Raw genomic sequence first — 72089 nt, forward strand, 5'->3', positions numbered from 1 at the left:
TACTAAAATCCCTGTCACTTGATACATCCTCCATAAAGTGGTTCCAGTCTTACCTTGACAAAAGACAACAGGCTGTACTATGGCACAAGTCTCTCTCTACTCACTTGTCAGTCAACCTTGGTGTCCCCCAAGGATCCATCCTTGGACCTCTACTTTTTTCCATTTTCATCAATGACCTTCACCTTGCCATCCCCCACGCCACATGCATACAATATGCAGATGACTCTACACTGATATGCTCAGCCCCCTCCTCTTCTGAACTTCTCTACCTTACCCAACAAGTCTTTAACACGGTTGAGCAATGGTTCACATATAGATGCCTTCTCTTAAACCCCAAAAAGACTAAACTCCTCCTTTTCTCTCCTAATAAAAAATCCCCCCATTGGATTTCTCAGTTAACTCTACCAATAAAACTATTATACCCCTGAACCTACCACAAAACTATTAGGAGTCACCATTGACAATAATCTAAACTTTGATATCCATATAAACAATACTATAAAAACTGTCAACAAAAAGCTAGGCTCTCTATATAGGATAAAATAATTTCTCCTACCTTCAGCTCGAACCACAATAGCACACACTCATCTAATCTCTCCTCTTCTATATGCCTCACCTATTTTTACTAAGCTATCTAAAAATAATCTCAGCAAACTGGAAATGTCCTACAATAACATCGCCAGATTTGCAACAGGTAACCCATTTAGAACCCATCACTGCCTTAATTTGAAACAGCTAGGATGGCTTGAACTACAAAATCTAATTAAATACCATCAAGTAACTATAGCTCACAAAACCCTTTACACACCTTCCAAAACATCTATTCTTTCCACACTAATCACTCCCTATAAAAAACCTAGATTCCTTAAGGTCTTCTCAGAAACTTCTAGCACATACTATTAAAACAAACAACAAGGCTGGTGACTCACTTTTTTCTAATATAGTTGGAAAAGCCTGGAATCTCCTACCAAACGAACTCTCCACACTTCCCTCACTTTCCTGTTTCAAAAACAATCTGAAAGTGCATCTCAAAACTCACTGGTTATACCCATGCTCTAAACCTGATTAGCTCAAGAGTCACGAAATACTCTGATCTTCCCATCCCATCTACTTATCTAAAGAAACTTCTTCCTTATAAAACTAGTTCTACTAACTATCTCTAGAACACCTAATCTATATTACTTTAATTTGCTATGACTGTATTCTACACTGTAAATTTTGGGATTTAACTGCATCCTTTGTTATGCCTGTATTCTACACTGTTAATTTTTTACTATGATAACCTGTAATTGGCACTGTAAATAGAATGTATTTGTCTTCTATATCCGTAGATAGAATTGTGTTAAATTCATTGTCTTACCTAGGAGCTTATCTCCCTGGGCCTCTACTGAAAATGGACATGTATCCAGTCAGACTAGCCCGGTAAACAAATGTAAAATAATAAATAAATAAATTAATTAATTAATTAATAAATAAATGCTCTTTCAGTTTTACCGATATAGAAAAAGGTGCATTTTCTACATTAAACCAATATATATTACCATCCTGATGTCACAATTGAACCTCACCAGACTTGTGATTTTTACTAAACTCTTGAACCATAATGGAATCACCCTCCAAATCTAAGGGACACCGGGGACACCTACCACATTTTGACATTGTCTTCTGCCTCATGGTACTGTTTAAGGGTTTTTTTCACTGTTTTTATGTAATTCGTAATGTTATGATCCCTCCTATAATTAACTATTGCTTAAAATAAAAGTTAATTTAAAGTATGGAACACTGGCACCTACTGTTTTAAATGTAGATTGTAACTGGAAGCTGTTGTTATAATTGAAGGGGTTATTGGATTGGATGATGTTTAATTGTATTATTAAATGTTTTAATTGATGTGTGTATTTAAGAATGTGTTTTAGAGTTGTTTGATGACTCTTTAAAGACCAGTGGGCCAAGGCGCTAGAGAGATTTTATTGCTTTAATAAAAGTTTGGATTACTGGCTTTGTGGTTGCTATCTACTCCTGTTTCCTGCAGTTACAATTAAAAAGTTATTAAGTTATCCTGAAGACAAAACACGCCAAGAAAAAACTCAAACTTAACTTATGAAAGTATAGCTGCAACAGACAGTTCGGACAGTACCCTCGCTCCAACCAGTTCCGTTTCCACTTCAGTTAAAAATAACGGTTCACCAAATTATAGAATATTAGTAACGATTTAATAACAGTTGTTTTAACAAGTCCAGCTCAATAAAAACAAGCAAGTAAAATTAAGTGTTTTTTGTCTTCTGAATGTAAAAACTTCTTCAGATAAACTAAATTCTCCTACTGCTCCTTTATAAATAACTTCCTACTAAGTCACATGATACATTTAATTCAATTAGTACACTGTTTGAAATTCATTAAAAGTTATAAACTACTAACCAATTATTTATATGGCGTTTGCTGGTGTATTGAAATATTGTACTTGCATACCCAAGAAAAGGTGTATGTATACACATGAATGCGAAACATTTTTAGTCACTTACACTTCACTTAGTACATATAACACGATCTATACACTGTTTGTAATCCATTCAAAAATATAGACTAATAGACAAATGTTATATAGCATTGTACTGATTGGCTTGCACAAATAATGTAACAGTTCCTGTGCCATAGATCATCAAGAAGATGCCTACACTTTTCTCCCATCCTCAGGCATCAGTTTTCTTGAAGGCACCATCACAGGTCTCAGTAGATGCTCTCTGTAATTGATGTGAAAGAGATAAAGCATAATTTTGCTCTCCATCAACACCATGCAGGTGCTGTCTGGTGAACACTAGCAGAAGCTGCCATTGTCTGAATCCTCTCCTCTCCTTTTGGCCCAGGTGCTCATGCTAACTTAGATGTGCTTCTTATTATCTGTTCACAGAGCTTATTATTGTTACAGCAATACCTGAATAAACTTAGGCACAACAACACCCTTGCATGCATGCAGATGATGATTATGACATAGATACCTAAGTCACAGTCTGATGACACAGTAGTGCTATGTCTTTCCGGGGAGCATCTGCCCACAATACAGGTGTGTCCTATCCACAGATGAACCCTGGGCTCATTATCCATTGGGGGCTACCTGTGAGTTTGGCCATCAGTGATGCTCCCTTTCACCTGTATCAGCATATGAATACATTACAAGTAAGGTGGACCTTCCCATCATAAGGTAGGGGAATATTCAACATCATCCAATGTCACAGTTGACCCCTGACATGTAGGTGGCACACAAGATCAATCAATAGATGTGCTGTAGTACTATCAATGTGCAACCTACTGCAACCCAGTGTACAGCTGATCTGCTTGATGTGTAGCATTTATGATGACATGGAGATGAGAGACATATGAGGTCTGTGATGTCTCACATCACTTCTATCTCCTTTTCCTTGTTGAGAACTGCCACTTCCACCATCAGCAGCCACACAGACAGTTTTATTTGAAGTCAGGGTAGGGTTTATACTGGGTGTGCTCATGTAAAGGGTGATCATGAGGTACTCAGTTTTCACCTGAATCTGTACTTCTACAACATTTTGCCAATAATCATCAAAGATAACCACAAAACTTGGCTTCCAGTGGCAGGACATCTCGTGAGCAGACCCCATTCGGGTCACAGTCCTGCAGTCAATCAACATCTCTTTTGTTGGAATCCCAAGTCCTAATGCAACAAACAAACAAACACAGTGGCCTCAGGTTGTGGTCATGTAGTGCTGTCCCCATTGTACAATAAAATTGTCTATGACACTGAATAGCCATCATGTTGAGACACCTTTCCCTGCCTCCTATGATGTATTCCCAACCAGTGTGCAGAGAATATGCCATTGTTTCCCTACCCATCAGTGCACATAATGATGATTGTGATCCACAACTCAATTCCTGAGTGACTGAGGAAACTTGAATGAAACAACTTTCACTGATGGTGGAGTTCTGTTTATACTCCACTGCTGTTCTCTGCAATAATCTCACCTCTAAAGTTTACTGACAGTTGTTTTGGACATTTTTGATAGATTGACACTCAATGATAGAGTTATTGAATGATCAAAATGAACCTATGCAGGCACATTGCTGATGTCACACACTAGCTGGTGGCCCATGGAATGGCAGTCTTTTTGTTTATAAACTTTAGTGCCTGTGGGCCAAGGGGGGCCTTTATTTCTACACGTGTAGTCTCACTCCTGCTTCAGAGTTTTGAGGGTTCCAATTGGCAGTACAGTACTGACATTTTTTTTTAATTTCTATACAGGTATTTTGAATGCTGGTAAAACTAGAAGAGCTTTTTTTGCTGATCGACTTAGACTTTGAGGGGGGGGGGCAGATTGGGGAAGAATGCACCTGGCATTTTGTGCGTTTAAGTGAGGAGCAGTGGCAGCTTGTGATATCGGACTGCAGGACTGCAGCCCCCCCAGCGGTGTACCACAATGGTACAATCCAATAACTTCACATAGAAAGTGAATCCGGACTGCTGCCTTACCAGTCCAGATTCAGGAAGAAGGCAGCAGACTGCTGATGCCTCAGAAGTCTATGCAGTGCTAACCACATAGACTGGAAGGGGATCGGACTGCAATGTCAGCAGTCTTGGAATGGAACATTCGCAAATAGGAAACTGGAAGTGTGCATTCCGCTGTGCATGAATGCAGACAAAGCTGTTTGGATTTTGCAGAGCCAGGTTTGGAATTTATTTTGCAGAGCCTCACAGCAGCTTTGAATTTTATTTTGCAGAGCCAGCAGCTCAAGCAGATGAAGCATTGCAGGTAGTGTGTGTGTGTGTGTGTGTGTGTGTGTGTGTGTGTGTGTGTGTGTGTGTGTGTGTGTGCGCATGTGTGTGTATATGTATAATGCCCCAGTTGATTTATACTGGTGGCTATAGAGAGAGAACTCAGGATACCTGCTGGTGGTGGTTGGAGAATACCTCAAGCTTGCACCCTGTACCTTGTAACACCACCATCTGTGAAACTTTTGCAGATTTTTACCTCATATTTTGTTCTGTTCTATTCATCATAAAATCTGTGGTTTCTGAACTTGTAATGCCTTAGACAGTTGATGGTACAGTGATAGCATTGTTGCCTCATAGCTAGAGGTTCTCTGGTTTGATTCTTGGCTGGGGGGCATTCTGTGTGGAGTCTGCATGTTCTCCCTGTGTTTATGTGTGGGTTTGCTCTGGTGTCCTCCCATGTTACAAAGACATGTGTCTGCAGTATTTCTCCCTGGGCCTCTGCTGAAAATTGGCTTTTGTTCCAAGTCAGACTTTCCTGGTTAACACATGTTAAATAAAATTAACAGGCATTTGAATTTCAGACTTCATATTCTTCAGAAAGTACATAGTAACAGAAAACCTTTTATTCTAGCAATTTTCTAAGTTTATAAGATAAATATTTGAAATTTGTCCCTATTTTTGGGTCTGTATTCCCCAATTATTGGCTTCATCCAGGTATTTGTGCTAAGGTTGAGAGATATGGTGAGAACTGAATTCACTGAATATGTTTGAGGGCTGTATTCTCCCATTACTGGCTTTGCCCAGGTGTTTTGTGCTAAGAGGTTGACAGCTATGATGAGAACTGAATTCACTAAATGGCAGCCATTTAAGTTTCAGTCTTCCTGTCTTTCATAAAACAGCTGATTTGGCATAGTGGCATGTTGCTCTGACCGTTTTGCACAGGGTCCTGGATTCAAGACTTGGCAGTGAAATATATGGTGATAACACAGCATTTTATATTAGCAACTTTCCAAGATTATACAAGGAATGTTTAAAATGTGTACCTGGTTTTTGGGCTTTTGTCCTCCCACCAATAAATTTTGGCTTTTTCCAGATTTCTTGTGCTGCGAAGTTGAGAGATACAGTTGAGTGTCAAGTAGATTTTACAAGGAGCTGAGAGCTGCAGAGGAAGAGAAGTTTAGTGCTGCTTATGCTACATCTGCTTGCACTGTTAATAGCACAACAGGTAGTGTACTTGCTTTTGATGCAGAAGGCTGTGGGTTCTACTCCCACAGGGGGTAGATACTGCCATACTGAGAATGTCATCTTTGGCAAAGATACATGCACTTTATTTGTAGATGAAACAATGAAATATAAAGTTGCTTGCTAGCAGCAACCTCTTCATTAGTTACAGATCTCTTTAATGTGGAATTGTATACATGACTTTTACTTCTGCAGAGATTGTGCATATTTACTGATACTGGTGGATTGTAGAAGTTTGAGTAGACTTTTATGTTGGAAAGGTTCTCAATTGGGCAGTTTTGTCATTATTGGTGCATTGCATACATTTTGTTTCATTGTTTACTGGAAAAATGTTCAAAACAATATATTTAAAACACCCTCTAACAACTGTACTGTACTATATAAGGAATATAATTTAATACAATCAAGAAGGTTTATCACACAACGCAACGTTTTGTGTGCAAGGGGCCTATCATTTGAAAACAGACCAAAGTTAATCTTTATACTAGCCAAATGTATTTTCTTTGAATGTGGATTTCAATGCTGTTTCAATGAATGTGAGTTTCAAGGGTAGAGAAGATTTAATCCTAAGTCTATTTTCATTGTGAGACTGCATTGCATTGTTTACAGCATGTCTTAGTCTTTGTGCTGTAAAATGCAAAATAAAACTTTCAAATGAAATCCAAATCATCGTAGAAGTAAAGCAGTATGCACATTACAGTGTTTATGGTAAATGGGGTGAAATAGCCAAGTAATGGGACATTGGAATAGCTGCAGGGGGGAGGCTCCATTCAACCATGATTTTGTGAGGGGGAAGGGCGGCAAACTCAACTATACCTCTCAACTGTCCATATTTTCACAGAATTAATAGATTTTTGCTTCTTATTTTTGGTTTGTTCCTCATAAATTTTGTGTTTTTCTTGCAAATCATTTAGGAATTAAGTCGCTAAATAATGACAGACATTGAGTTTCAGATTTCATAACCTTCAGAAAAATGCATGCTAAAGCAAGACCTGTTATTCTATCTACTAAGTTTATACAAGAGTAATATTTAGTACTGTTTGTATGTTCCCCCAATATATTTGGCCTTGTCCAGATTTCCTGCATTAACAGGTTGAGAGGTATGTGCAAATAAATTGCTTTATAGAATTAGGCATATCCAAACCTCTCAACTGTCCCCGATTTTGGCTCAAAATGTTGCTTTCCCTCAAATAATCCCTCCAACAAAATGGCAATTTTGGAAGAAAACATGGAGGGTTTACAATTAATAAATAACTGTAATAATCAGAGTTATAGATTACTTTTATTTCAGAAATGCATGTAGATTTGTTTATTTGATCAAGTTAACAGTACTAATATTTAAAAACTGTCCTTTCTTTGACAGCTTCCCAGCTGTATTGTGTAGCTACTTTATATTTTTGCATCACATTTTTGGTCCATTTTTCATAAAATTGTGGTTTTCTGGCAAATTAGAGGCAAATCATTAAAGACTGAAGTTAGAAAATAATGACAGAAATTTGAGTTTCAGATTTCATACCCTTCAGAAAATTCATACTAATGCAAGACCAACTATTCTATTAGAAAATTTATAAGAAAAATATTTAAAAATTGTCCTTATTTTTGGGCCTTTGTCCCACATCTGTGTATGGCTTTGTCCAGATTTCTTGCTCTGAGGTTGAGAGGTATGACAAATGTGTCAGGGCCATCACAGTCAGCCAGAGACATTTCAAATTGTGACATACTTGTTGCACCCCACTCCCCCACGTAGTGACTCTGGATGTGTCCAAGCAAGGCAAGGAGCAGTTATGCAGTGTAAATGTGCAGAGTATCCCCCATCCAAGGTAGACACAAGTACTACAGTGGCTTTTCATCTGTCCTTGATTTTGCAGAATGGTCTGGTTTCTGTCATATTTTTGTACTGTTGATTTATGCTTATTATTCAGAACGTGCCTGTTGCTCTGTGTTTAAGTAGCAATGCTTTAATGACCATCAGGTAAGCTTGTCTGAGATTGTAAGATGCAAGTAAGCTTTAATAAGCATACTGTTAAAGAATTGCCAACATTGAAAGCCTTTCTGTTGTTGCCATGCAGAGAATACTTACATAACTAGATAATGTATAAGCCTTGGGTATTGAAATGCATATGGCAGTATTTGTAATAAAGGACAGGATTACATTATTTTAAGAAGCTCATTACACTTGTTGAAGACTTCCAGTCATCTCTGCAGGCTTTACCCGTAAACTAAACAGAATGCCAATCTATCATGTGTGGTCCATAACCTGTACAGTAATCCTTTAAGCAAAATATCTTGAGCTTGTTTCTTGTTTGCTGTTCATTTTTTACTTTGATCATGTTTTCCCCATGAAACAATTAGATAGTTGTTGTCAGGCAGCAGGTCTTTTTTGGATAAAAAACATTTTTACAAGTGGGGGTATCACAGAGATTGCTACTTTCAGCATGTTACTTGGTACTTTAATAAAGTCGAATATAAATTATAATTAGAACTGCAGAGCAAGGAGAAGTGGTTTGAGTTGAGTGCTGCTTGTTTTTCTTATACTTGATTTTGATTGGCATTCCAGTAATGTATTTAAAAAGTAATTTATTTTTTTATGCCTTGCAACCTTTTTGTTTCCATCTAGATATTAAGTAAGCTGTCACACTGTCTACACTTCATTTTGGACTCTCATAATGACGGTTTGGCACCCAGGGCAGGGTATTTCATTAAAGTTACAGTTTTTGTGGTTTTCAGCATAGCTCCTCCCCTTTCTAGTTGTCTGGACCCCTTCCCATTGGCTCCACCCATTCAGCTGTCTCCTGCAGCCCCCCACCTTTGATTTGAAGTCACCAGCCGCCACTGGTGAGAAGTGAAAAAATTCGGAAATGGACCTTTTCTCTTTTCTTTTTTCTGCTCCTTAATGTATAGTTGAGATGTATCAGATTTGGGAGTGACAAACGGTGTTAGGTCAGCTAGCTACAGATCTGGGCAATGCCATAGAAGGCATGACTTTTGCTCACTCCTGAGATGTGCTAGAAAACCATAACTGCTTCTTCACATCTAGAAGCATTATGACCAGGAACTTGCTGAATACTCATAGAGGCAGAGGCTTATGAAATATCCAATGTATCCCAACTGGTCTCTGAAAACTCCCAATAGCGAAAATACAAAGAGCTATACATACCTTGGTCTCCACTGTTATGAGAAGGCTACACATTCCAATTTGTTTTTCTCTAATGTCTATTTTTTGGAAGAATTCTTATTGTGAGATAAGATAAGAGAAGGAACTTCCAAAGATAGAAAGGGATTAACAACCAGAAAAGAAGTAACAATTAACAACTAACAACTATTTACTGCAGTATATGGAACTGTGTATACTGTATACAATAAATGCTTGACTTTAGTTTATGAATAATGAAATAAGAAGACAAGGGGAGATGATAGAAAAAATATGTATGAAAGTACTGAGGTATACCAGTGGTATGAAATAAAGACAGATATAGAGTGCAAAAGCTGACATTAAACAGAGTATGAAGTACTAGTTAATAAAGATGAAATTATTTAGTTTAAAATTTGCAAGAGTAATTTCATGATTCTAGTATGATTGGTCTGATTATATTGTTTTGAAAATTTAGCTAAAAAGGTAAAAGCTTTAAGATGCTTACATGACGTATTATTAAATGTTCCCAATTTAAGTGTAGAAAAATTAAGCAGTGTTGTCTAATGCATAACTTCAAAAAAAGAAAAACAAGTTACTAAGATAAATAGATATTTTTATATGTTTCATTGGAAAATATATAAAGTAAGACTAGCTTCCAAGAAACATTGCCTATTTCAGGAATTATGCTCTTGATTTATTTTGTGTGTGGATGATGCAAGTCAACCAAGGCCTGTATAATGTCCTAACTTTTCCATTCATGGCAGATTCCACATCACAAATAATGATAGAAATTATCTGCTGCTTGATGGCATTTTTTGCTGTCTGAAGTTTTGAAACATTTGGAGTGCTTTGCTTTTTTACAATCAGGAACCCACTAGTGCTCTCTTTCCTTCACATATGACTGTGAATAATGTTTGACTAGTAGACATCTGCAAATCATAAGGACCTCATTTCCCTACTTCATTTAATTTTTAAGTCATTATGCAGTCATTTACATATATCTAGTGTTGTGCATTTAGATTCCCTGCACAGTACAGCAATATGTGACTATGAATTTTTATTAGTCTTGTGTGTGGACAATTCCAGCACAAACTCATGTGTACTACCCAAATGGCTTATGAACCACAGCCCAAGTGTTATAACTAAATAGCATAACGATTAAAGCACTAACACAGAAGTGAAGATAGCTATGCAGACAGAAGCCTTTAAAGTGCTCTGCTGGAAGCCTGTAAGTACAGTGGGTAAAGGCAACACCTTCATGACCTCTATTTATAGTGTGTGAGACGAGCAAGGTTAACCATTTTATGGGAAGCCTGTTATCCTTTAGGACTGGATGAAGACCAGTGTATATTACTAACCAGGTCCTTTAATGCTGAGGACCCTCAAGGCAGGCAGCTTTTCTAGCCTGAAGAGACAGATCAGAGAAAAAGGGCGGAGGTGTTGCAATATTATTCCAAAATCATCTTGCCTTAGAACAACTAGATTATAATACCCATGAATTCAGAGATGTAGAACTAATCCTTGCCAAATTAAAAATAAGTTCCAACAAACATATAATTATTGCAGGTGGCTATATACTACCAGGCAATAACATCGCTGTAATGGAAAGCCTACTTAATTGGACCTCCAACTCCCTTCCACATGAAACCATACTATTAGGAGACTTCAGTATTGACTGGCTTCACTGCTCCAGCCATAACCCCTCTGCCTTCATAAACCTCCACAGGTTTACCCAAACTATAACCACCCCCACTCGAATTGACAAAACTTCCAAACGCCAGTCTATCTTAGAATGGATCCTGGTATCTGAACCCGCTCTTGCACAGCAATCTGGTTGTCTTCCAGATACCCTAAGTGACCATCATCCAACCTACCTAATTAGGAACAAAAAGGCCTGGAATAGCTGCAGAAAAACAGACCAAGTATACAAAATGTACCTGACAAAATTTCCTTCCTTTGCACTTGTATCCAAGTGATGTAAACCTTATATCCAAACACCAGCGACTCTGTATTGCTTTGAAGTAAAAAATATTTATTAAGCGATACCAACTTCAATATTTTTGGTTAATTAAAACAGCACAAATAAAACGCTTTTCATTTCCAAAGGTTTGAAAACTTTTTCAAATGGTTTGTACTCCGCCCCTTTCCTTCTATTTATAGTGATCATGACATCACTTCTCCTTAAAGGTATAAGACACCTTAAATACCATGTACTTCTACAATGTCAAAATTATTCTTTGTTGTGCAGCATGGTCAAGTAAAAGTAAATATAATAAAACTTTTTCTATCCATCTTTAAATTGTCGTTCATAAAACACTTTTTAAACAGATAGAAACTTTGCTTTACAATCTCAAAGCTTAATACAGTGTATGTGTTCTATAATATTAGTGTGCTCTACGCTAGTTGTATTTATACCAGCACATGCCTATTAGAACACTAATATAAAGCAATCCAAGTAAATTTACATTTCTTATTTAAGAATCTTTGCATATTCCTGTCCTGTTATGTTCAGGGCATTGCAACATACATAATCTTTCTATTAGAATTATTTTATATATTTTTACCACCCTGATTAGTTACTAAAACAGCTATGTGTAGACTTCATTTTAATGTTATAAATGCTACAACCATGCAATAACAGAAGTGTGCAAGTCTATGTTTTTGTTGTTCTTCGTATCAACTTCATTATAAATTGGTTAAATACATCTCATCTACGGATGTCAAAGTTATGGAAGTCAGAAACTATTTAAGACAATGTCTATAAGAAAACTCTTGTAATGTAAATAAGTACAATAAATATTGTCTATGTTATATATGATCTAAGATAGTCTCATAAGCAACTATACACACATAAATACACCTATTTGTTGATAGAAGACTTTATACATCAATTGGAAGCACATGACTGCCCAACAAAAAGTATAGTCGCTTTCTGACTTCATCGTACAAATAACATTATAACATCATTCAATAATGGGTATACCTATATGATACCCTCAAATCTCAAGGTTATGTACTAAAAATAATACTACGCTAGACTCGAGCTATTAACAAATGTAAAGTCTGCATAAATAATGAAATTAGTGACTTCAATCTAAGTTCTTTAGTCTAAGAATACAGAGTATCAAGGACATTTCATTGATACCTGGATAGATACATGCATGAGTGGAAAGTTGCCACATTAGTTCCAACCTTTCTAACAAGAGGCTAGCAGGTCCACCTCTTTCATCCATTTTTATTTGGTCAATGACCCGAAACTTAAAGTGGTGTCCTACATACTCCGTAGTATGTCGCGCCAAAGCATTGTCAAGTTTACCATTTTTTATACTATATAGGTGTTCGTACATTCTTTCTCTGAGTGTACGTATAGTTTTTCCTATATGGAAAGCTTGACACTGTTGGCATGTAGCAAGGTAAACTATCAATTTAGATTGGCAATTGTACTTACTTCTAGTATTGTATTTTCTATCACGAATAGTGAATGTATTTCCCGTGTCTATGTGTCTGCAAAAGTTACACATTAAACACTTTGACATACCTGGATTTTTTGCTACTATTTTAACTTGGTGTTTCAGGATTGCTTTCATATTCCTACCTTTTTTAAAAATCAATTTAGGAAGTTCTAAAAGTCTTTTCCTCACATTTGGATCACTTTCCAGTATTTCCCAGTTCTTGTATATGACTTGCCTAAGATCTTCTGCATTTATACTATATCGGATAATAAAGTTGTAACTAATATAAGCTGGTCCTTTTTGTATATTGCTATCTGTCAAGGCTTCGAGATTTCTCTCAACTTCCCTATTACTATAATCCAGGATTGGTTTATATGTTCCTCTCCTTCTCTTAATGGTTATTTCGTTGGTCAGGTCATGGACCAACTCCAGTGGGTATCCCTTGTTCTGGAACATCCTCCCTAAATTCTGACATTCTGTTATAAATTCTTCATCAAAGGTTGTCATTCTTGCCACTCTTACCAGCTGTCCTTTTACAACAGATCTTTTTTGGTAAAATGGGTGACAGCTGGTAAAGTGTAACAGACTGTTGGAAAAAGTCTCCGTTTTAAAAATAGTACTTACATATCTGTTATGTTTTTTATCTTTCCTTAGTTCTATATCTAGGAAAGAAATTCTATCTTCACTATAATTTGAAGTAAAGTTTAAAAAAATGTGTAGTATTGTTAAAGTACTGGATAAGGTCTCTAGATGTACTTTCATCACCTTTTATTATAACAAAAATGTCATCTACAAATCTTGTATAGTAGTACAACAAGTTTTTAATATGGGCTTGGCTCATGATGTATGTGTCTTCCCATTGAGCCATAACTAGGTTCGCAAAGCTTGCCCCAAGGGGGACCCCATTGCGACTCCTACTTTTTGCAAGTAAAAATTATTGTCGAATGTGATGAAATTGTTGGACAACACTATGTCCATTAGCTCCTCCACTAGAGTCAATTCGACGCATGTCATACCTAGATTAGTTAGTTTTCTAGAAAACCATTCTATCCCTTCTTGTTGTGGGATACATGTATGCAAGTCCTTGACATCAGTTGTCATAAAGTTATATTTTTCTACATATGTAAGTTGATTAATATCTTTCAAAAAGGACCAAGAGTGTTTGCAAATTTGACTTTCATACTTTATGTATTTTTTTAATATTGAGTTCACTACTTTAGCACAACTGTAGGTAATACTGTTGCGTGTATCTACTAGTGGTCTCATCGGTGGATTTTCTATGTTTTTATGTACTTTACACATATTTTATCAAATAAGTCCACACTATTCTGTAATGGAGGGTTGTAAGTGCTAGTAACATAAAATTCAGTGTCTTTGCATGTGTCTGTACCTAGGAGAACAGCTAAATTGACCTAACGTACAGGGTGGTAAAAATATATAAAATAATTCTAATTGAAAGATTATGTATGTTGCAATGCCCTGAACATAACAGGACAGGAATATGCAAAGATTCTTAAATAAGAAATGTAAATTTACTTGGATTGCTTTATATTAGTGTTCTAATAGGCATGTGCTGTTATAAATACAACTAGCGCAGAGCACACTAATATTATAGAACACATACACTGTATTAAGCTTTGAGATTGTAAAGCAAAGTTTTTATCTGTTTAAAAAGTGTTTTATGAATGACGATTTAAAGATGGATAGAAAAAGTTTTATTTTATATACTTTTACTTGACCATGCTGCACAACAAAGAATAATTTTGACATTGTAGAAGTACATGGTATTTAAGGTGTCTTATACCTTTAAGGAGAAGTGATGTCATGATCACTATAAATAGAAGGAAAGGGGCGGAGTACAAACCATTTGAAAAAGTTTTCAAACCTCTGGAAACAAAAAGCGTTTTATTTGTGTTGTTTAATTAACCAAAAATATTGAAGTTGGTATCACTTAATAAATATTTTTTACTTCAAAGCAATACAGAGTCGCTGGTGTTTGGATATAAGGTTTACATCACTTGGATACAAGCGCAAATAAAGGAAATTTTGTCAGGTACATTTGCTATACTTGGTCTGTTTTTCTGCAGCTATTCCAGGCCTTTTGGTTTCTACAGTTATTGAGTTTGTCAGTAATTAGGAACAAATCCCAAACCATCAACCAACCTATCCTCAGAGTAGTTAGAAACAAAAAAACCTTTATAGCTACTGATCTCATCAATACTTTAAAAAGCTATAACTGGACCCCCCCCCCCTAAAACAACTACCTCTAGATGATGCTGTCAAGTACTTTAACACAACCTTCATAAAAATCTTAAACCATCATGCACCCCCTAGAACCATTAGAATAAAAACTAACTACGCCCCATGGCTAAGAAAAGATACTAAAACTATAATGAAAGAAAGGGACAAGGCCTGGATTCAATATCCTAAAATGTATGTCTCTTTATTAACATATCAGATAATACTGGAAAATGGACCTGTGTCCAGTCAGACTTTCCTGGTAAACAAATGTAAAATAAAATAAATAAAAATAAAATAACAATACATTTTTTGGAAACTGCTCTATCTCAGAGAAGTTTTTTCTGAAATGTAAAGAACCAAGCAAAGTAACCACATCAGAAAATGTATGTCTCTCTATTAACATACCAGATAATACTATCCTGCATTCTGATTTGTAGAATGGTGAGACTTAGATAAATCATAAGCAAAAATCTTTCAGGTTTACTAAACCTTTGTAAGCAAATTGCATTCCCTTTTTTCAAACTATTGCATAATTCTAAAATAAATGTTTAATCATGCAACTTTGCAGTGAAGAGATAATGCCTTTAATAGCTAAGATGGAAAGAAGTTCTAGAATTCTTTCTGTGTTGGTCTTAGGGTCTATAAAATGTGGTTTAAATGCCACTTTCTCTCCAGCTAAATTGCATATTAACATGGCTCTGTTTTCCAAAATGTTAGCACTGTGAAAACACAATGATACTGATTGGTCCCACCTAGACCAGTAGCATGGTAAGACATAATAATAATAAAAAAATATTTAGCCAGGTGCACAGGAAAAAATATACCTCCTGATTGTAAATTGTTTCTGTTTTAGGTACCTAACTCTCATAGCAAGTTATTTTTGGATGAAGAGAAAAGACATATGATTGTTAACTGTGTTTCTCCATTGTTGAAATCAATATTTCAGAACTAGAAATGTTCAAATGTTAATACTTTGCAAATGGTTTAAATGAATTTCGTTGCCTTGTTCATAGTTCACTGAGATGTTCTCATTACAATAATTATGTAAGATTAAAGATGATACTATTTGTTATGCTGAATTTATTGATTTAATGCACAGTTCATCAGTTAATGCTAAAACTAAACTTTTTTTAGTTGTATAATAGTTTCTACTCTTCCCAATATGTAGCATTTTACAGCCTTTGGTATGTATATTCAGAATTTTACTTCTGAGTTAATCTATGTACTTTAAGGCACATGGTTTCTTTTTATGTTATCTGGGATACTGAATGGTTTTATTTATTTATTTTATTTATTTATTACATTTGCTGACCGGGTATGCCTGACTGGGCCAGAGGCCCATTTTCAGTGGAGACCCGTGGAGAAAAAAACACCTCAGTAATACAAACAACAAACAAAACAACAGTAACAGCAAACATTAGTACAATAGAATTATTACAACATCAAGAGACAGTACAATGCAAGGTCCTGTTAAATACTGAAGACCTAGGGAGAAAACTCCACAGTATTACAACAGTTTTTGGCACAGATTACATTATTATAGTTTCTCTGTACTGAAAATAGTCTTGATTTTGACATTATACATTAAACTCTTGGTCAGTGACTGTCTTGCTTTATAACATTTGGTTCATTAATAGTCAGATCTTCATACTGGTATTGATGTGACATTAGTAACATTAGGACTAAAATTTTATTAATATGTATTATACAATGACTGGCCATTAATATTCCAAAATGAGCATGCTGATTGGTCAGCCCAATCAGCGTGCCCATTGTAAATCTGAGCATATACCAACAGAAAAAGGTCCGGTGGCCTGGACTTTTTTCCCATTGGTATACACTGTAACGTTTAACTTTTTTTTACAAAACTAAATTAAAAAAAATCTGAAATGCGGACTCCGGACATAGCAGAGAGACAGGACGGAGAAAATACTAGGAAAATCAGGTATGTTATTCAAAACAAAAGACACATACCTGATTTTCCTTGTATTTCCTCCATTCTGTCTCCCTCCTACCCCTAAACTGTCTGAAACATTTTTTTTATTTAAAAAAAAAAAAAGAAAAATAGAGGAACATAGACCTTCTTTTCTCCGTTGCTACCTTTCCAAAGCACTGATGTACTGGGTATGCATGGGAACGCAAGTCCCATACGCATGCGCAGTACATCAAAAAAAGCAACAGGATATGAACCAGCCCACAGAAGGACAGCATGGCACCGTTATACAAAGACATTATTTAAGAAAAGTAAGTATTTTTTTCTTAAATAATGTTATTGTATAATAGCAATAACTGACTCTGTGGTGTGGTATATTAAGTTTTAACCACGGTTGGCTTTATTTAATCACTCAGGCTTCTCCCTCGTGATTAAACTACAGCAACCATGGGTAAATCTTAATATACCGCACTGAGTTCATTGGTTATTGCTTAAATAATTACCAGTTGTACATATGATCAGAACATATGTCATGTCATCCAATTAAAATTGATGCTAGTTTGATGGTATTACAAACAAATAGTGCTGTAGGAGATTGTAATAACTGTTGTGTTGCTATCAGAGATAGGTCTGCTCTTACCCTGAAAATAAGTGTTGACCAATTAAGAAATAACACTGAGAAGACAAATGCTGTGCTTGTTGGGTCTGAGGTAGAAACCTAACAGTAGGTGATAGACTCAATCCCCATAAATGAGGGGATGTGGGTAAGGGTTTGTGTGTGTGTGTATGTGTGTGTATGTGTGTGTGTGTGTGTGTGTGTGTGTGTGTGTGTGTGTGTGTGTGTGTGTGTGTGTGTGTGTGTGTGTATGTGGTGGTGTATAATTTTTCATTGTTTACCATCTACAGCTAGCTCTTGATGTATCACTTACTTTGTAAGCTCATGTGGATGGCAGAGAAAATATGCTGAAAGTTTTACTTGAGGCTCCATGAAATATTATGGCTGACAAGACTAGGGAAGCATATTTTCTTAGTTACCCACAGGCCATGTTGCCCATGTGGTTAAACTGGAACTGACAACATGCACTAAGCAAGGCTGTATACATAGCTATCTTTCAGGAGTAAGAAAGGCTCAGTCAAATTATATGAGGCTAAAACTAATGGACGGGGCATTGTTACTTTTGTACCTAATATATTGTATCTGACCTTCAGCATCTTGTGTTCTAGTCATTTATACGAGCAGAGAAGTTCTCATCGTTATAGAGGGGCATATTCTAGAAAGTTAATTGTAGAACTGATTTGGGAAGGAACAGCTGTAAACATGATATTCTTTTAAGGCCATGGAGAGAGGCTACTACATCTCAGACTTAAAATGAGGTGGTATTTTGCCGCAAGTGTCCATGTAAGACTAGATGAATATCATTTAATTTAATTGAAAAATCAATCAGAAATGAGGGTACTGGACTTCAGAATGACTGAGAATTGTAAAAAAGAAGAGTGCCTCAAAAACTGTAGCAAATAAGAATGAAAGTGGTATGAAAGATCACAAAAAAGTCACAGAAAGAACAAATCTTCATATGAAACAAGTATGAACATAAACAAAAAAAAAGGAAAAACATCATAGTTTTCAAAAGACATCATGGAAAATAACATGGAAAGCTATAGCATTCAAAGAGTCATATGAAAACACATTAAGAACAGGACAAAAAGCAACCAAAAGTTCAAGCATAATAGATAAAGTAGGGTAGTCAGAATGACAAAGATGAATGACCTCACATCTTCCACTTCCAAACCTTTTTTTAATTAAAAATCAGTAAGTCCTTGTTCATAATTGAACTTCATCAGAATAATAAACTTCACATGGAAGATAATACCTTTTCATATTAGAAAAAAAGTCACATGATAACATGAACTGATAATAAAAAATAGAAGTCCAACACAATTAAATTTTAAAGGGCTTTGATTTTAAAACTTTTTTGATGTTTAAAATGTCATACAAATTGGCCACTGTATGCATAGCCATTGTTTCCAGTCCCATAAATGGGAGTTATGCAGTGTGTCTTGTGCAATCTGAAATGTAACACAAACCATAAAGGAAATTCACAGAACCGAACAGGCATGCATAGGCCGCTCATAATGTCTATGAATTGTGGCATGCTACTGTGGTTATGAGTGGTATGCCACATATACCTTAGCTTGCACACTGCCTCAGGAACACCAGTGGCTCTATATTTGTGATGACCCCTCTTAATCCCTCCCTCATCACTTACAATCCACAGTGACCACAGCCTTTTGATAAAGGCCTAAATGTGACCTTCATTCCCTTTTATATCCCAGATTTTTAAAACAGATCTCAATACCCAAGTCACAGAATGCTGTCTAGTCAAAGCCAGCATCTAAAGTGTTGCGTTTGGTTGAGCTGGCTGGCAGGGACTACATCCTGATGACTGCCACCTCAGTATCCTGTCCACAGAGTATTAGAGCTTTCTTTCATTTTGTGATCTTTTGTAGAAGACATGCACACATGCAGACTTGAAAAACAAAGGGTAAAAAAGTGAAGTAAGCCACACCACAGCCGGAGATAATCCAAATAAGAACCAATACAATACAGATTTATTTAATTGCCATACTCAGACACATACGCACATGCACACACACACACACACACACACACACACACACACACACACACACACACACACACACACACACACACACACACACATGCTCACACTCATGCAAACATGCCTATACTGGAATACAGCCACTTGTCCATTAAGCACAGGTGTATACATAGGCTGTGTTGCCTGCCTATGGCCTGCCAATGTGTGTGAATGTTGCAGTGTGGTTCTTGAGTCACATAAGATGCATTTATCCCAGGACAGCTGACAGATTTACTCCTTATCTGGGTACAGTTTGTCTACTATAAAGCAGAGGAATTTGTGACAAAACGTGGCAACACCCTTCTCTGCAGTTATGTCAGGGTGTGACTCAAGAAGGACTAGGCCATATCTGGTATGACTAAGGGCAGGGGAGATTTGATTGTTGTGGTAATCAGAAAATCTAGAGCCCGAGGAATGTGCATTGATAGGAGCTCTGTTATGTCACTTGGATACATTCCCACAGATTGTGGTTGTCTCTCTGTATTGCTCTGCTTGGTATGCATTTTGATGACAGCTCTGAGGCAGTGCAATTAATATACTGACTTATATACAGTTTCTTGAGGAGATATGCTGATGCTTTTGCACAGCTCTGAGCTGCTGATTGGATTGCTAAGTTTCTCTGGCAGTCAGGTTTATGGTTCCTATTTTTGCTGTGCTTTCTCCAGTTCTGTTCCTATACCTCTTTGCATTACTGGCACACAGTACACTATTGTTCACATGTTTGTGAATCATGGAGGTTGCAAAGGGTTTGTCTTTCCTTACCAACCCTTACCTGGACTCTGCCAGGTACACAGTTATGCACGCACTAAGATTAATGTGTAATCAGAATTTCATGAGTTGTGTATGACATTGGTATGCATTTTCTTTCAGTTCTGTGCAATTGTGAATAACAGTGATAGATCCAGGAATCTGCACAAGGGGAGCACAGTCTGGTCAGTTGGGGATCAGCGGGAAAGTATGACATTGGATCTGGGAATGTGGAAAGGTCACCATATGTTCTGACATCACATGTGAAATGACAGCAGTATACATTCAGTTACACTTTATTTTGCTGTGGATGTGGTAGTAATTCCTGTGCAGCACACAGCAATACCATGTTTTTTTCAGCATATGCCTGAAAGAGATGCTTGGATGCCCATGCCAAGTCAGTCCAAATCCATGGCATAGCTGCCATGCGCATTCTTGTAACCTAGGAAACAATGCTACTAAAGGTGATATTAGCCACAAGTACTATAGTAAATTTAAATAATTTTTTGATAAATAAATAATAATGAATGTAGAAACAGAGAAATTCAGTTAAGTAAAAGTAACAAAGCAATTAACTTGATGTTATGAAAAAAATCTCAAAAAACAAATATTCAGTTTAGTAATTTTATTAATCTTATGTTTCTAAAATGGATATTTTCATATAAATATCTTCTTACTACATACTTCTTGAGCTTTTCTGAACAATGCTGTTTTAGTTTCATCTTGAATCTGTCTCTGTGTTAAACCTAAAAACCTTTAGTGCATTCCTTTTCATCTTTTCTGGGTATTCAAGGTTGCAAGTCAAATAATCAATAATCTAGCCCCTGCATGAATAGCATGTTTTATTTTAATTATGATTTCACAAATAAAATTGTTTAGCAATGTATGCTTTAAATACATAAGATGCTTTGTTAAAGTATTTCACAGATACTATTGGCAATATAGAAATCCCAAATGTAATAATCCACTTAAATCTGGGTTAGTCAGAGACTTGGCTGCCTGTATTGACAACAGGCTTTACTGACCCCCTTGACTCTGTGGTGGTTAGAAAATCCTTTAATCATATCCTTTGGATTATCCCACCATGTAGTCTAATGATGTTGTAGTACCACTTTATTCCTTCCTTATTAGGGTCATCTTTGAATATAATGCCTGATTCAGCATGTACTTCACTAAACAATTAAACATTCTTAAAACGAAACCAAATTTCCTCACCAGACAGACTAAAAGCTAAGTCCACATATATGGCTTCACAGACTCCTTAGGGTGATCCTCGCTTATGAACAACCCAGTATTCCAGGAACTTATTCACCCTAAATAGAAACATTTTAAAATAAACGCCTGTTCTGGAGACTTAAACCTATACTAGAATATCAAACACACATGACTGATACATATACCTCTACACCTCCATTTCCAGAATAGGCCACCTTTATATATGAAGCAGATAAATTTCATAGCAATCTTTAAAAGCAATCTGAACTACTGAATGGAAGACCACAAACTTTCACCCATGCCATAAGAGGGGGCGGTTTACTTAATGGAGACATTGTTAATCTCCCACCAGTATTGGGTGATGGGGCTGAGATTCTTGATGGCCCCTTAGCATTAAGGCTAACAACCTATGCACTTATAATTAGGAGAGTCAAATGTACCAAATCTTCACATTTGCTACGAAGCTTTGCAAATGTAGTTTTATATTTTCTGAAAATGCTATCATGTTGCAACATGAGAACTGCTGTCATCACTGGCATGTGATATTCAAAGGGAATTTTTATGCCTGGCTGTTTGAAGTACTTTTAAAAAATGGCAGAACATCTGTTGGTTGATGCAGATACTGAAAGAGGCATTCAGCGTGCTTGATATGCAAAGTTGATTGAAGATGTTACTACCCACCTGAAAACAGTAAGACAGTGGTGCAGGGAAGTATGTACGGAAGACATAGAAAGAGAAGGTAATAAAGTTAACTTCTTGTGAGCAGCTGTGACACAAGATGGGAGAGGCTTAGTATTAAGTTGTTAAACAGTTCCCATTGGGAAATACATTGAAAGTGAGGCATGACAAATAGTTAAGACTGAGATATCTGGAGTTGACCATTATGCTGTTTGGCTACACTATAGAAAGACACTTTCTTTACAACCAGCTGATATCAATAACCATTAAGGTGTCTGCAAAATATTCCAATTAACATCCAAAACAAAAGTAGAAAAGTCACACTGGCAAATTAATAAAAACTACAAGAAAAACTTAGCAAAGGTAGATGTATTCTCTATACGATACCTTAAACCTCCTGTAATAAACTAAAAGGGTTCCTAAAATGTAGTCAAACAGTCCACGTATGATGAGGTGATAAGAAGGCCAAAACATGCATGTCTACAGCTTGTGGGGGTTGACATTCAGAAGCCATATAGCTGAAACAATTTATGTCCTTAAGGGGTCATTTGCATATATCACCATAGGCGTCTTACAATAGGTTTAAGGTAAGACAGTGAAAAACTCTAACTTTGCCATTTTTCTTGTAATTTTTTACAAATTCATTCCATACCATGGAATACCATATAAACACCTTCTGGTACAAGTCATTTGTATATTGATTAACAAATGGCATATGTTCATAATATTTTTGGAAAATAACCCACCTTTTTTGTGGTATCCAGAGCTGGATCATGGTAAAATGGGGCCCTAAGCAGGGTAATGGATTGGGCTCCCCCAAGAGCACCCCTTCAAAGCTATTCCATTACCCCATTCCTTGGCTTTTTCTCCCCAGTTGCCATACACTCAGTATGTTTACTATTTTCTTTACATCTACAATGATTACAGATATTTGGGTTTAATTTAAAACTTGTATTTCAAATTTTATTGCACAACATTGATAGCCATTTGCTAAACAATATAATAAGTTTCACAATAAAAATAGACAGCATAAACAGTAAACTTCTCTGGTCTTGAAACTCGCATTCTTTGAAACATTCATTGAAAATGCATCTAGCCAGTGTCGGATAACTTTACCTTTGGGTTGTTTTCAAGCCATTGGCACCTGCACACATTTTTAGGACCACGCATACATGCATGTGATCTTTGATTCACCCTTCTGATTGCATTAAATTATATTCCTTGCATAATACAGCACCACTTTTAATGTGTTTTAAAGGTGTAGTTTTGAACATTTTTCCAGCAAGCATTGAACCAAAACATATTAACCCAATAATGACAAAACTGTCCAATTCAGAACATTTCAAACATAAAAGAACACTAAAACTTCTGTTATTATAATCTACCAATATCAGTTCATGTGCACAATATTTGCAGATGTAAAAGTCATTTGAATAATTGCACATTAAATAGATCTGTAACTAATGAAGAGGTTCTTGCCGGCAAACAGCTTTGTATTTCATCTTCAAATACAGTGCTTGGCATTGATGAATAAATTGCCTATGTTACAAAAAATTGGTAAGCTGATAATGTTACAAAAGGGAACTGATGACGAACCAACATAGTTACTAGGCATCTCATCCTATAGAGGACACACTTAGGACTGCAGCACCCTCACCCCCTTAAAGTAAACACAGCATCAAAAATCCATCTGTATGCTCTCACATTGTCTTGCATTCTCACTCTCTCACATTCTCTAACTCTCTTGTTTATGTAAGACAGTAACTCCCATGCAAGACATAGAAGTACACTAGAGAGAGAAGCCATAAAAACTCACAAATGAAGCAGAACTTATCAAAATAGTCAGAAATGTTCAAAAATAATATATTCCACGCAGAAATTAAAAAAGTAGCCGCCAAACTGTTCACTCACATAAGAAATATAGACTATGCATTCTATAAATGCCAATACTGATAAGAAATGCTCTCAAATAGCCTAGTACAAACCTATGAAGGAACTAAAAAAAAATGTCAAGTTCCTAAATGAACCTATACTTTCAATCACTGTGTGCTGTGTTAAAGACTCATCTTTCAGTTTAGGTCTCTCAAATCTCATAAGCTTAGTTTTTAATGTATTTATCAACATTTGCATCTGATTAGAGAGGGATCCGTACCTCTAAACTGTCCACAAATTTTATCAGACTGTTCAGATTTTTGCATCATATTTTTCATCAGTTCCTCATAAATTTCATGGTTTTCTGGCAAACAACTTCTTAAGGGTTGAAGTCACTAAATAATGACATATATTCAAGTATTAAACTTTGTATCCTTTAGAAAATACTAAACACAGATCCTGTTATTCTAGCAACCTTCTAAGTTTACAAGGGCAACATTTAAAAATCTTTCCCTATTTTTTGGCTTTTGTCCCTCATTATGTTTGGTTTGAACAAAATGATTTCTTGCACTAACAAAGAATGGGGATCCCTGATAACACACACACCTTCTGTTAACTTTTACGTGCAGCGATGAAAATACTGGCTTAATGTTTCTTCTGAATTTGGAATTGAGCAGCAGGCTTAAAATGTAGCTTGCCCTAGACATTGAACCATTCAGTCACTAACTCTCGAATCTCTCCATCTTTAGTTCTGGGTCCTGCAGACCCCCTCCCCCCAAAACAAAACTTAATTTCCGATCTGTTGGAGTTCAGTAATCTGGGTACCAATACAATGCACAGGAACACTTCAAGCAGGGATAAGTGATCCAGGCTGGTGTGTGTCTACTGCATGTCATACAACAACAGAAAAGGTTAAAACAGACTGGTCTGACCCCACTGCAGAAGAAAGTTCCTTGAATTAAAAAGGCAGCAGAAGACGAAAAGCAAAACAGTTGCTCAGCAGCTCCACTGAGAAAAATAAAAATAAAAGGGACATGACTGCAGCTGTATTTAATGGGAATTAAGCAGCCCACCACATACACCTTTAACTAATAATAATTAGACTGGATCGATCATCACCCCTCCCTACAAGTGCAGAAATGAGTAGGACCATGACATAACCATAAACACCAGAAGCTCATTAGCAAGTGAGCCAACAAGGGAGGACTTTTTTTTTTTGCTACTCCATGGATGGCCATAGTGTATGCTATAATCTACTTAGCATACACCTGTTGACCTCCTTGCCACCAATGTACATCAGCTTTAAAAAGGGGGTGGTGCACGCCCCTACGCTCAGTCCTAAATCCACCACTGGATAATGTTTATGAATACTGCTGCATATTTTTACTAGCATTCAACAATGCCATTATTATGGATAGTAGTCTATCCATTACCATGAATTGAAGACATCTTTGTAGTCTTAGCAGTGAGGTAGTAATTTACAATGACTTACTTAATACAGACATACATGAATATAGAAGTGGAAAACACATTCATTTAGATTTTATTTTTATTATTAACAGGCAAAAAGGCTTGTTTCACTATAGTACAGCATTGCCTATGAAGTGATCTCTCTGCCTTTCCTGTAGAAGAGGGAAGGTACAGTTGTGTAAATTGAACTCACCATAATAATAGATGTTTGAATAATCACTTCTGCAGTAGCCTTATCTATATGGGTTATATCCTGCTAAGGATATAATGGCTGGTCAGCTTCCAAAGCTTCAGGGCACCTTCCATGCATCCAAACTGTCAAGCAGCTCGAGGTGAGCTGACTAAAAGACAAGGCTTTCAGAGCTTTACTGCCAGCAGAGAAAAGAGGCTGTGTCCTAAAAGGACTATGCTAGGAACAACAAAGCGTGAATGTCCTCACCCTGACATAAGAAACACACCAAAAACAAGGGGAATGGAGGGAGTGTCTACTGCAGCAGAGATCATTCGAACAGTTACTGTTATGGTAAATGTAACTTTTTGCAGCTGTACTACGTTCATCACATTGATCACTGGTGCAGTAGCTTTAGCTGTATGGGTAGAGTACCATAGCTAATTACATTTAGGGGTGGAAGGAGAGGAGTTCAGATGAATGGTCGTAGTAAATCATGATCTGGACCTAGAGAAGGAATCAAGTTTGTAATGTCTTAAACATATGTACAGAGGACCAAGTTGCTGATTCTAGAATACTTCTAGAATCCAACCCTTTCCAAAAAGCTATAGATGAAGCCAAGGCCCTGATAGAGAGGACCTTGACCCTGCTCAGAATAGATTTGTTATGGTAAGTATAACAAAAAGTAATAGTCTTGGAACACCATTTGGAAATAGTCTCTTTTGACACAGGCTGTCCCTTTTTTAACCTTCACAGGGAATACACAATTGAGCCAAAGATCTGATAGATATAGTTCTATCACTACAATACCTGAGTTATCTGTGGACAGCCAAGGTATGGAATATCCTTTCTCCCTCATTTTTAGATTCAGTAAAGAAAACAGGGAGATGGATAGTTTGATTTAAAGTAAATGTGGATACCACTTTAAGAATAAAAGAAGGATTAGTTCTCAAACAAACCCTACCCCTATGGAAAATGAGGTAGGGTTGACTCACCATAAGACCTTCCAACTCAGATACCCTTCTTGCAGAGGTCATAGCAATCAGTAACATTGTTTTCCATGTTAAGAACCTCAAGTCAGTCAGATTAGCTGGCTCAAATGGAGTAAGTGTGTTAGCTTCTCTAACACAAAATTAAGATCCTAAGGAGGAGCCATTGGTTTACTTGGTGGCTTCTTATGCAAAACCCCTTTCAAGAACATTTTGACATGAGACTGCCTTAAAACAGGAGGATCTATGGGCAGACATGCTGAAATGGCTGATAAATGAACCTTGATAGAGGAATAAGAAAGGCCGAATAATAACTCACACAAATATTGCAAAACCAGAGAAGAAGTAGGCCTGAATGGTGGTGATTATGTTGTTGGCAGCAATTAGAAAACCTTTTCTATTTGCTAATATATGATTTTCTAGTAGCAGGCTTTCTTGTCTCTATTAGTACCTGCTACACATCCTTAGTAAACAGATGCCTGGAAGGAATTAAGACCTTATCATTCAGGCAGTCAACTGAAAATTATTGATGTTGGAGAGTATCTAACACCTCTGTTCTTGTGTGAGTAGATCCAGTCTGTCAGACAGCTTGTGGTAAGTGCCCCTGGCCATTCCTGAAAGAAGGGATAACCACAGCTTCCTAGACCAGAAGGGAGTCACTACAATGATCTTAGGGGATTCCTTCTGACTCTTCAGAAGTACCTTGGATATTAGTGGAAACAGTGGAAAAGCATACAGGAACATTCCTTACTCAAGAATATAAAAAGAATCTGTCTTCCAGACCTTCTTAAGAGTCCTAGAACAAAATCTTGTTAGTTGATTGTTGAAAGAGAAGGCTAAAAGGTCTGCTTGAGGAATTCTCCACAGATGGATTAAATCTTGGAAGACCTCTGATCTAGTTTCCATTTGTAGGGTCCACCCTGTTATTGCTCAGCATGTCTGCCACACAATTTTGCTCTGACGGAATGTAGGACACTTAAAGAGTAAGATTGTGCTGAGAAGACATATCCAAGCTAACATGGCTAGTCTGCAAAAGGGTTATGACCTAGTTCCACCTTGCTTGTTAATGTACCATAAGTCTGTGGTATTGTCTGAAACCACTTTGAAAAGATCACAGAGGCCAAAGATGGTTCAGAGAGTTGAGTGCCTTGATCGGGGCAAGCATCTCCTAGGTATTCACGTGTTTACATCTGTTCTTGGTGTCCACCAGCCATACAGTTTTATGCTTCCTGAAACTGCTCCCCAAGCAAAGTCCAAAGTCCAAAGTATCTGTGGTGACTGACTGCTTTGGAACAAGGAGGGAGAAGGGGAGACCTATATTTAAGGATATCTGTTGTCTACACCAAACAATTTCTCTTCTGACAAACCCCAGTACTAGTATTTGAAAAGATAAAGGGTGTTGATGCTGGGACCAAAGGTATTTCAGATCCCATTGTATCTTTCTCATGTGGATCTTGCCAGGTGTAGCATGAGAACCATAGATGTCATGAGACCCAAAATCCTGAGGTATTCCCTCACAGTGACTAAAGTCCTGTTGCAAAACCTTAGAAGCAGATCTAAATAAGGACCTATTTTTTTCCTGTGGATGAAAAGTTCTTTGAACTGAGGTGTCTGGGTGACATCCTGTGAATACAATCCTGTGTGAGGGAGTCAAGAAAGATTTTTGATTTTTTTTTTGGAATCATAGCTTGTGCAAGAGATCTGTTACCCAAGAGAGACAGAGATTCCTGACACTTTTAAAAAGACTCTGCGAATATAAACAAGTCATCTAAATATTTAAAGAAGTGGATACCCTGCAACCTGCACTGAAGTATGACTGGAGCTAGACACTTTGCGAACACTCTTGGTGTGGTGGATAGTCCAAAGGTTAAGACAGAAAACTAATAATGTGATCTAGACATACAAAACTTGAAGAAAAGTCTGAAGTCTGGATGAATAGGAATGTGATGATAAGCATCTTATAAGTCTAGTGTTACCAAGAAACTGGAGAGAGAAAGAAGAGGTAACAGGTTATAAAGTGACATAATTTTTGAAGTAGTTATCACAAACATATTTAGAAAAGAAAGATACAGAACTGGTCTCCAATCATTTCTTTCTTTGACACTAGGAGCATCCTTGAATAAAAAAAATCCCCACTTGGGAAGGAGGGGCTGGTCCTATCAGTTCTTGGGATAGCATGTGATGAAGAATAGGTGGAAACAAAATAGTCTGGTCTGGAGGATGAGGAATGACCCCTGGAAAGGAAGAATTTCCTCCCATCACCATTAGCAATCTTGATCAATTATATGCAGAACCCACTTGTCTGAAGCAATCTGTTGTCAAAGTGAAAAAACAGGAAATTAAGACTTTCTGGAAGAAAAAGGGTACCAGAGTGGGAGGGGGTCACAAGATCTTTTGAAGAGTCAGTCAGACATATTGGACTGTCCTTGGTTTGAGGACGTTAGAGGCTTCTTTTTGGAACTCCCTTACCATTCCATCTTAAATGTCTGTTTACTTGAATTCTGTTGAGACTGTTTATTCCATTTTCTGCTAAAAAATGGAACAGGAGAAAGAAAATCCCTCAGGGTTCAGTCCTGGGACCTCTCTTGTTTGGCATCTACTTCTCTGAAGTACAGGCCAACACTAAGGGACTCTGGCTAACAAAGTTCAAAGATGACTGCAAACTGGGAGCCATTATTGAATCCCCAAATGATGAGGATATTCTATAAAAGGGCCTTACAGAAACAGATGCTTGGTGCCAGAGCCATGGGTTCAAGCTCAATGCCAAGAAATGTATAGTTATCCCCTTTGGGAAAAAACATGTACCCATGAATTACCACATAGGTGGCAGCACACTAAACACTGAAAGTGTGATAAGAGACTTAGGGACACAGGTGGAAAGTGGTCTCACATTTGATAACCACATCGCCACAACAGTCAGGAAATCCTTCTATGTGGCACACCTCATCACTAAGGGCTTTTCATCCAGAAAAAAGGATGTCATTGTCCCACTGTACTCATCCCTCATTAAACCCATTACAGAATGCAATGCCCCATTTGGTATGTACCTCTCAAGACATCTGCAACAACTGGAAAAGCCACAGAAATACCTCACTAAAAGAATCACAAGCCTAAAGCAGATGCCCTATGCTGACCATCTAAAAAAAACACCACCTATACTCTGTCGCATATTGTTTGCTCAGAGGTGATCTCTGCTTAACATACAAGGCTATGTCAAACCCCAGAGCTGCTGGACATGCTACACTTAAAGAAATCCCAATCCCTCAGAGACACATGTTCCAGGGATCTAAACCGTGTCATCACAATGAACAAAACATGCTAGAGGGATAGGTTCCTGACCCAGAGACTCCCCAGACTCTGGAATAGACTGCCCATACATGTCAAGCAGAGCGCCTCTTTGGCCCTCTTCAAAATCTTGATAATTGGATGGGAGATAGGAAATTCACTCCGGGGATCATGTCAGTCACCCTGCTAGACAGGGGTCCAGGGAAGTAAATACTGTGGGAAGAAATAGCCAGGGAATTGTTATGGCTAGGCTTGTATAGGCCCTAGGGCCGATAGCCTAGTACCAACCTATGAACCTATGAACAATTCGGAAAAAGGAGAGCTGAAAAATCTTACAGTTTCCATGGATTAGCTTGCCCTTTCATCTCACTTTTTGATCACCTCTGTAACAGAGAGACAAAACACCACATCTCTATTCAAGGGAGAATTTAACACTTCATTTTTAACATCATCTGGAAGGTTCTGAGAATGTGGCCATGCAAATCTCGTTAAAACAGTACCAGTGATCATAGGCCTGGAAGAAGTATCAACACGGTCATGCAATACACTGCAAACAATGAGTAGTGATCTCTGCAAAATAAGAAACTAGGTTATTTAAAGGAGATTTTTACTCAAAAAAAGAAGCTGCAGATATCACATTCCTTATATTTTCACAATTTTTTCAGAGCAAGCTTCAACATATGAACCTGAAAATTCAAAATTCTGAAAACCAAATTTTAGAAGTATACACTCCCCCCCCCCCCCCCCATACCTATCAATAATTTTCCCATCCTTTTCAAAAAAGTAGGACTGGAATTAACTAAATACTTAGCAGCAGTGGGATCAACTAAAGCTGTAGCTACTGGGTCAGGTTTGGGAATAGTGTATAAAATGTAAAGACAGAGGAACTGTATACATCTTATCTGCCTTTTTAGGAGTAGCTGTCTAACAAGAACATGAAGACAGTAACACACACATCATCTAAAGCTGACAGAACATGAAGAATGGTTGTAGGTTCTGGAAAATCCTTCTACAAAACTCATAGTATTTTTGAGGGACTGAAAAACCTCAGCGTTCTCCCACTGAAAACACTGGCACATTCCAGCAATAGCCTCAGAGAAAAAGAAAGCCCCACAGGGAGAATAAGAATCTGTGCTCTCCTCTGAGTCTAAATTAGAAATCTGAGGAAAGTCCATACCTGCATTTTCCTGCTCAGATTCAGAATCTTGAATCTCTTCAGGAAAATTGGAATATCTCTATCTTTTACCAATATTACTATACAAGAAGGATCAATAGCCTGAATTAAACCATGAGACAGACCCAATAAGCTACTCCAGTCTAAAAAAATTGAGGATGATTAGATACATGCTTGGATTTCTATTTCTTTTTGACAGGAAAAATGGGGTGAACTGTGTAACTTACGGCAGCAGCTGCTTCCCCATGGATGGGCACAGCATTCTGGCACAACAGGGAAACCTTCCTTGTTCCCTCTCCCAGGACCGACAAGACTGGGCCTCCCTTACCCACTGAGGTGACTCCAACAGCTGCAGAGAATGAGGCTAACCTGCAGTCCATAGTGGCTGTAGGTGCTACATGGAGGGATCCGGGTCAAAGATGAGTGCTCTGAGGTACAACAAATGGCCACAGCAGAGTCACCCACCTGTGGCTGAGACAAATTGCTAACCTGCTGTAGCTGTAAAGGCTGCTGCTTAATTTTTTTTCTTGTTGTGGCTGGAAGAATGACTGTCCTTGGGACCAGTAGACTACTGCATGGTCAAGCCCAAAATGGTGCCTGTTTCCCAGGTAAGACAAGCAGCAAATTTCAGTAAAACTAACAGTTCACAGAAGTTATTTATTTTATTTTATTTATGATAGAAAAAAAACACAGTAAAAAAACATTTTCAAACATTATGTCAGCCCCACCAAGGAAAAATCAATACAGTTTCTTCACAGAAAACATGTTTTCAGTTAGTTAATGCTACTTTTAAACTGATAAAAAAAAGTGTTCCATTTAAACAACATTACTGTCTTGAGACAGTCCATTAAACACAACACTCTTAACTTTAAAATTACTTTCCTGAAGAGGAAATAATAAAACATCAATACATTTAGGAAAGTTTTTTTTTTTCCGCAAGGCAACTTATCTGCCTAGCAAAAGAAAGCACAAGCCGGTTGTCGATCCTCAAAAGCCTCAGTGTAACATACTCTTTAGCAGAAGAAAAGGTCTGAAGGGCTTCATGCCCAGAGTTGTCCTTTAGTCAGCTTAGCTTGAACTGCTTGACAGTTTGGGTGTGTGGAAGGTACCATGAAACTTTGGAAGGTATCCGTCCATTATATTCTTGGCAGGATATAACTAATAATGCTATGGCTACTGCAGCAGTGATCAATATGATAAGCATTGAATAAAGTTCTATATCGAATCCTATGTTTGAAATGTTTACTTGATGATATCCACAGGAAGAAATGCTGAGGATTACTAAAAAAATTGTATACTCTTGCACAAGCTAAAGAATCAGGTTTCTCTACAAAGACAAGCAAGATTTTTTTTAAGGAAATTACTTATTGAGGTGAGAAGACATTTACTGTAAGATGAAAGCTGAATGCAGTTAAGCTCAGACTGATACAAGAGTCTTTAATGTCGCCTGAGGAGTCAAGAAATGTAATTAATTCTTTTGGGGCAGGACTTTTACATTAATAACTAAATGCCATCCACACATGTCAATCTTTAACCAAAATAACACAGTGCCCATAATGGCAGTAGTAGAGTTTCAGCCCAATTCAAAGCCTTAAGGGCATTACAGTGGTGGCTGCAGTATTTTGGTGGTGGCAGATTTTGCAACCTTATTATAGCATGCCTCCAGCTTATTTTTAACTGGCTTGCAGTTTTCTGTAGTGCTCTGGAAATGAAAATACAGGAACTAGCAAAATAGTTATATTAGCAAATAGTTTGCAATGCACCATCAAGAGCAACTTGCTCCCCTGGGAATGTCAAACACCTTGGTAGTATATCCATAATGACTTTTCAGGCAATTTATTGAATCTGTTTTCTCAGTTCCTGTGGATGTCCACTCTAAATAGAATGTACATTAAAAAAATCCTGCATTGCTACCAACATAGTTTACAAGGAAGGCCCCACTCCACAGAATAGATTGTCAGTTACCAGTGATAAAGCTGAATGTCCTAAAAACATTTCACATCTGTCCCCTTTCAGTTAGTTACAACTTGGTTAGAAGAATGAGTTAGTGAAATGTTTTAAGAATGCAATCAAAGATTACAGTGCTTTTCAACCCCATTTACACTGAATGTGCACATCTTCCTCTCCTGTGTCTGTGTTCTTGCTTCAGGCTGTCTTCCTTCTCTGGTCTTGGACAGGCCCTTACCCAATTGTCAGGATCCCACTTGTTTTGTTCCTATGAACCAAGTCAGTAGCTTCTGTCCCTCTGTAATCCCTTTACAGTGAGAGGCAAATGTCTCTCTTGCTTTCCTGCTAACATTATCTTTTTATAGGAAAAGTATTACTTCTGCTCTACCTAAGGGCCATCTCATTACATGACAGAGTGTCCAACTCTCTCTGGCTCTACCTATGGAACGTTTTATTGCGTAACAGTTCTTGTAACTTCATTGTATTACGCATGCTGAAAATATGCTGACCACCCATGTCCTTGTGCTTTTGGGTGAACATCTGATCAATATTTGGAGTTTTATTCACAGTATAATATTCCTTATATGGTTATACCTTAATAAAGTTTCACATAAGAAAACTCCAGTGAGTTGTGTAGCAACACTGATTCATCTAATGAACATCTGGTAAATATATCACAGGTCAGTTTGTTTTGGTTTCACAAGAAACTTAACTGAGAAAAATTAAGTGCTTTAGCTTTAATTTCAAGATGGATGCTTTTAAATACTGTTTTATCTGACATCTGTTCCACTGAATGCTTGCACTTTCTTTAACAACAGTAAACCTCCTCAATATATAGTCTAATTAGACACATAAGGAATTACTCATTTCAAACGTGTTCATATCATTAGCTCAGATGAAGTATTTTTACCTTTTTTAATTGTGATTATATGTATTCTGTAATGTATGATGACCACAGTCCTGTATGTTTGTAATGAGTAATAGTGCAGCCACTGGACAGTGCATTTATACCAGCTATTGTGATGAAAGAGTACACAGGTTTCCATTTACGTTTGTCCTAAAGCTGGTTGTATCAACAGAAGATATTTTGTCATAAAGTTGGCTGTATAAGAAGAATATAATGAAATGAACCTGGATTAAAAGGATATTGAGTCACCCTATTTTGGAACTGAAAATATGCATATAAAAACACAAATGTCCTAAAACCAAATCATCAAATTAAAAAAGAGAGACAGAGTTCTTAAATAATATAATTTTCAGGGAACCAATGCTCCCTGTGTCCCACATCATAGCGACAGTGTCCCAGGCAGCCAGTGTCTAAATATACTAACTCTGAGGTTGCACAGACTTGGCGTAAATGGAAAAATTTTCATACAAACAGGTTCACTTTTTTCTATTACTCTGAGTAATATGGCCTCGGAGACACCATCCAATTGAAGCATCAATATTTACTCAGCTGGAATAATGTATTATCAACATTTCAAATCAGCTGCTTAAAAATGTATGGTACTTTAAGTGTCAAAAAATGGGATATGATAAACTGTGACACACCCACAAAAAATAGCTAGCAGGTACGACTGGTGCAAGGCAACCGTACATATTCAAAAGTAAAACTAAAAATACAGCCAGCACCTGAGGACTCCATACTGAAAAAAAAATTATTTATTTCATCTTCCAATTCCACATGCACAGACCGGTTTCGGCAAAAAGCCTGCTTCAGTGGAAGGCTTTTTGCTGAAACCGGTCTGTGCATGTGGAATTGGAAGATGAAATAAATATATATATATATTTTCAGTATGGAGTCCTCAGGTGCTGGCTGTATTTTTTGCTTTACTTTTGAATATGATAAACTGTACCATAACCAGGTTCAGACTGTAGTTTAATTTGGTTATTCCTCATTTCAGTCTGTATGTATTCCAAAATATATGCACACCATACCCTTATGCATGTGTAATTACACTGCAGGTACTGTGTTATACATTCAAGAAGTTTAAAGTGTTAACTGTTTGTATTGATATTCAATAGGACAGGTTGCAGCACAAACTGAATAGAACTGCATTGGCCTCTCTTCAAATCCCACTTAAAGCTCTTAATTATTTTTTCAGTTTTATTTGAATGTGCTTTATAGTTGTATATGCCACACTTACATTAATTGTTATTGAATAATAACTTTTATAGACACTGGACTGTGTACTGAGAATGATTACTCTAATACAAATAATCAATTGTCTTTACTGTCACAACTGGAATGTAAAGGGAGCAATATTATAAATATTTGGTTGAGCCTTCTTCCTTACAATATTATAAATATTTGGTTGAGCCTTCTTCCTTACAATATTATAAATATTTGGTTGAGCCTTCTTCCTTACAATATTATAAATATTTGGATGAGCTTTCTTCCTTATTCATAATCCTTGTGTGCAGTCCTGCTCAGGGAATGTGTGAGATGGAACTGTTGGTTCACAGTCATGACAGCACTGTATTTGATGGAAATGCACTGTGGTATTGTCAAGAAAGTGGGCCAGAAACATCATATGCAGTCTCTTAACGGTACTGCACATTACAAGTAGGTTATTCATTTAACATGCAGAAGCATCACCTGCATTCCAGCTTATACCAATGCAGCCTCTTTTCAGTTAGCTTTAACATGCTGTTTTGAGTAACTGGATAACACAATACCCACATTAAATGATCTGCAAGTATGCATATTCCTTAGAAACTACTGCATGCATTAAGTATTGTGACAGCTTTATATACAATGATTTGACATTTCAGTTTATACTGTCACCTTTTGGAAGGTGATTTTTTTAGTATTATGTATGGAAAAACTGTTTTCAGAAAAAGGTAATAACTGCATTTTATCTGCTAATTAAAGAAATGAGAAGATTAGAAGATGAGTCATCCTCTCTGCATCCAAAATCTGTTTCTTAACATCTCCCATAATACAGTTTATGAAGCCTGCTTCACAGTACGAACACCCCAAGTCAACTAAAAGAGTAATGACAAGTCAGATTCATTATGAACCCAGTTGGCATAGTAGCTGGAGGTGCTGCAATGGGATCTGCTACAGACTGTGTCATGTAACACATTGCATTGTCTGAATAATAACATCTTGGCGCTAGAACAAAGCTCTTTGCCGAATCAAACAATGATAAGGGGGAGGGTAGGCCATGTTTCTGTGTAAATGTCTGTAGTAGGCAATCAGCTGCCTTTACTACATAGAAGAATCGTGTCTTACATACCATTTAAAACATCTTCTCACACCCATAGTGTTCTTAATTTTTCTCAGTACAGGTCTACATGATAGTGTATACTGTCTATGTACAGTGCTTTGAATAATGTACAGAATGCATAGAATGTATAAATAAATTCATACCATCTAACCCACATCTAGTTTCTTGAATCCAGGGCCGGCCTTAGCTGAAATGGCACCCTAGGCGAAGTAGTGTTCTGGCACCCCTTACGCCACACCCACACCACACTCATGAAACACCCCTATTTGAGCCACACCCACAGAGTCATTCCCCAAGAAAGCCACCCCAGTCATTTCCTTAAATTATTTAAATGCATAGGGAAAAAAAGATACCTTGTAATGTAGTTAAACTGCAACTACCTTTGCATACATATTTTCTACTTTAAATACCAGAGCCAGATCATTGTCAAATAGGGCCCTAGCAGGGTAACAGACTACCCCCCCAGAGCAGCCACTTCAGCAGCAACCCCCTCCCCCCAGAAGCAGCCCCCTCCTCAGCCACTCCAATGTTCCATTATTTGGTTATTTCTCACCAGTTACCATGCATACTGTTCTCTTATTCGCTTCTACAGTGATTACAGATATTGAAATAAAATAGCACAAAACACAGACAGCCATTTGCTAAATAAACAATACAGTCTCACAATGAAGAGAGACTTAGCATGAGCAGTAATCTTCTCTGCCCTTGAAACTCGCATTCATTGAAATGGCATTAAAATCCACATTCATAGAAATGCATCTGGCTAGTTGAGAACTGAGTTTACCTTTGGGCTGTTTTCAAAACAGACTCCTTGCACACATTTTTAGGGCCATGCATACACATACTTATTCTTGGATTCACTTTCCTGATTGTACTGAATTATATTCCTTGTATAATACAGTACCACTTGTTAGAGTATGTTTTAAATTTGTAGTTTTAAACATTCGTTTAATAAGCAATGAAACAAAATGTATGAACCAATAACTACCCATTTCAAAAAATGTCAAAAATAAAAGGCCACTCAAGACTTCTGTCATTACAGTCCAGTAATATTACTGCCCACATACACACACACACACACACACACACACACACACACACACACACACACACACACACACACACACACACACACACACACAACCCTCCCTTAGATAAAGCTGACAACAGTCCAAAATTCTTCTCTATCTACATGGAAATCTGCACAGAGAAGGGAATAGAGATCAGAAACTAACCACAGACCTTGGAGATGTGTAGCAGAAACCTTAACAACCATGCCATGATGTTATGTTACTACAGTGAGAACCAAAGTCTAATCTACACACACGCACGTATGATGACCTTAACCCCTCTCTTCACTGACGCATGAGCATGATGGGCGGCAGAATATATATATATATATATATATATATATATATATATATATATATATATATATATATATTTTTTTTTAACTTATAGGTTCATAGGTAGGTACTAGGCTATTGGCCCTAGGGCCTATGTAAGCCTAGCCAAATGGTACCCTGGCTTTTGCCACCCAAGAAAATTATAGGTTCATAGGTAGGTACTAAGCTATTGGCCCTAGGGCCTATTAAAAGGACTGCAGCATCCACTTTACAACACAGTACAGTATCAGCAATGCATTTATCTACTGTGGGAGTAGAACCCACAACCTTCTGCATCAAAAGCAAGTACACTACCTGTTGTGCTATTAACAATGCAATATTTATTTGCCCACAGTAGCACATCTGAGGTGTATTAAAATGAAGTGGCTGTAAATGCTGGACACGGGTGTGTCTGTGCTTCTGAATGTGTTTAAGTCATGTGTGTGTGTTAACCATTAAATATTTATACAACTTATGCTGGATGTAAAATACTTCCTCTGCCAACAATTATGTGCAGCAAGTATGACAAATGAAGATGGGGAAACTGTCTCAACACCTTGGGGCATGTGTTAGTTCCCCAATTACACATACCTTGTCAGGTATTATTGCTTACATAATACATGCTCCTGTGTTGCATACATTTTTGAGAATGATCATACACACACACACACACACACACACACATATATATATATATATATATATATATATATATATATATATATATATAAATGTTGTAGAAGTCATCAGTACACAACAGGCACGGAATTTTGTAAATATATGTCATATGTGAAGAGTCTGCCATCCCTTTTAACCCACAATACCAAAAAAAAAACTAATGTTATCATTTTACTAAAAACAGATGGTAGCGGTTGGTGGGGGGCGGTGGCAACTCCCTCTACATACAACACCAGTGTAAGCAGTTGTATTTTTCTGCAAATGTAATTAGAGTTATGTTGAAAAAGAAAGTTAGACTGCAGCACAGGTTACTAATATACAAGTCTGCAGCACATAGCAAAACTGGAAAGCTGCTAAGACGTCTTGCATGTAAGGAGGTACCCCCAACCTTGTTTTCTAGTTCAAAAAGTAAAGTCATTTTTTAGTTAAAAATCCAGGGATGGGAACTTACATATCAAATTTCAGCAACATTCCTAAATGAAAAAATACATCATGAATTATACTGCAAGCATAACAGGTAAATAATAACCCCATAAGGATACACTACATTGCTAGATGGATGTGAGGGATACACGGTAGGCAGCACTTCCAGAGCGCATCAGTGAGTAGTAAACTCTACAACTACTGAAGCAAAACACTAACATACGCCATGGGACTGGCAGTGGCTAGGATGCTACTGTAACTACCACTTTTGTGATTCCCAAAATGAGATAATACAGCACTGTGCACTACAACAGTCTGCAACTTTTACACACCAAAATCCATTCAAGAGACAGCAGGATGTTTCCTCACCTGCATCGCATCACAGAAGCCTGTTGCATAGTAAGAAAAGATTTCTGAAAACTAAAATAACTGACGTACCTCTTTAACTGGGCGCAAGCAAATGCAAAAATCACATCTTATGTACGCTGTTGCGTTTTGCTTTAATATTTCACCTATGCGCAACTTTAGTACACAAGCATACCTTTACATATGAACTCGGGAACAGGCGGAAAAACAGTTCTCTGTGAGGTCTGAACGTGGAAGCAGCGAGAACACCACGTGGAATTTTTCACTTGTTTTGCAACTTACAGTAACTCGAACATCATCAAATTCCACCCGACCTTCTTTGAAGCCAACCTGATGCTATAAAAGTGGGAGGGCACTTCCCCCTTTCCCCTTCCCTTCGCCTATGGTTTTGTTATTTTGCAATCTTCTTGGTGCCCCATCTCTGAGTGAAGGGCGCCAAGAAGATCGCAAAATACCAAAAGTGCATTTGTTAAAATAAATAAATAAATTCATAAAATTCCGCCCTTTACAAGGCCGGTTGTAATGCACCCTAGGCGGTCGCCTAGTTCGCCTATGCCTAAGGCCGGCCGTGCTTGAATCACATTGTCAAAATACTTGATTCTACAATGCACAACCATGAGCAATTAAAAAATAATAAAAACTAGATGCTTCTGGGATTTGGTGTCAGCAGGAAGTAAAACTCATATTAATACATAACTCAAACAGTAATCTTTGCTGGGATAATTGACCTGATAGTGATGCATGACAGTTGTCAGAGCACAATCTTAGCAGGATGACTATGCCTGTCATCACTGCATCTTGTTTTTTCTAGGCACTTTGCAAACCCCTTGATACCATTTCCAATATGTTTAACTGTAGCAAATGCCAGACATCTGTATTGTACTGCATGTTTATAAAAAGTTGAGATGGCTCTTTGGTTCTTTTCCTCCATGCTTTTGCATCATGGACCCCTCTATTATCTTAGTAGAGGGGTATTTCCATTCCACCTTTGTTAAAGGAGCTTCCTCAGTGTTGCAATTGGTATGAAGCACAACACACTCTAGAGATACTAGTCTCTGGATCACAAACTACTAACTTTCTCTTGTTCAATGCAAAAACCCTACTGTAACTTGCACAAGAGCGTCATAAATCTCACCTTGTATTCCCATTTTGCATAATCTGAACTTGTCTTGACAACAATTACAAATCCATCTGCTTCTGCATAGCAAACTCTACAAGTCTTAGTCCAAAAGTGACATCTTGGTGAGGAGCACAGTTTACTTTTTTGATTAAAGCTCTACCTAAAAGAATAGGGCAAAAGCCTTTTGCATTTAAGTTAATATTTTCAGTAGCATTTTAACAGATGTTATCATCTGTACAATCCATTCATTGTCAAAGCTTCCAAAACAGAATTTAAATCAGGTACATCTAAAAAGCAGATTCACTTTCCATATTTCTGACATACGTGTAGCTGTTCTTGACATATATGTATGACCCCTCCACACTGGTTCATGATGGAGGACTGTAACTGAATGTAATGACAGGAATACATGAACACATCAAGGTCCAATGTTGTAATACTTGCAGCTCCTCAGAGAATTCACACTGCTCTATGTAACTTATACTGGCATTTGTGCACAGGTGAGCAAAGCCTTTCCCTAAAAACGCTTTAATGGCTTTGCAGTAATTTCAAAATTTGTTTTATTTCTTTTGCAATTGTCTTTTATTTTTTCAAAGTAGCAAGACTCACAGTTAGGGGTCTTATACTTTTGGTAGGGAGGCTGCACAAGTGTTCACACACACACACACACACACACACACACACACACACACACACACACACACACACACACACACACACACACACACACACACACAGTAATGTGACATATTGCAAGCATATGAGGGGAAACTATGGAATCAACTGTTTGATGGTTTAGATAGCGGTTTAGCTGCTTAAACAATCTACTGAAAAATATTCATATAACTTTATGATCTCAGACTTGTTTTTTTCCCTGTTTGTATCACAAAAAGTAGGGCATAATTGGAAGAAGCTTTACCAGTCATTAATAGTGACCACTGTAACCCCTCTTGTCCAGCAAGCACAAACTGCTGTTTTTTTATGGATAAACAAATTATGTCTGCTTTGTGTTTGTTAAGATGCAGATGAGACTACAATGTACCAATTATCCCTCATTGTGTTGTGACACTTCCAAGTATAAATGCATATCCTGCTCTGCCATTTATTTAGCAAAATAAAAGTATGCTGTAGCCGGCTTCTTTCCTTTCTACTTCACTGTTTTATATCATGATAATCATGATGTATTTCTGTAGGAGTACAGGGTATGAGAACCATGGTGTAAATGAACTGGTTAGTACTACTGACTCACAACTAACAGACACCATTCCTCAGCTGGGTAACAATTTCCCATAGTCTGATGCCAGTGTTGTAGCAGGTTGAAGATAGCATACTAATTTAAAATAACCAGGCACAAACACCAGTAAAAAAATACTGGTCCACTGTTGACTTGCACGTGCTTGACCAGTTGATGGAACAAATGTGTGGTGTCTCCAAAATACTGGATTAGTGATTTATTTATTCAAGACTAGGTGACAGAATGTTGCCTACCAAAAATGTGGTGATGAACAGGTCCTTGTAGTCTATTTAAAGTAATTCAGCAATTTCTAACAACCTATATTTTGACATTCATTCATCCATACATCACAGCATGTTCATCATTTAAGAGGATTTTTGAAAAATATAATTTTCTTCAATCATTATCTACACAGAGTCTAAACATAGTGAACTCATCAGCAGACTCTACAGCTAAAACAGGAATTACACTTTCAGAAAAGAGCATTATTTTTGACATTCTGTATGGGTGAAATAAAGGGCAGAACTGGCTGACTGCACTGCTAATATTCTATTTTATGAAAATACCATTATGGGAGAATGAAGCATTACTGAACACTAAGCAACTTTCTGAACTTATTGGATATCGTAACGAGAATTCTGAAGCTTAGTACAGGTGGGACCATGCAAGGCTTTTATTTTTTTAGTCCATGCATATGTGCACATACTAGACAAACAAGGCCTGTATCTACTGAGTCTACCTTACTATTACACTAGCCACTGTGCAGTTTCCTTCCATAACTGTATACTGAGCCTTGCCATGCTTTGTTACAAGTTGCTCTAAATCTTTCTAATGACTTGCCTGAAGTGCTGCATTGTCTCAATATGTTTAGCACACTCTTTGTGAAGTTTCTTTTTTAAGTCTGCATTGTACTACTCACTTCCACTGCCACCCATTTCTCCTCACCATCCTTCTTGTTGAAATCCAACCCTACTTACCACAAACAGCGTTGCATGTTAAAATCATCTACCTCTTGTTTCTGATGTATGCATGCCATTTTCTTATTGCTGACTCCCTCCATTCCAAGCTGTCCTCTCTGTGGCCAATAGTGCTTGTACAATTCCTCCAGAACTGGTCTTCCCAGTGCCCATACAATGGAAGGATGAAGCCCTATCTCTGGGTTTCACTCCCTGCACCATGGACTCCATTAAACAACATGGTGCATTCTTGGATTAATTACTAGGCCCACATCTTTCCTCGTTTGTTTTGTTTGTCACCTTGACACTGCATGCTGCCCATTTATTCTCCTTCTAAAGTGCATAAGCTTGCATTCTAGCTGCCATCTGTTTGCAGACAATGTATGTAAAAGTAAGAGGAGGTCGAGGGTGCAGAGTCCATATCCATAATGCTCATTTTCATTGATGGCATGAATCCATGGCTATGGTACAAAACTTCACATCATCAACTTACAAGATTATCTAGTGCTGCAAGCTCACTGTAATATCTGGTACAAATATGTAAATAAGACTGCTTTTAGCATTGAACCCTCTTCTGCTCTGCTGCTTAATGAAACTTCTCTTATTAGATCATAGTGTAGCAACTGCCCTTTGCTTCCAATCAGACAGCAAGTTTCCGATCTACCCTCAAATGGGCAAATGGCAGAAGTCGACTATACACCTGTTTTACTGACAGGGACAGTTGTTATCTTGTCATATATAATACCATGTCAAAACTATTTTGTCCGACCTTTTCTTGGGTCTGCTGTATGCAAAATGGTCAGAATAGCAGCAGTCCTTTATAAAGAAAATCCTCTTCTTACAGGAACTGATATTTCACTGCATTCCCAGAACCATAATCAGTTTTTATCCATGGTAGGAATACTGTACTACAGAATGTAACAGGTGATTCAAGAATGGCATTTATGTTTAATAGTTTGTTTTTTAATGGGGTAAATTGACTGGTAAACCCTTTTCAAACATGACCTGGGCCTGAGCCCATATACTGTTTATCAGCACATGAAATGTAATCCACTAAAGTGTGCACTTGGGATTAAAGGTACAGTATAGCTGCAAAACATACATGTGCATGAAACATAACACTGGGCAAAATACAAATCTACAGTAATACGTACAAAAATATAAAGTAGGTAGACAGTTGCCCTAAGAAACACAAATTAAACCTTTGAGTAAAGTTTGCAAAGAAGATGCTTCAAGCTTGTGTTTTATGACATCAAGAGTTTAACACAATGTGTCTAAAACAGCTACATAGTCTGATATCCTGCAGGTATTAAAGTATGCTTTATTTAAGAAAGCATAGAAAGGAGCATCCCTTATTTCATTTGGGAGTAAATTTCTAATTGTGCACATGTGTGTCTACATATATGTATGTTTATATATATATATATATATATATATATATAGGATCATAGGAAGTTACTAGGCTATTAGCCCTGAGGCCCTTATAAGCCTAGCCAAGAGTTTAGCCCATGTTTAGACAAGTCAGCACCCAATGACCCTAGCCAGCAGGGACATGGGTGGAATCCCAGGGATGTATTTTCTGTTTCCCATCCAGTTATCCAGCTTGCGCTTAAAAAGTGGTAAAGAGGTACTCTGCTTGATGTGCAGAGGGTGTCTATTCCACAGATGGGGGAGTCTGTAGGACACAAATATGTCCCACCAACAAGTCCTATTGATGTCATAGACCAGGTTGAGGCCACGCACGTGGGTTGCTCGATTGGAGCTTGACTTGCGGATATGCAGCAGTCCCATCAATGCGGGGTCCGAGATCTCCATGTATGTCAGACAGAAGTCACTTCTGAGGAGTCTTTATGAAACTGAGCTGAGGGATAGGGCTTTTAGTCTATCTTTGTATGGTAGATTTTTGAGATATTGGATTCTCCTGGTGAGGAACCTCTGTGGTCTCTACAGCTGCTGCATGTGCTTTGTGAGGTACATGCTGAATGGGGCACTACACTCAATAATGGGCATTATAAGGGAAGAATACAGGGATGTTATGACCTCCTTGTCCCTGGATGAGATACCCGTACTTATGAGGTGGGCCATGTAGAAAGCTTTCCATACAATGGAAGCAACATGGTGGAAAAAAGTTACGTTGCTATCAACCTAGGTGCCCACATCCATCACAACTGATTGCGTGCTTAGGACATTGTTATTAATGTGATAATTTGTGGGAACATCACTCTCCCCAAAGGGGATGATGATGCATTTTTTGATGTTCAGTTTGAGGCCATGTTTCTGGCACCAGTCATTTGTTTGGGTGAGACCCTCTTAGAGGATAGGGAATTGATGGCAGTGCCCAGCTTGCATTCATCTGCAAACTTGGTCAGCCATAGCCCACTGATTCTGTCCTGCACCTCAGAAACATATATCTCAAATAACAGAGGCCCCAAGACCATACCCTGGGGTATGCCATTCATTATGGGTCTACTGCTTTAGGTGTCTTCCCCTATTTTGACTAGGTGGGTTCTATTAGTGAATCAGTTAGCTACCCATCTGGTAACATATGGATTGATGCCTAGTTGAGAGAGTTTATCTATTATGCCCGAGTGAGGAATAGTGTCAAAGGCTTTGGCCGGGTCAAGGTAGGTGGTGTGCACTGTCTTCCCCTTGTCTATGGCTTTGGTAACTGCTTCAAAGAAGTTGACCAAATTTAACAGACATGACCTCCCCTTGATGAAGCCAAACTGTGTGGGATCAAGTGTTTGGTTAATGAGGTCCATGATAATCCGTTCTATGACCTTGCAGATCAGGCTAGTTAAGCTGATGGGTCTATAATTTCCTGGATCGATGGACGCTCCACCTTTGTGCAAAGGGATGACAGTGTCTGTCTTCCACTCAGCTGGGACAAAGCCAGTACTCAGGCTTTGGTTCAGACAAAGTATATGGTTTACTATCACAAGGATGAAACTCACAGTCCTGAAATGCATAATCCCAATACCATAATATAGAAGACAAAAATGCCAAAGACCGCAATGTCAAAGTTCTGAACTTGAACACTCCACTCCCCCATCCCCAGGTTTCGACAGGTAGGGATATTTAGTACTCAAAATTTGTAGACATTTATACTCTGTTGCTTTCTTTTATTCTTTGCAGAAGAAACTGCAGTGGCAATCTGATACTGACTTATAATGCATTGCAGTAGTTTTTATTGTGTTTTATCACGGGTTCTCATTCAAACATTATAGGGACGCACTACATAAGAAAAATCATTCCTTTATTCAGTGTACTGCTAAGTAAAAAATAGCAATCTGCTGTTGCAGGAGACTTATTATGAAAAGGACTTAAACAGAAATAAATATGACACAAGGCAACACTAACATTGTTAGGAGTTCATTAGGTCTGTTTTGATTCTGTCCAGCACTGTTTTGATAGCTTAATGGGCTACAATACAAATAAGGTTCCCAGAAGAACTTCTGTTATATTTCAGCCACACTCACTAATTGTATCTTGCTGTAAGGTGATAAATAGTGCACTGGCAGCACAAGACAGTGCAAATTCATTGAACTTCCATTTTGGCTTTTCACTCTGCCACTACTTAACCCGTTTTCATTATTCTGTTCCATGATATATTAACTTCATATATGCTTACATTTTTCAGAATCTTTTCCTCACCCATCCTACCACTAAGTCTGGCAAACTATTATTCCTTTCATCCACTTCTTTTTCAAAGTCACATTTCACATATATTTCCTAATTGCATCTCATTTAATTTAATGGCATTGCTCCATCTAAAACTTTCTGTTTACTATTGCAAATCATTCCTTTTTGCTTAGTATTTGGGAAGGGGGCATACAGTATTCTCACAAATTTTTATTCAGTGCTGCCCATGCCTGAATGTTTTTGTATGATACATTACTTCACTATGCAACACTTTCTTGCTTTTTAATATTTTATTGCCCTCCTCTGCATTCAAAGTCATTTGGACACACTGATCCTATGATGCCTTCCTTGCTGAGACCACGCATCAGAATGCAGTTTTGAGAATGATTAGATCCAGCAGCCACAACCGCGTAGTTTTTTATTATGAAATTAAAGCATATTGAGACTTACCTAAACATTTCTATGAACATTCTCAAGTATAATTTCACTTTTATCATTGGTTTTGCCAGTTATGTTAAAATTGTTTTAAGTCATCAAGAGCCCCCCCCCCCTCCACACACTTAAAAAGCTAAAAAAGAACCTAATTGGAGCTGTTTTCAATGATGAAGTATATAGCCCTCAGATAATGACAAACCTCATCAGCCTCTGTTAAATGTCATACATGCCCTGGAGCATGCTGCAGCCTATCTATTTAGGTATGCTGCATTGAGGCATGCAGATCAGTTCCATAAAAGCAGGCACTGACTTTGTTAAGGGAACAGTTTCAGTGTCCTACCTCATTTAAGCTAAGATTAGCAATATGACTAAGGCTATAAAACTGTATCCAGGTTTCTTATAATTATTTTGACCTTGCAGTTACGCATGTTAGAGTCGATAGCACTGGACACTTATCATTTGTTGTGCCCTTAGCAAGGATGGCAAATCATATGCAGTTAGTGTGATACTTGCCTCATAAAGGATGGCGACTAAGTATGCAGCAAAGGTTACTCTGTTAAACAACGGCTTAAATAATGCTGTCAATCCAGGGTGCTTCAATGCTTCTCCACTTGGAAGGGAATGTGTGGGGCTAAGATCTACTTTGAAAGGGATGGGCTACACCTCTTATAAAATGGGTTAAAAATGTATACGCATTTTCCTCCCTGGTCAAGTTAAAGGAAATTGAAAGATACAATCTATCAATGACAATAGGGTGAAGGTGGGACTTATTTATGCTCTAGACATATAACTATGTCAAGAATCTAAATGGCAATGCTCAGATCTGCTCTGAGCTAAAATAGAATGGCATTAAATATACTGATCCCAAGGATATTACCAATATCCTGGCAGATCGATTCAGTGCCAACTTCACCCCCCTCTTACCCCCTAAATGGCCCATCTCAATACCGGAAGATTGCCAAATTCCGGTAATAACGGCCACACAGGTAAAAAATGCACTCTTCAAAGCTAAGAATACAGCATCCATGGGACCAGATAACATCCCGGGCTGTGTACTACATGAACTACAATATGAACTGGCACCTCACCTAAGTGTCATGTTTAATCATAGCCTCACCTCAGGTTTCGTGCCTACTGAGTGGTGCAGAGCTACAGTTATCCCACTCCACAAGGGGGGTTCCCCCTTGGATCCCGGAAACTACCGTCCCATCAGTCTGACGAGTCTTATCTGCAAGGCCATGGAGTGTATTATCATGGAACTTATAAACAAAGACATTGGCAACCTTCAAACACTGGACCCCACCCAGTTTGTCTCCTGAACCTGATTGACTTCTTTGAATCAGTCTCCAGAGCCATGGACAAGGATAAGGTGGTCCACACAGCCTATCTAGACCTTGCCAAGACCTTTGACACCATCCCCCACTCTGGAATCATAGATAAACTTACTAAGCTGGGCATTAATCCCTACATCACCCAATGGGTTGCTAACTGGCTTACTGATAGAACCCACACTGTAAAAGTAGCCAACTCCAAATCCAGCTCCAGACAAGTGACAAGTGGAGTACCTCAGGGTTCAGTCCTGGGACCACTCTTGTTTGGCATCTACTTCTCTGAAGTACAGGCCAACACTAAGGGACTCTGGCTAACAAAGTTCGCAGATGACTGCAAACTGGGAGCCATTATTGAATCCCAAATGATGTGGATACTCTACAAAAGGGCCTTACAGAAACAGATGCTTGGTGCCAGAGCCATGGGCTCAAGCTCAATGCCAAGAAATGTATAGTTATCCCCTTTGGGAAAAAACATGTACCCATGAAATACCACATAGGTGGCAGTACACTAAACACCGAAATTGTGATAAGAGACTTAGGGACACAGGTGAACAGTGGTCTCACCTTCGATAACCACATCGCCACAACAGTCAGGAAATCCTTCTATGTGGCATACCTCATCACTAAGGGCTTTTCATCCAGAAAAAAAGGAGGTCATTGTCCCACTGTACTCATTCCCTCATTAGACCCATTATGGAATACAATGCCCTGTTTGGTATGTACCTCTCAAGACATCTGCAACAACTGGAAAGGCTGCAGAAATACATCGCTAAAAGAATCACAGGCCTAAAGCAGATGACCTATGCTGACCGCCTTAAAAAACTCCAGCTCTCCTCTGTCGCACATCATCTGCTCAGAGGCGATCTCTGCTTAACATACAAGGCCATGTCAAACCCACAGCTGTTGGACATGCTACACTTAAAGAAATCCCAATCCCTCAGAGCCACACGCTCCAGGGATCTAAACCTTGTCATCACAACAAACAAAACATGCTGGATGGATAGGTTCCTGACCCAGAGACTCCCCAGACTCTGGAACAGATTGCCCATACATGTCAAGCAGAGTGCCTCTTTGGCCCTCTTCAAAATGAACCTTGATGATTGGATGGGAGAAAGGAAATTCACCCCGGGGATCACGTCAGTCGCCCTGCTAGACAGGGGTCCCGGGAAGTAAATAGTGTGGGAAGAAATAGCCAGGGAATTGTTATGGCTATGCTTGTATAGGCCCTAGGGCTGATAGCCTAGTACCAACCTATGAACCTTTGAATAAGACATTGATTTTGTGTTATTTGCAGGGTGTGCTATCATAGAGGCATGGTTCCAAGACCCATACTGCATTTCAGGACTACCTGTTTACAATTCTTTCCACCTGGTTTGGTCTACTGAGCAAGTAGGTGGTAGGTCCTTTTCTATAAGTCAATTTTCAAAAGTAGGGCAACTCAATTTGTTGACATGAGGTATTCCGCAACCAGATTACACTAAGGAATGCAAAACACAGTGTTGTAACATGCTAATGCACCTTTCCATGTCAACTCTAGAACCGACTACTTCCTTGATAAACTTATAACCCGCCCTATAACAGAAATACTTTTCTACTTAGTGACCAAAATCATCCCTCCACTGGCTGGGAAGACTATGCCTCAACTAATACTTAGGTGCAGAAAGTACCAAGCTTCATAAATATTAACAATCTTGAACAAATGATAAATGCTGACAAGGGTAGAAACATACTGGATGTCATCCTTGCAAATATCTCTGCTGAGCTAAACTAAATGTGCTCCATCCCCTACATGTTCTGACCAAAATGTTAAATATTCCTCACATACATCAAACCAAACCTAATAAAAATGTTGTCTTTAAGTATTGTACCTGCACAATCACCTTGCATCAATCGACTGGGAGAATACATTAATCCACCCCCAAAACCAATTGGTGAATTCTTCACTTGATATCTAAAACACTTTCAACAACTGAAGTGATTAGTTTATTGGTGTGAGGCATAAAGATTATAGAAAATTCTGTGATATAAAAAATGGTGGAATAATGAAACCAACGCATTTTTAAACCAAAGCCTTCATACTTTACCTAACCTAATACAACAACTTTAAGGTGAATGCCACTGCAAAAGAAATTACTAAACTAATTAAATAAGTAAAAGCATCATTCAAGGTAAAACTCATCATCAGAACAGTTGACAACAATAATGCCTTCTACATACATACCTGAAAAATAAGGAGGGGGAGACAAAAATGCACAATGTTAGAACAAAATGGCATCCCCATAGCATATCCTAAAGATATAGAAAATATGATGGCATAGATATGGAGTAAATTTGGACCACATATGTGAACTCTATCCTCTCTTTCTCCTTGAAACACAAACATGTATGAAACTGCATGCAAAATGTTTACCTCTGAAATTAGTAATATTAAAATCACTGGTTCCATGGCACCAAATGAGATACCAAGAAGCCTAATTTTTGCAATCAAATATAGCTAGTATGGCCCCCTTATGCCTGTTGGTAATCAAACATTAAGCTCAGCTGTGTCCATGACATCTGCATGCATACTGTTGTAGTCACAATCCCTCACAGAGTTTCCAGATTTTTACCCCATATTTTTGGTTTGCTCTTCATAAAATTTGCGGCTTTAGGGAAAATTATTGAGGATTAAAGTCACTAAATAATGACATGCATTTGAACTGTTTGCTTGATATATAAAGCATTGAAGGACCCATTACTACCTGAAAACCATATACAAATGGAAACACTTTGGAATCTCGAAATACTAAAATATTGAATTTCAGTATCTCGAGACCAAAGTGTCTAATCTGCAGATGCGCGAAACTGTAGAATATCAAACCTGGAAATGTCGAACCCGCGGTACTGATGGCACGTTAGCTAAGCGTGGTGTTTTTAAGGGTTTTGCGGAGGGTTTGTGCATTTGTGAGTATGTCTGGGAGTGTTAGGTGTGGGTTAGGGTATGTAGGTGAGAGTGTGTGTGTCAGTGTTGAGAGTGGTGGTGTTTGCATCTGTGTGATGTGTGTTTGTGTGCGGGGGTGTGGAATGTATGTTGGTGGGTTTTGCATGTGTTGGTGTTTAGTCCGACCTCGGAGTTAACATATATAAGTAGGGAGTTTGGAGGGCACAGACCCTCCACATGGGGGGTGCAGGGGGGGTTGCCCCCCTGCTTGTAGTAAGTGTGCATTTGTGTGTGTTTGTGTTGTTGTGCAGAGGTAGGTGTAGTTGTGTTTGTGTGTGTGTGTGTGCTTTAACGGTCATGGTTTTGGGTTTCGTTTTTTTGGTGTTTTGGCTTTATAGTCTCGAAATACTGAAATTCGATATTATAAAGTGAATCCATACAAACATACATACCTGGGAAGTAAATGTTCTCTTTCAATTAAACTCAGTCCTCAAGCCATATATAAACAAAGGAACTGGATGACTACATGGGCTCGTATAAGATGCAGTGCATCAAGCTCTTCTCTTTTAAGCTTAATGAGCAAAGGCCTGAATCTGTGAATCTGCAGAGATACTGTGTATCCCACATTGCCAGTAACTACATATATTATCTCCAAGGTTGTGTGACATTTAGTTTTCTAAAGAAGCAGATATTCCTATTACTGCAATCTAGTATGAACTTGGAGTTTGTATATATACTTAGTGGATATGGGAGGACAATGCCCTCAGTGTTGAGATGTAGGAGAAGGCAGCCTTCTTCCAGAGCAATTGATTTGTATTTTTTTGCATACATATATGAAGCTTATTATTCCTAGATTTGTAGTACTATTATTTGTAAATTTAATTTTCCACCTTAGTGTTTTAACAGTTTTTTTGTTCAATTTCTGCTTTGTTCTTTCCAGCTACTTCTTCTACTGCCCCTAGACTATCTCTGTTCTGAGGCTGGGACTGCCAGAGAAATTAACTGTATCCCAGGGGGGGGTCGTGCCATTGACTGTTCCCATTGGGAGACTTTTCATTTATGACCTATACCTTGGTAACTCCCCTTCCCCTGTATTCACCTATTAAATTCAACAGCTAGTGCCCTCTATGGAGAACATCTCCCTATAGGGAATACCTAGACACCCCTTCCCAGAGGAGCACCCCTATCCCTCCCCATCAGTGCCTCAGATACTCCAGCTTCTAATCGAACTCAGGTTACCTGGGTTGAAGTCAGGGCTTTATCCCTCTATGCCCTTACCCTGGCCATATTACTTTAATTACTGGCCACAAACTTCTGTGTTCCATTTGTTATGTTTACACTATTCTTAATCATATATTGTATCTATATATGATATTTTCTAGTCTGTTGGTTTATTTGTTGTATAAAGCATTTAATATATGATTAAAAGAAAAGTTTCTATTCATAAAGTACTTAATATGTTAATGGGGTGTTTACCACTGCTATCATGGTTTAGACTATAGCATAGCATTTTCTAACTAAGCTACCTCAATTACAACATCTGAACATGGGATATTAGCATATTTTCATAAAATAGCCTGTTTTGCATATCTGCTGTAAATCTTTGCATAGTATTCAGTTTCAGTCTTATTGTACAGACTCTACGTTTTCCTCTCATAACAGTATACTACATTCAGCATAACATTACCAATTCACAATACTGTGTGAGTGTGAATTTTGCCAACAAAGTTCATTAGTACATGCTGTCATTTAAGCAATGTAGCAAAGTAAATGCAAAGTAAAATCCACTATATTATGATGACTTATGCTTCATATTTATTTAACTGGTTTTATGTTTTGGGATTCTGACAATGTAGATTAATTTTATGGATGTGGGCTTTGTATTAATAATGGGTTCATATATATATATATATATATAGAGAGAGAGAGAGAGAGAGAGATAGTTCACTGTACTGAATTAGCTAATACAGTATAAATTAAATGGTATGTGCTTTTTATTGAAAGGGTATGTTATCTAATACTGGAAATGTCGTCAACCTTACATATAATGTATGAGGTTTGTTTTTGTGCAGGTATGTTTGTTTGTTGTTTGTTAACTGGGTTAGTCCAACTGGGCTGGTGGAGACCCAAAGAGAAATGCTCCACAATAAAAAATAACAATGACAATAACAATAAACAAAGTTAACAAAGTGAAAAAGTAGTGTATATTAATACAAACATTCATGCCATATATGAATATAAGTACATTACAAAACATACATTATGTGGTAGTGGAAAATTGACAAGGTAGAAAGTATGTGGGTTTCTTTTCTAATGCCAAAACATTTGGAACTTCTGAAAGTTTTGGCATTCATGTAGGATTGTGTGTGTGTGTGTGTGTGTGTGTGTGTGTGTGTGTGTGTGTGTGTGTGTGTGTGTGTGTGTGTGTGTGTGTGTGTGTACGAGCATGTGTGTGTGTGTGTGTGTGTGTGTGTGTGTGTGTGTGCGCGAGCATGTGTGTCTGTGTGTGTGTGTATGTGAGTGTTTGCAGGCTACGGTTAGAGTAAGAGCTTGGCAAGGCAATAGATTTAGTGTTCTGTGTGTGTGGTTACGTGATGTGAATGTGTTTGTGTCTCTTTTGTAATGGTACTCTTAGGGAAGGGTTAGTACATATGAGTAATGTGGTACAGGGAGGTGAGTATATGTTCATATTTTATTATATACCACACCCCAATACTGCTGATAGCCTTTTCTAGAATACTCAAAGAACTTTTGTAATTTGAATTTACTTATTTGCATTCAGAAGCAAAACTTGTGCAGGTTATTGGTCTGATGGCCTGTACATTGGTGTGTGAGACTGAGAATTCCTTGCTTTCTTCAGATTGTCCCACAGATTTTTACATTTTTATGAGACTCTGTTGCAAACTTGGTAAGAGTAGCCATACAGAGTTTAGAAATTATTATTAACATTTTGAAGGAGTTTTGTGTGTTCTTTTTTAATATCTTAAAGTCAGTGCTATGCTCTTGACAACTCAAGTCTGATTTTGATCATCCAGTGTCATTTTTGTCTTCATAAATGCTTAGGTTTAAGCATTTTGTGTTTAAGTAAATAATCATTAAAAATACTAGCCTGTTGCTTTCAGTCAGTTTAATCACAGTACTTGTGAGCACAAATATCCATTGATTGCCTGAATAGCACAAGAGTGAAAATGTAGTTGTAATTAGGTAACTTATTGATGAAAATGCATGTATTGATCATTTTAGCATAGCTGACACATGACTTGTTACTGGAAACGAAGAAAATTCATATCATTCACAAGCTCATTAACCTGTACATACCTCATCGTGTAAGTTAGATTTTATTGCACAGTCTCTTAAGGTATAAAATGTGTCTTTCTGCAAATCGGTTGAATGCCTAAAACTCAGTATACCATTCATACAGGGCTTCCATATTTTGCAAACACTTGTGTCTTAGGAGAACACATTTCTGCATTAATTTTAATTTTCATTAGCTGTTTCCTAATAGAGTCACTGCTTTACCATTTATTTTATAAAAAACTTTGTTTTAAGTGATTGTCATATATTTGCGATAGTGCTCTGGGCATCAGTTTCCATTTTTTTGTCAGTGCAAAGCCTTTTTGCATCTGTTGTACAACATATGTTTTTTTCCTTTTAAATAGTGATCTTTATACTTTTTTGTCTCCATGCTAACAGTTTATACTCATTTCTAATGTGCTGCGTCAGTGTAAGAACTGCAGTTAGGACATCTATCTCCCTGTGGAGTCTCCCATATTGTTGCCTCTCCCTTCTCATATTTGGAAGATACTTGCTGGAGAACTGATTCCTTTGTCTCAATCTATTAACATTACTGATGCTTGATAATGTTAATGACAACTACTAGTGGGCTAACTCTTGTTCTGACTTGTGGGTCGTGCCTTACACATACAGCTCTTTAGTAAAAGCCCTTATCAGTAAGGATCAAACTGCAATATTTGATTATACCTGTTCTACAGAGTCTATACCAAAGAAAGCTTTGGTCAGAGTTGGAAAACCATTGCTTTAGACATTCAAATGAAAAAAATGAAATCCACTACTGCCAGATAAGCTAGGAATTCCCAGCTAGGTGGAAATCCTCACTTACTTGTGTGAATCTAGCACTGATATTTAAATGAGACTCCTGCAAGCTGTCTGGAAGAATGACAGAGTGGGTTAAAAGCAATGCATTGTAAACTAGCTCTGTCTTGGAGTCATCATGTTTTCTACTGCCTTCAATTGCATAGTGTGTGAGTATGCAAGCCAAGTGACCAAAGATAAGCTGTCAGGTCTCCCCTCAGCAAAAGCTGTTATGTCTAGTGCGTTTTATACAACTCATTTGATTAATTCCTTCTGCACACTACACTATGTAGTCGGTGCTGAACAGCAAAATGTTATCCATCAGCCCTCTTTCTCTCATCGACATCTCGAGCAGACTTAGCAGTCACTCATTGACAAGGACTTAGCACTCCATCATTTAGGCTGCCAAACCTTATTTTGCTACTAAATATCCTGCCATCAGAAGCTGGCTGTATTCTAACTATCCTGTCTCATATCAGCACAGTATGTTTTATTGTTATTTAATCCACATAAATTCTGGTCTTAATTACAGCTTTATATTCTTTATTTATTTCAAACTGAGGAGCATGGTCTCCTGAGCCAGGTGTTTCCAGATTTTGTTAAACAGGATCTGGGGAAGAGGCAGCTTTAGAACCTGCTTCAACTACTGCTGGTTGTACCTCTGCAGATGTCATCTCTTCATATGGGATGCAGAATGGGGCTGCTGTCATGTGACAAGGTATTACACCGCCAAAGTACACGGATTCAAAATTTCCTTTGATAAAGATGTGTGGAGAGGTTTAGATGTGTGTTGTGGTAAAAATAATATTTTGGGGAACATTTCAACAACCAACTGGAGAAGACTCTGTATCTTGTTTCAAGTGAAGAATCATTATTCAAGCAGCAGCAAAAAATCTAGTGTGGCTACTGTTAAATAAGAGTGCTACCAAGCAGGCCAGTGTACTAGATAGACAAACTGTCTCTTCTGCAAAACAACAATCTGTATATATATGTGTGTGTACCTAATCTACTTGCTCTTTACTTTACAGTGCATGCAGCAATGATCTGACACCAAAGGGACAGAGCCAGACACTTGGAACTGATTACATTTATTCAGACCATTCCTACATCCCAGTAATACCAATGCTAGACTGAATACTGGACAACTTGCAGTTTAGGATATTATTCTTTGGAGATGTAATACTGATTGCATCGATATTTGTACTACCAACCCCATACAACTCCATAATCATGAAGAAACTTTCAATGACATAACTCTTCCATGGAAAAGAGACAGCCACACTTTTTCAAAAGTTTTTGTTAAATATCTGTTGAGGCAAAAATACTCAAAATAAACACTGATTGGTTTCTTTGTGCTTTTTTCTGGAGCTTTTTTTTGGGTAGGGCTGGTGCTGAGCAGTTATGTTTTGTTTGCTTGTTTTTTTCTTAAATAAATATATGTACAGTATATGGAACCTAGAAGCAAGTTAATGCATTCCTTTATTAGTTAAAAAAACACATACTTTCTGGCAAAAATGCTAATGCTCTAACAACACTTAACTTGATGACAACATTGTAAGGAAAGTGTATTTATACCTTGAAAGTCCTTTAGTAAAACTGTTGAAAAATACAATAAAAAACAATTTCACAGATCATTGTGACATGTATGTAGTTATAGTTATTGTTGATTACATATTAATCTGGTAGTTTAATACAAAGAATTAAGGCTATGAATTGCTGATGAGCTTCATCCTGTAATCTTGAATTTGATTCCCTAAACCTCCATTTTCCGGGTCTATATTAGATCACCGAATGCTTAAAAAAGCGAATGGTGATTAACTGACGCTATGTAAACGAAAGCTTACAATGTCGAACTGTCAGAACAGCAATTTTTTTCCAAGGGGAAAAAAAAATCACTGTTCCAACAAAAAAATAAATAAAAAAAACACTTTAAACATTACATTAAGTGGGGGGTCTTTTGCCCCCACACCCCCCTACTTAAATATACCGACTCCGAGACTGCACTACAGTGCCAAAAACGGCAAAGTAATGAAGCAGCCAAGCAAATTTTTCCCAGGGAAAGAATTTGCTTAAAAGCTACTTCGATATTTTGCCGTTTCAGTCTTTTAAGTTGGACCAGGATGCATTCTTTCGAATGCGTCTTCGGTCTTCTAATAGGAACCCCATTTTTCCAACTGTGTGAATGTGACCAAGCCACTTAACCAGACAGTATTACCAGAAGACCACTGAAAAAATGCACTTTTGTTTATTTGGTTAATCATCATCATCATCATCATCCTCATCATCATCAATCTCATTTTTCTACATGGGGTTGGGGTATCTGGTTATCTGTCACCACTACTGATTCATTGTCATTCTCTTACCTTTTTCAGTAGTCCTATGATCAAGGGTCATTATTTGTGTATTTATTCATTCATTTTATCGCAAACAAAACCTGAATGTGGGCAGCCATTTGTATGATTCCTGCATCCCATTTTGTTTTGTACTTAGTGCAGAAGAGTTAAGGCTATGAACTGTTAATGAGCAGCTTTTTCTATTGAAACTATTCCCTCAGTCTTTATTTGTTTAGTGTGAGTATGACCAAGCTATTTTTCAAACAGTGCTCCTGGTTGACCCCTGAAAAGAAATACTTATTTCCAACCTGCTGTTGTAAGCTGTAAACAAATTCATTACACATTTTTCTTTTGAATTCCTGCTCCCTTCAGACAGCTTCTGATTAGAACTTCCCTATATGCTATTTGACAATGATTTTCTGCATGTCTGTTGTATTTTTAATGAATTACCAGATGCATTTTCAAAAAATGTGAGTTTCAAAATAAGTTTTTTTTGCTCATGCTGTCTGATTTCAATGAGAGAATGTCTTGTTTAACATATGTGTGTCTGTGTTTTTGATGTTAAATTTATAATAAAGGTTTTAAATTAATTAAAATTAAAATCTCTGTAGTCATTCTAAAAGTAAAGAAGAGAACAGTATGCATGCTGACAGGTTTCAGCAGTGTTTACGGTAGCTGGGAGAGACAACTAAGTAATGCGATATTGGGGTGATGTTGCTCCATTACTCTGCCTAAGGACCCTTTTGACCATGATCTGGCTCTTCTCTTATTACTCAGAAACTGCACATGAGTATTTAGTCCCATAAGTATGCCTTATCTTTAAAGGGGCAGCACAGGAGCACTGATTGGTTTGGTGATTTAAAACACTCTAAACAGTTTACATAGCTTTATGTTCAGGGTGCCCTAGTTTTTATGTAGGTATAACTACACATAGCCTGGACAAGTGTGTCAAAGAACAGTTATATAGTATGAAGGTCAAAGACCCCAACAATGCTTTATATAAACATTCAGTTATTTGTACTAGTTATAAGAAGTTTTTGTTTTCTTTTTTAGATTGTTTGCCTCAAGATTTAAGAGGAGGTAATTATAAAAACAAACTAGGGACTTTAGAAGTAAAATGACAAATTAGACTATGTGCTAATCAACAGACTTTGCTTATTTTATTTTACCTTCTCTAGTGGCTGGTGTGGTTTTGAACTGTCTCACTACCATTGTGCTTTCTGGTTAAATGGTTTGGTGATTTGCTCAGTCACACTGTAGGCAAATGGAGGTAGAAATAAATCAAATCCTGAACTCTTTACTATAGGAAGGAGTTCACAAAGAACTTAAAGTCTAAGTCATAAACACTAACTGCTAGATCTTCACTTAAGTCTTCATTTTGTGATAAATCACTAAGGGTTACAAATTACTAAGGTTTATAGTTAGACAGTTATTGTTGTCTTTCGGCTTTTCCTGGTTAGGGGTCGCCACAGCGGAACTCTGGTCCGCTAATGATTGGCAGTAGATTTTCACGAACGCCGAGGTGCCAGCTCAAATGCCAGTTATTAGAGTTCACAGTTTTTGTTGTTCTAATGTTCAGAACATACATTTGATGCACAACTTGTTGATGTGCTAACTTTTTAAATGAATTAGAATAGTTGGCCTGTATCTGTCTCTGATTTTTTAGAACATGCCTCATATTTAGGCTCTGTCCCTTGATAACTTTTTTTTGTTAAGTCACTGAGAATTACTGTTAGTCAAAAATGCCAGTCATTACAGTGTTATAGTTTTTATTGCTCAGAGAATGCATGTCTATGCAACATTTACATTTGGAATTGTCTGGCATTTATGTTAACCAATTGTTACATGGTTTTGACAATGTTCACTTTACTCTATGTAAATACTTTTTATGTAAATACCTAGGTTATGAAACTTTTATGTACTGCTTTTGCAAGTTGTATTCTTGTCTCACTGAGTCACTTCATTCTATGTAAATATTTTTCTATGTAAATGCTAAGATTATGAGACTTTTATGTACAGCTTTTATGTCAAGTTATAAGTTTATATGCATATAGGCAGGTTGTAGTTTGCATCAGGATATGTGTTATTGTGAACAATACTGTAATCTGTTGTCATTTCTACCTGTTACTGTGGAGCTTTTCTCTCTGGGCCTCCACTGAAAATGGGCTAGCTCAGCCCAATGGACTTTCCCGGTAAACAAATGTCAATAAATAAATAAAAGGTACAGGGTTTTAATCCTTTTACCTCTGTTTGCCTACTTTGTGACTTTGAACAAGTCAGTTAACCAGACAGTGCTCCAGGGCCACCACTGAAAAGGGACACATTGCTCTTTGGGTTAACTTGGTTAACAAATACATAAAATAATATTTACAATTTGTTCCCTTTTGCCTCCACTGTTTTTGGAATTGTCCAGAATTATTTTTTACATGCATTAGTAGAAATGACTAGAAATTAAAGTATAGTAACTTTTTTCATGCATTATACATTACATATATGTTTTCTTTCTTCATAAAATAATTTAAAGTCCTCTCTCTTGATAATACAACCATTGAGTTTTCTTCTCATAGCAAACTATTGGGGGTGACAATGGATGATAATCTTGCATTTGGGTCTATATTACCTTATTGAAAAGCCATAATATCGAACGGCTTTTCATCAAACCAAAAAGTCGAAAGCTGAAAATAATGAAAATGTGAATGAGCAAATTCTTTCCCTGGGAAAGAAACCACTTGGCCATCTTTGTGAGTTTGCCCTTTTTCCCACTGTAGTGCAATCTCAGAGTTGGTATTTTTAGTTAGGGGGTGTGGGGGGCACAGCTCCCCACATTGAGGGGTGTGGGGGGGGAGCAAAGCCCTCCACTTTGTTATGTTTAGATTAGTGTGTAGCTGATGGTAGGGCTAGCGAGTTCTTTTCCAGGGAAAGAATTCGCTCATTTGTGTTTTTGCTATTTTCAGCTTTCAACTTTTATGGGTCAATGAAAAGCCGTTCGATATTACAGCTTTTTGATAAGGTAATATAGACCCTTGCATTCGATCTGCATATACAAAATTGCATAAGAAAAACTCATCAAAAACTAGGAATGCATTTCCAAAAACTTTCTCACCAATCCAACTAAAACTACACTTGCCACTACTCATCTCCTCCCGTCTTCTTTATGGCACTCTCATCCTTACTAACCTCCAAGCTTGACAAAAATTGAAACTTGAACAATGCTATAACAAAGTTGATAAATTTGCAGTATATACCCTTGCAGAACCCACCATTGTATAGCACTGAAAAGCCTAAATTGGTTAGAACTGCCATATCAACTAACATACACACAACTTCTTCTTACCACCAATAAAATTATCTAGCATCCATCTGCCTGTCCAGCACTAAAAAGCATTCAGCACAACTATGTTCCCAGTCAGTCATTGCAATCCAATGACCAAAACACCTGTTTGTCTATAAATAGGGTTATCACCTGTCCCACTTTGCGAGGGACAGTCCGTCTTTGGACAATTTGTATCCTGCAAAAATATTGTAAGAATGGCAACTGTCCTGAAATATTAGGGCAAAATTATTTCCTATATGTTATGTAATAGTTGCATAAAACAGTTATTCTGTATCTGAAACACCTAAATGTTATAAGAAACAGAATAAGCAACTAAAATGCTAAAAGAATAAGCTTTCATTTAGGCAAAAAAGTGAAGTTCTGTCCCTTGTACTTGCTTTGGGTATGTTTTGGCCTGCAAAATCTGATGATTGTACCTCAATTGTCCCACTTTGGCCATCTGAAAAGGTGGCAACCCTATCTATAAAACTAGGAAATCTGATGGGTATTGTCTATACTCGTAGAAGGTGGCTAAGGACTGGTACTCCTTTCTTGCATCCTTTAAGTCTATGCATATCCTCCCATCTTTCAAAATCACCCTGAAAGACTTCCTAGCTAAAATCTGGCTCAGTTCTTGCTCAAAACCAGGATAACCTATACCCCTAAAAACGAACAAGTACCTTTTCATTCCTTATACCTCCTTACTCTCCCATCTTCACTTACTTCCTTATTGCTATCTAATTCTCTTGTCTGAGTCTCTAAATATACCAAAAGCCTGTTTTTCCCCTCACTTCGTATTGCAATTCCTATTTGTATTAAACTAACTTACCTTTAATTTCTCTACAAACTGTTTAAAATTTCTCTAAATATTAAATGATTATCATGTATCTTGTATTAATTCTTAACCAATGTTTTTATATTATGTCTAATTTGCTACACTCATTTAAACTGCAGATGTTTTACTTTTATTTTTTAAAAATTGTAAAATGATTGTTCTTAAAATGTTTTGTAATAATTTGGAGCATTTCTCCCCAGGCCTCCACTGAAAATGGGTTTCTGCCTAGTTGGGCTTTCCCGGTAATCAAATTTCAATAAATTAATAAATAAATAAAAAATGTCATTCACTCCAACATTACATTAATTGCTCAATTACTACCTTTTCTTAAACCCCATTCCTCTTCCTCCTGAACATCACTCTGGATGTATTGTTCCCACAAATTCCATTCATTTCTAATTTGCTCATTGCATTTTCTAAATATCCCACTTTTATTTATTTTACCCCCCCCCTCTCTATATATATATATCCAATTCTTCAGTTGCAGTTGATTTTCATTTTCCAATAACTGATTCTTGGCATCCAGTAGCATTACCCTTAATAAGGCCTTCCTACATCTAGACATTTCAGATCTTGTGTCCCAGGCCCCAGCTCAAAACAATAATTTTTTTAGTTACATAAAATGTCTCTTCCCAGCCTTTTCTAGCTTCCTCCAATTGATTATTATAGTTATCATGCAGTAGGTTGTATGCCCATCTAATTATCCCTTTTTAAACAACAGCTTCTGTTCTAGACTTGACTAAACTTTACAAGGCCTAGTCCTGCACTTAGGACTCCTCTATCCCTTTCCCTTTACCGGTACTCTGATATCAGTCCTGGGTAGGGAAGGCAGTCTCTAACCTGCAGTTCATACTTCTGCTTGGCTTCATTCCATTCTGTTGCCTTTGTTTTGTGTTTTTTGTTCCTAATGCCTTGGTTCCTTTACTTGTTTCCTCTGGTAAATTTCAGCAGTCTCTTGCATTTTTTTCTGTACCCTAACTTGCAGGCATCCCTGTTGGCAAAATGTTCTTTATCCATTTCCTTGTTAACTTCTTAGAATACTAACACTATGAATATAATATATTTTCTAATTTCTCTAAGTCTTTTGGGTTTCTAATACCGTGACAGAAATGGACCCCATTCCTAAGTCAAAGTATGATTAAAGTTTGTAAAATTAATATTATTTCAGTCTTTGATATCACCCGGATTTGCTCTTTGCAGCACCTGCAATGTGCCCAGTAATGACTCCTTCTGCAATTCATATGGAGTTACAGCTGTCGGTAACGTATCTAAATACGATTGTAGATTCTTTTTTATAAGACCTGTTGCTCCTTCTACTATTGGAACTGTCTGCATATCTTTCTTCCACATTGCTCTCATTTCTGCAGCAAATCCTGATATTTTATGACTTTGTGTCTTTCTGTACACAAGACACTCTAGTCATAATCAATGCTACTTTTGTCTTCTTTTCATGAGTCACTATATCTGTTTTTCTTGCATCTATCTTTTGAACTGTTGGTAATGGGTGATCCCACATGATATCGACTTCATCATTTTCTATGTTGCTTTGTGGCTCATGTTTCTATTCAATGGTGCCCGCAGGCAGGTGCAAGGGGGTGCACTTGTACCCCCCCCCTGGAATCGGCTGACCAGGAGATTAATTTACTTTAAATTAAAAAAAAAAAAAATTAAGGGTGTTCTTCTTTAAGAACACCCTTTCTGTCCTGCCGTACAAACAGAACAGGTGCTTGAGACCTGTTTTCATCTTCTCCATACATGCGACCGATGTTTTACGTATTAATCTTCTTCATTTGCACACGGAATTTGAATTCCAGAAACTGTTTGGACTTGGGATGAGCGTACAAGTGAGAGGTAGGTGTGTGTGCATGTGTTTAAGTGTTTAAGAGGTGTACAGTGTGTGTGTGTGTGTGTATGTGTGTGTGTGTGTGTGTGTGTGTGTGTGTGTGTGTGTGTGTGTGTGTGTGTGTGTGTGTGTGTGCTGACTGTAGCTTGTTTAGTTGAACAGAAGTAAATCATTACCTTTTGTAAATTGTATGGTCTGTCTCTCCAGTTAACCAGTCATAACAAAATTTGTGTTGCTGTTGTGTTTGTGCAAGGGGTTCTTTGCCAACCCTTGAGCTCTCTAAAACTAATACTGAAATTAAGGACATATGCCATTATAGCCTCTTAGTCAGAAATACATTCATCATCCCACTCATCATGATTAAAGCATAATTTCACTCATCATGTCAACACAGAATAGTTAAAATGGTGAAAAGTATGTCTCCGGTTACTTCACTGCATGCAAAAAAGCAAATAGTACTGTTAATTCCTGTTGAAACTGGTGTGCAGATTTTCTCAGAATGGTATGAACTACACAGCTAAACCTCTTCAAAAACATTAGTTTGCAGATGGTAGGGGTAGTTTGTAATGCCTTTATCTTAACAGCACTTTCACAAATGCGTCTGAAGAACAGATATAAAGGTCACACTTCATCTATCTATATTTGCTGAGAACAAAAAAGCTGTTCTCTTGAGATTTTTTTATTTATTTTATTTATTTATTTCTAATGTATTTGCCAGTTTCTTCCATCTGAAATTATTTCAAAGCCACTTCCACACAAAAACTAGTAGCATAGTCTACCACTATCAGTACAAATCTCTTACATGTAGTGCTTTGAATACTAAGCCTACTCACACTATCTATATCTAATTTTGGGAATGGCTTTTTAGTAGCAAGTAATGACATCAAAACAACCTTGGCTTTGTCTCTTGCCTTATTAAGTTTTGACACTGATGATGCACTTTTCAGGATGCATATTCTGCAATAACTGGCCAATAGAAATATTGCACAAGTATTGCTTCTGTGCGCTTCATGACGACTAAATATGGGCTGTACACATATGCCAATCAGCAAACCTTTAGGACTACCAGCTATAATATTATTTCTCTCTCTTGCTCTCCTTAGAAAGTCCATTGGTTCAATAATCTCTTTCCTCAGTATCTGAGCCCACTCTGCCTTTTCAAAATATGAGACTCTTTGGCTGTCTCCCTCAAGCTCTGTAATAAAGGATCTTAGAACTGTGCCTATCTCACCTCTCTATGAACCTGTCCAACTGCTACTCCAAAGGAAGTCTAGTCTCCTTTGGCAGTTGTAGATCAGATTCAGGCTTGCTTCTACTGTGTCTGCAAGGTAACTCCTTTTAAATGTAGTACCTTTTCACAGGCAAAGTTCAGATTCAGACTTGCTGCTACTTCTTATGTCTTCCTCTAAGGCAGTCCCTTCTAAAGGAAATTCAAAAGCTTATGAGAATTGTGGTTCAGGTTTATGCTTGTCAATACTACCGGGCTGTTTCCTGCAAGTAGCTGCATTACCAGGATCTGTTGCAGATTTGAGCTTCATCTGTATTTCCCCTTGCTATGTGCTCTACACTGTTGTCTGTATGCCTAGCTGCATGCAATTGCATGTGATTATCAAAATCATTTCCTATTAAATCATATGCAATAATATTATCCAGCAATGACACCTGATTTCTTTCCATGTTTCCCTTCTCATACCAAGTGAATGGTGGTCAATAGTACATAAGATATCCCTCCTATGGCAGTAATTGCAGTAGATTGCACATGTAAGTAATGCTCTATTCTAATAACAGCACATGTCAAATAGCTGTCCAATGCAGTATCCCAAGTAGCAACACTTTCTTTAACCACCTCTGGATAGGATGTAGGTCTCTTGTGGTAATCTGATATAGCTCCAGTCTCAATTCAGCCAGCCTCTATGGCTGTATCATCTCTGTTAGCTCTGTCATTATGTTTCGTTCCTCACCCTGTCTCTGTGGATATTTGGACCATTCATTCTCACTTGGTTAAGTTGGAATCATTTAACCCTAAGACCTTGGCATGTACTGCTATAAGTGGCTTCATTTGCTTGTAGAAACTGCTATGATGTTTCAAGTTGTCTCCATGGGTTCCTTAATGCTCATTTTCAGTGCAAGGAACCCCTTTCTTGTGCAGCTGTGACCTAATCGCTGGGCATATGTCACCTTTCCCATCAATTTGTTTAGCCATGGTACTTTTCCAGTCTGTCAGCCAGACTGTCATACTATTTGGCACAGTAGAATGATTGCTTCCCTGTCATAAGGTCTAGCAGTAATTCCAATGTACATATTTGATATCCAATCACCAACTTATTTAAATGTTTTGTTCTACAATAAAACAATTCCACTCTCCTCTGCCTTTCTTCTATGTTCTCTAAACACTTTTTCTTCAAGATTCAAATTTGTGCTTAAAATATTTGAAACAATATTTCTTCACTGCAGTCAAAACAATCAGTCAGAAATCATACCTACACAGGAGTTAAAAACTCATTTGTTGGCACTGGACATTTTGGTGTTGACTGGACATATATATATATATATATATATATATATATATATATATATATATATATATATATATATATATATATATATATATATATACACATGCAAAATCTCAAATAAAGCTGTCAATGTCATGCACTTATACATACAGAGGAAGCAATTTAGCATTGACTTTGGCATTCTGGTCTGAGTTTTCACCCCTACAACTTGTTGACTTTGACAAAAGCTAGCCATCATAAGAGAAAATGCCAGAAAGTATGATTGTCCAGGAAATACTTTTAATATATGATTCGCACTTTGGTCTATTTACCATGACCTTGCTGGGCAATCACTTTCTGGCATTTTATCTTATAATGTTTGATTTTATGGCAGGTTGGAGAACATTTGTTTAAAAGCTGACTCTCTCCATTCATCCCTTCTAATCATGTATCCATGATAAATGGTAACCATCTGCTTTTTATTCTGATACTGTATTTCCCTTCTATCTGTCTTCTTCTCCCTTTCCCTGGTCTCATGCTGGCACTTAATTTCTTTCTCTGTAGCCTCAGTCACTGTCCGCTCTCTTTCAAGTGCACCTGCTTTGAGACAATTAACCTCTAGACTCAGCTCTAGTTTCTTAGCCAAAACTGTATTTTGACATGATCTGGGATATACAGCGTGGCCATTTTGCTACATGTTGCACAACCATAGCCCCTGCCAACCTGCCTACTTTTCCATTGCATAGCCACTCTGTGCTCCCTTAACAACAGTAAGTGAAACATGGCCAATATATTATTGTATACATGCATGCATACATACACTCGCATTATCACCCCTCCCCCCACACACACACACTCTGTCAAATTATACCATTGGAGCTGCAGACGTTCTTTTCTGAATTTATGGTATCTTGCTGCAACCAAATGGGACACGCTAGTTCACAGAGAAAACAATTACTGTCAGCATCTATAATAACATCTATAATACAGTCATATACAACCGGTCTTTAAAATTTAGAATGCGCCTGGCAATAATTTACCAGGAAGAATGATTACCCATATATAGTAGTAAATAAAACAGTCACAAGCTTTTGAAGTTAAATAAAAATCTTTACTTGGAATAAAATTAAGTGTTGTCTTTTGGAAGATAAATATGCAACATATACAGTGAACGCTCAGTTAACTGGCAAACGTGTCTTTGCCTAGTTCTGTGATTAGTACAAAACTGTCAGTCATCCTGGAAAGATTAAAGTATAGCGGCATTAAGTAAAAAGCTGAATAGCATGGCAACCAGGCTAAAAGGAGATATATCCTCAGGCTAACAAATTTCTGTGTTAAAAAATAAACAGGAGAAGACTTTCAAGTCAGTACAGCTTTACAGAACTGATTGTGTGGGCTGGGCTTCCAGACACAATTTGCTTCCGTCAGTTAATGTTTATAAAAGAAAGAAGAAAATAACACAAGCAACAAGGTGAATTGCAAGCATATAAACTATATATAAAATACTTTTTAGTTGCAATGGAAGGCAAAATTACATTACAGTGGCAGATTACTGTTAACATTTGTTTATATAAGTAATTTTCCTTCATCCTGGTTGGCTTAGAGGTAGTTTAACTGGTTACATGTAAACAAAGTCATGGGTACTTTTCCGTGCATTGGTTGATGTATTTTAGTTTCTCTCTTTCTTTTAATCCATATTATTCAGGCTCAGGAGCGACTTTTGATTGGTTGCAGTGTTTTCTGACACTTTCATGCATGATACTCCACTTTACCAACTTCAGTTCAGCTGTTTTCTCAGTGGGACAATAATGTTCCTGCCTGAGCAATTCCTGTCAGCTTTGACAAGAAACATGGGGCAACATCCTGGTTCTTCAGTACCGCAACAAAAACAAAAAAAGAAAGAAAGAAAGGCATGCAAAATGGTTATATAATTCATTACATGGAGAGTTATACACTTCAGGCAGTTCGATTTAGATTGGAATTCAGTCATGATGCACATTTACTTAAGTGTCTATCTTATATTGTGGTATTATCCAGGATTATGCTTTATGTGGTTGTTATCCAATTATCCTTGGGCAAAAAAATAAAGAGTGGAAGGAAGTATCCAGTTAACAGCTAACTCTGTCACTGGCTACAAGAGAACATTTCCTTACACAATGATTACCCAAGGTGTAAACTATCTAATTGTTTTCTAATCATTTGCAGTAGCACATTTAGTGCAAGGTTTTCCATGTTTACTAGTGTGGAATTACTATAATTGTCTTCAGTTAATTAGCATGAGTGAGCATCGTTACATTTAATTTTTCCATTTAGCATTATAGGCACAAACTACACTTTCAGTGTAGAGTGCCACGGTATGCTTATATTTGCTGCTAATAACATTGAGTATCCAGGGCTTATTAGTAGTTTTTTTTTTTTAGTAGTTCTGAAATTTCAGTTCTACCCATCTAAAACACCCTAGTTAATATGCATCAAGCAGTTGTGTGTTTATATTTTATAAACCAATATTTTGTTAGGAAGGATTTTTGTTATTAAAAAGCCTCACCCCAGTATTGAATGTAAGCCATTGCTGGATGCATAGCACACTGACCTTCCATAGACAGAGACTGTGGGCCAGATTCAGGAAGGCTTACACGGAGTTCAAGAGTAGTGTAAGCCTCCGTGTAAGCCTCCCGATTCAGGTACAGCCCAAACCTCCGTGTAAGAGACAGCTAACACGTCTCTTACATGGACTGGGTGTGGAAATGCTCAATACCTCATTTGCAGCTCAAAGATATGCAAATGAGGTATTTGAGCGATCCACGAAGCTGAAACCAGTCCGTGTAACGGACGTGTTAGCTGCAGAAATGTACTCAGCTGACAACTGAGTACATTTCTGCAAAATCAAAAACGGAGCTATGTCAGCTCCAAATAAAGGGTGCATATGTTTCATTAAGCATGCAAATGGCCAAATATGTGGCCATTGGCATGAAAAAGTGCTGCAAAAATATGTTATATAACTTTTTTTTTTCATGGGATTATGATGTGTAACTGCAGCGCACACCCGCGCAAACGGGGTGCACTACCTAAAACTGAAAATCGAAGCTTATAAGCCCACAATTGTGGGATTTATGTATTACATGGAATGTCAATGGAGGGACTTGCAAACCAAAAACAATATGGCCTCCGTTTAGTGGTTGTCAAGGGGGGGAAGCTCCGTGTAAGACATGTAACTAAGCATTACTAGGCAATCCTATGTAAATGAGGGTTACAATACTGAATCACACTGCCACATAGGTAATGAGCACTTTCTGAGTAGTGTAAGAGTTAGAGAAGGGGGAGGAACAGAGTAAGAGGTAGGTGACATCACGGGGGGGGGAGGATAGAAACAAATGTACCAGATTGGAGGGCAATGTAAGGTGACAGATGACAGACAGACATCAGGGAGGGAGGTGTGTCCCAACAGAACACTAGGAAAGTCAAGAAATTGGGGGTATACGCTATCCCTACACTCAAAGTTTCTTGATATACGTGCATGTGCACGTGTGCGCACGTGTAAGACAGGTGGGAGCGTGTTGCAAACCATTTACAACGGTTTGCGCGGGTGTGCACGTGTGTAAGTCAGTGTGCGCGCGTTTTAACATGAATCAGCCAAGCCCACACCGTGTAAGGATGTGTGCGCGCGTGTAAGCCACTGTGAGCGTGCTTAAGCTGGTGTGCACATTGCTCCCCCTGAGGAAACAGAGAGGAAAAAGGAAACAACCAGATTACTAGGAAACTGTCGGAATACTGCTGGAGTTAATTGGTGATAACAATTGGAAGCAGGCAATTACACAGGCAGACTAGAAGCACAACCCAGCACTTAAAACACTGCAAACAGCAGTGCAGGGTGTTTCTCACAAGAGATACTGCAAGAAAGTAAGCTATCAGAATTGAAAACTGAAAAAAGCTGAACTCAGAGAAGAAATGCTAGGGGCTGCCATAGCTGTTATAATCAGGCATAGGCGAATTGCTGAGGGTGGTGACAATGCAGATGCTGACAGACAACCCAGAATGAGGAGAAGGAGAAGAATATACAGGCCCAGGGTCACCTACCATGGGTTACATGAGCTGGAGATAGTAGAGCGCTACAGAGTGGACAGAGACCTTCTGCAGCAGATTGTTGAGCTGTGCAGGCCACATCTCACACACAGAACCAACAGAGGGGAACCCATCCCAGTGGAAACCAAGGTATGTGTTGGCCTAAGAATACTAGCAACAGGTACCTTCCAGAGACCAACTGGCGATATGATGGGGATATCACAGGCATCAGCCTCCAGGGTACTGCACCAGTTCCTGGATGCCATGTCAGCACATGTCAGTGATCATATATATGTCCCTAATGACCGTGAGGTTGTGGCCAGCAATATGCGTCTCTTCCAGCAAATAGCGGGATACCCTGAGGTGCTGGGTGCAATAGACTGCACGCACGTACGCATCAAAGCACCAGCTGGTGAGCGGGGTAGAGCCTACATTAGCCACAAGGGATACCCCTCCATCAACTGCCAGGTCGTGTGTGATGCCCAGGGCATAATAATGAATGTGTGTGCTGGCTGCCCTGGGAGCTACCACGATTCCCACATCTGGCATCTGACGCAGCTGTACCAATCATTTGCCAGTGGGGACTTCCCACACGGACACCTAGTGGGGGATGCAGGTTATGCACTTGAGCCGTGGCTGATGACACCCATCAGAAATGCACACACACCTGAACAGGAACGCCATAATGAGGCACACGCACAAACACGTAATGTCATAGAGCGTGTGTTTGGGCTGCTCAAGTCACGGTTCCAGTGTCTGGACACATCTGGTGGAGCCTTGCAGTACACACCAACTACATGTACCCAAATGGTCATGATATGTGCTATGCTACATAATATGATCCTGCGGAAACAGCTGCAGCATGACCAGCACAGGGCTGGGCCTAACATCCCCCCACCATTGCCAAGGCCACCACAGGCAGAGGGTGACTCGGAGGAGGAACAACCTGACCTTGTCCCAGTAGGCAGAAGGAGGCATGCCCAGTATGCCCTGGCCTTGGCAAAGAGGCAACGCATAGCACATACACTTGGTCAGTAGGAACACTGGGATTGATACCCACTCTGACTCACTCATATAGTAACAGGGATGCCTAACATGACACAACCTGCTTCCAAACATGTACAGGGAGTGTAGTATGTGCATCCGACAGAGGCAGCCCTGCAGCACCACCTGAGGCATGAATGCCATGTGTTAAGTAATGTAATACCATGTACCATATGCACACCTGAGGACCCGACTAACATCCACCCTCACCAATCATAAACCACAAAAAACACAAACCCACCTCATAGGTACCACAAGGGATAGGAACCTAGATGTAATGCTACCCAATGCCAGAAGTATAAATGCGTGCAGTGTAAACGCACACAGTATCGAGAATGTAGATATCAGTGCTGTAATAGAAAACAGGGTCAAAGCCCACATCAGCACCCTGACACTACCAGGTCACACCTCATACAGTGATGTACATGTGCAAAAACATGGAACAAGCTACAAAATGAGGGTGACTAGCAATAAATGGCATGGATAACCACACACCCATGTTGGTACCACAACAAGAAGCAACATGGATTAGCCATGGTCAAATACCAATGGCTAAAACTGACTACTACTATATAGCTTGCTGCAGACCACTGTCCTAATAGCAGGAACTGCCCCAGGCCTACTCTGGCAATGTGAGTGTCAAATGAAATATTATTGTCAACCCGGGTGCCCAGGTCCCTGATAACCTCTTCTGTGCTTAGAGGATTGCCACCTAGATGGGAACTAGGGGTAACCCTGTTGTTCCCGAAGGGTATGACTATGCATTGTTTAGCATTTAATGTAAGGCCATGGCTCTGGCACCAGTTATCTGTGTCTATGAGACCCTTCTGAAGGATGTCTGTGTCAGATGGGTTTCCAACTATGGTTCCCAGTTTGCAGTCATCTTCAAACTTTGTCAGCCATAATCCTCCTGTGTTTGCTTGTACTTCTGAAAAGTAGATGCTGAACAAAAGTGGGCCCAGGACTGAGCCCTGTGGGACACCACTTGTGACAGTTTTGGAGTGTGACATGGCACCAGCAACTTTGACCCTGTGTGTTCTGTCACTTAGCCAGTTTGCAACCCATCCTGTGATGTATGGGTTAAGATTTAAGCTGGTGATGTTTTCAATGATACCCGAGTGGGGTATTGTGTCGAAAGCCTTTGCCAGGTCAAGGTAGGCTGTGTGGACTGCCTTGCCCTCGTCAATGGCCTTGGTGACTGTCTTGAAAAAGTCAACCAAGTTTAAAAGGCATGATCTGCCCTTGACAAAGCCAAACTGGGTTGGATCCAACATCTGCAAGTCCCCTATGTCTTCATTTATGATTCCCATTATGATCCTCTCCATAGCTTAGCAGACCAGGCTTGTCAAGCTGATGGGATGGTAGTTTTTGGGGTTGGTGGAGGCACCTCCTTTGTGAAGTGGA

This window comes from Protopterus annectens, chromosome 1.part0, assembly GCF_019279795.1.
Source record: "Protopterus annectens isolate FY-2018-M chromosome 1.part0, PAN1.0, whole genome shotgun sequence".
Classification (NCBI taxonomy): Eukaryota; Metazoa; Chordata; order Ceratodontiformes; family Protopteridae; genus Protopterus; species Protopterus annectens.